General features: G+C 44.1%; 1 protein-coding gene across 1 annotated transcript; it reads right to left on the bottom strand.

Annotated features, from left to right (window-relative positions):
* Positions 1-21,792: 21,792 nt before the first annotated feature.
* Positions 21,793-63,951, bottom strand: GPR139 (G protein-coupled receptor 139). Its single transcript, XM_055408897.2, has 2 exons — positions 63,606-63,951; positions 21,793-22,727 (listed from the first exon to the last, which is right to left on the bottom strand). The coding sequence occupies exons 1-2, from the start codon at positions 63,727-63,729 to the stop codon at positions 21,793-21,795; spliced, it is 1,059 nt and encodes a 352-aa protein (XP_055264872.1). The 5' UTR covers positions 63,730-63,951.
* Between the last annotated feature and the right edge of the window lie 8,138 nt (positions 63,952-72,089).

The raw sequence follows: 72,089 nt of genomic DNA, 5'->3' as shown, positions 1-72,089 counted from the left end.
CATGAAGTGATGGGACCAGATGCCATGATCTTTGTTTTCTGAATGTTGAGCTTCAAGCCATCCTTTTCACTCTCCTCTTTCACTTTCATCAAGAGGCTTTTGAGTTCCTCTTCACTTTCTGCCATAAGGGTAGTGTCATCTGCATATCTGAGGTTATTGATATTTCTCCCGGCAATCTTGATTCCAGCTTGTGTTTCTTCCAGCCCAGCGTTCCTCATGATGTACTCTGCATATAAGTTAAATAAGCAAGGTGACAATATACAACCTTGACGTACACCTTTTCCTATTTGGAACCAGTCTGTTGTTCCATGTCCAGTTCTAACTGTTGCTTCCTGACCTGCATACAGGTTTCTCAAGAGGCAGGTCAGGTGGTCTGGTATTCCCATCTCTTTCAGAATGTTCCACAGTTTATTGTGATCGACACAGTCAAAGGCTTTGGCATAGTTAATAAAGCAGAAATAGATGTTTTTCTGAAACACTCTTGCTTTCTCCATGATCCAGCGGATGTTGGCAATTTGATCTCTGGTGCCTCTGCCTTTTCTAAAACCTGCTTGAACATCTGGGAGTTCACGGTTTATATACTGCTGAAGCCTGGCTTGGAGAATTTTGAGCATGACTTCACTAGCGTGTGAGATGAGTGCAATTGTGCAGTAGTTTGAGCATTCTTTGGCATTGCCTTTCTTTGGGATTGGAATGAAGACTGACCTCTTCCAGTCCTGTGGCCACTGCTGAGTTTTCCAAATCTGCTGGCATATTGAGTGCAGCACTTTCACAGCATCATCTTTCAAGACTTGAAATAGCTCAACTGTGCGACAGTTAACATCATTAATATCCACTGAGTATTTAGAGTAAGTTCTTAGTAAATGCTGTCTAACAGAGTGGTTTTGACTATTCCCACTTTTTAGTCGTAGCATTGTTATTTATGAATACTTCTTATTGCTCTTCCATTCATAAATTTCTTTAAAATATAGCCAAGGAGAGTCATCCCTGTGCCGTGTACTATCTTACCCATTGTGGAAATATTGGGGAAGATGTTAGAAACAGTCCCTGCCTGCGCAGAAATGACAGCCTCCACTTTCTCACTTCTTCTCCCCTTTGTGTTTCTTCCTCTCCTCTCTCCCTCCCCTTTTCCTTTCTTTCTTGCTCAAGGCTCACGTTCATTAGACATTTAGCAGATTTTCACTGAGTGTCTACTACCTGCTAAGACATAGGGATATAGTGGAGAACAAAACAAGAATCATTCATGCCCAACAGCACATCAGCGATTTTCATTTAAGATGTGGGCAGTGGGCTCTGTGCTTGAGTTCTGAGTGGGCCTGGCCCCTTGGTCTCCAGAAACCCCTACTACCTGGATCAAGTTTCACTGCCCTTTCCAGACCCTCAGCATTCCTTTCAAATGTCCCTTACATTTTCTCATCAGGACCAGTGGCTGTTGGAGCATCTTGATTCTTCCCAAGACTCTGGGATAAAGCAGCATGCAGCTCCCTGAGCTCCAGCCCCTGACTAGCTGCTTCCCCATGAGTATCAGGGTGCAGCTCCACTTTCCTGCATGAAAAGCCAGAGCTGATGGACAGGAATCCTTTGATCCACGTTGTTGACTGGTGACTGCATCCTAGCAAGGTGAACCTTTGAGAAGAAAGAGTGAAAGTATTGCAGATGGGGTTTCAGCTTTGGGCTGTACAATACAAGTAATGGAAGCTGTTCAGTGAGGCTGAGGCCTGGTTTACCAGAAAGACTAAGAAACTCGGCACAGAGAGGTCTGGTGTTTGATTCGAGCTCAGCCTCTAGCATGCTGTGTGATCTGGGGGAAATTCCTTTCCTTCTCTGGGGGGGCCCTATCTGTGATGTCTGATTCTTTCAACAACTTCATTGTTTTCCCCTATCTGTGCACTAACTCAAGATTTCGTTCTTTGATTTTTTTCTATTAAAAGGACTCACCATAAGTTTACTTTAAAAGGAAAAATTACATAATATTTATATCATGAATGAAAAGCCAATCAGTTGCTATAAGTAGAAGATAGCCATGAAAATAAATAGGAGGAAAACAAACCCACTATTAAATTCTGTTCAGGTGCTGTTACCCAGGGCAAGCTCTGAATCAGGTGGTTCAAATCATGATTTGTTAAACAGGAAAATCACACGTGTTAAGAGAGGCGTTATAGACATGCCAGTACAGATGGGGCCTTTTTATGTGAGGTGATTAGGAAAGCAGGAAAAGAAGAGAGAAAGAAAGTACTGCCCCACTATATGACTTGGTATTATTGTCATGGTTGGGCACCAGGGAAAACCAATCTCTACCCTCATCAGTGGGTAAAGTCATCGGGGAGGTTCTCCTTTCTAACTGAGCATTTATTTTCTCCTTTTCCTTAGGGTCCAAGAGGTGTCTCACCTGTGCTCTGGAATCCCCCCTTTTGGATTCTTATCAGTTACCCCCAGTCTTTCTAGTAGTTTCAACTTCTGTCCTGTATTGATTCCTTTCCACCAACATCTGTTGCTGCTGCTGCTGCTAAGTCACCTCAGTCGTGTCCGACTCTGTGCGACCCCAAAGATGGCAGCCTACCAGAGTATCTCAAAAGTTGCTTCCCATAAATGTACAATTTATTGGGCAATAAATAAGACTCCAAGGAAACACGATTACTTTGCAAAATATTTCCTTTGTTTTTAGAAATATTTAAAAAAACTTTTTATTTTGTTTTGGAGTATAGTCAATTAAAAATGTTGTGATAGTTTCAGGTGAACGACAAAGGGACTCAGCCATATATACACATATATCCATTCTCCCCCAAATTCCCCTCCCATCCAGGCTGCCACATAACACATAACACTGGACAGAGTTCCATATGCTGTAAAGTAGGTCCTTGTTGATTATCCACTTGAAATATGTGCTGTGCTGTGCTTAGACCTGTGTGACTCTTTATGATCCCATGGACTGTAGCCTGCCAGGCTCCTCTGTCCATTGGGATTCTCCAGGCAAGAATACTGGAGTGGGTTGCCATGCCCTCCTCCAGAGGATCTTCCCGACCCAGGGCTCGAACCAGGGTCTCCTGCATTGCAGGCATATTCTTTACCATCTGAGCCACCATATAGCAGTGTATAAATCTCCATCCCAAACTTCTTAATTTCCCTTCCCCTCATAACTATAAATTCATTCTCTTAAGTCTGTACATACATGTATGTTTTGTAAGTTCATTTGTATAATTTCTTTTTAGATCCCACATATCAAGGATGTCATATGGTATCCTTGCTTCTCTATCTGACTGACTTCATTCAGTATGACAGTCTCTAGGTCCATCCACATTGTTGCGTATTTATTTATTTATTTGGCTGAGCTGGGTCTTAGCTGTGGCACATGGGATCTTCAGTCTTTGTTGCAGCATGTGAGCTCTGTAGTTGCAGCATATGAACTTTTAATTGTGGCACACGGGATCTAGTTCCCTGACCAGGGATGGAACCCAGGCCCCCTGCACTATGCCCTCCTATGTTTTTTTCATCACTGATTACCTATCTTTTGACAAATAGTTCAATCTGCTGAGACAGGGCTTTGGTAAACTACAGCCCATGACCCAAGTATAGCTTCTGCCTGTAGTTTTGTAAATAAAGGTTTATTGGCACACAGCCATACTCATTGATTTATGTACTGTCTATGGCTGCTCTCATGCTACTATGGCAGAGCTGAGTAACTATGATGAAAGTGATGATGAAAATGTGATGAAAGTCAAAACTATCATCTGGCCCTTTACAGAATAAGCTTGTTGACTCTTATGCTAGAGAAGAACCAATATGTATTTCAAGCTGAATAACTGATATGAGCTGCATGATAACTGACATGATAACCTGTCATACTTGTTACATGTTTGCAACGATCACCTGTGTAGAAACGAGGCCACAGGCCAGAACAACCATAACTTGATGGCTCGAGGTCTGGATCGTGCCCTAGATGTGGAGTTTGGCCCATCCAATTCTTAGACTTTTGCTTGTGTTAGTGAGCTGGGGCAGTGTGCAGTTTTGAATGAGAAAAGCTGGGTGAGCTTGATGATATTTCATAACAGCCCACACCCACTAAGCACGATAATCACAGCACGGCCATCTGAATGATGTCCAAGCTAAAACCCAATGCCTTAACACCTTGAGCATGCCTTTCCCTTTAATGTAACACATCCTTTTACTTGTGCCTTTACCTGGAAGTAACATACACCCTCAAATCACAACTGGGTCATTACACATCCTGGTTGCTTCAGACAGCCCACAAAGATGAAATAATAGATGGTTCATGTGGTTCAGTCATCTCATCTCAGATTTTTGGATGAGTGCCCAAAGCTGAAATAAATGGGGGCCAAGGATCCTTATATTTAAAAGTGAGGTGCTAGACTCTTGAGAGGACCTTGGTAGGCCCCCAGATAGACTTTTCTAGCATTATCTCATCCCCAGCCTCCAGGCGAAGAGGCTAAAGTTTCATTCAGATGTTAGACAGTAGAGGGTAAAGAAACCAAAGAGTTAAGATGTTTTTGGAGAGAATTTTTAGACTGTTGATAAATTTATCCCTCCTCTTCCAGCCATGGGGCAGCAGGGGGTGATAGCAGAATTAAAGATACTTGCTTGGATAGGTTGAATTAAGTCCCCTGAAACTTGAGGAATAGAGTAACTCTTACCTGCTGCATTCTTAACAATCCAGAGCCAAGATGCTGGTTCAAAGCAGAGTATGAGATGAGATTTCCTTTGTATTCCCCCAGTCTCACAGCCAAGGTTGCCTCACCTTATTCATGGAAAAGAGCTGGCTGTGAGTCACCCTCAAAGGCATGTCACACATGAGGATCATCCAGAGAGAGGACGTTGCCCCAATAGAAGGATAGACTCCCAGGAGCCAGGACCTGGGGACAAATGAGGTGAAAAAGTTTCTTTAATGGAACAGTGGTGAGGAAAAAGAAGTTTACTATTGATATCCACTTCCACTTTCACTCAGGTAACCATTACTCTACTTTCTGTCTCTGTAAAATTGCCTTTTTGAGTATGACATTGTATATAAATAAGACCAAACAGTATGTGGTCTTTTGGGTCTGGTTTCCTTCATTTGACATGACGTTTGTGAGGTTCTTCCATGTTGAAGCACATATTCATATTTTATTATTAATAGTATTTTAAATGGCAACCCACTCCAGTATTCTTGCCTGGAGAATCCCAGGGACAGGGGAGCTGGTAGGCTGCCGTCTATGGGGTCGCACAGAGTCGGACACGACTGAAGCGACTTAGCAGCAGCAGAAGCAGTATTTTATAGCATTGATATAAACTAGATATGGGCAGATTTTGGAGACATTGTGGCTTTGGTTCCAGATCACTGTACTAAAGCCAATATCTCCATAAAATGAGTTACGTGAATCTTTTGTTTCATAGTGCAGATATAAGTTACGCTTATACTAAAGTGTGTAGCAGTAGCAGTTATGTCTAAAAATGTACATAGCTTGGATAAAAGTTACTTTATTGCTAAAAAAAATGCTAACCATCCTCTGAGCCTTCCATGAGTGGTAGTAGTAACATCAAAGATCACTGATCACAGGTCACCATAGCGAATATAGTAATGGAAAAGTCTGAAGTATTTTGAGAATTACCAAAATGTGACTCAGAGACACAAAGTGAGCAGATGCACAAAGAGGAAAATAGCATGGATGGACTTACTCAGCGCAGGGTTGCCACAAACCTTCAGTTTACAACAATGAAACTGCAGAGTGTAATAAGGCAAAGTGAAATAAAATGAGATATACCTGTATACACCATCTCATTATAAATTAGAAACTTTTCCTGGTCTATTAAAAAAAACAACTAAGCCCAGCAAACTTCCTTCAGCCTCACTCCTCCACGCAGCAAGAGGCTCCCTCCCTCTCAGCCTTCCTTCCTAACACACTTCTTAGTTAGCTGTCTCTAACTCCTCACCTCCGACTCACTTCTCAATCTACTGGCACTCAGCCTCGGACCCACCCACTACTTTAAAACTAAAGCCAAGGAAATACCTTGGTCATCCCCTACTTTAGCCTGACAGCATTTGTTTAGCTAATCACTTCCTTCTTGAGACCTGAAGGTTGTGATGTAACAGTTTTACGGTTTTCCTCTAAACTCCTTTCTGTTTCTTTTCATGAATATTTTATTTCTATTAGCTTTTTAGCACTGTGTAACAAGTTATTGCAAATCTAGTGGTTTAGTAATTAGGTGTAAAACAACCTAGCCTTATGGTCTCTGTTTCTGTGGGTCAGGAATTCAGGTACAGCTCTTCTGGGTCCTCTGCTCGGATCCCAGAATGCTGGAATCAAAAGACTGGCTGGGTGTGTTCTCATCTGGAGTGCTGACTGGGAAAAATTCAGACCTGTGGTCAGTCAATCCTCGTGACTGTTTCACTGAAGGTTCATGCTTCTTGCAGAGTGCCTCCGCAGGCAACTCTTAGGTCCTAGAGGGCCACTCACAGTTCCTTGTCGTGTGGCTTTCCCACAACAGGGCAGCTTATTTGTTAAAGCCAGCAAGAGTCTCTCACTCTCATCTTCTAAGGCAGAGTCTTATATAATGTGATGAAACCACAACAGTGACATCCTATCACCTTTGCCGTAAGACAGAAACCAATCGTGAGAATGACAATCCATCCTCTTTACTGTATTCTACTGGTTATAATTAAGTCACAGGTTCTGTTTGAACTCATAGGGAGGGTATCATATAAGGACTTGACTCACTGAAGTTTACTTCAGGATGTATCTGCCACCTTATTAAAAATATGAAAAATGCACAGAAAATCAAAGGAAGTAACAGAAAGGATACTCATCTATATAATATCTTGATAGTTTGCCTTGTTTGTTTCAGAGTTTTTTAAAGTAATAAAACAGAGTTTCAGCCCCTGGAAATGTTTGTCCCCTTCTTAATTTCTTTCTCTCATCCAAGTAGGACTCAGTCTCAGAAATTGGTAATTTCCCATCTCTGTTCATGATTTTTTTTTTTACCGTTTCTATAAAAGTATGTATGTATTCATAGAAAATTCATATACATGGAATCATATGGGTTATATGATTTCAACATTCCCTTTTGGAGGCCAATCCTTATTAACACATGTAGCCTTAGTATATCCATTTGCTTTGGGGTATAATATTCTATTTGTCTGTTCTCCTCTTCATGGGCATACAGATTGCTTCTAGTTTGTTGCTAATGCAGTAAGGGGAAATAAACATTGCTGTATCCATCTCTTTAAGCACATATGAGGTTTTTACCTTTTAGCAAACACATGGGAATAGAATCACTTGGTTGCAAGGTAATGTATCATTTATTTTTCTATATGTTGCCCAGTTTCTCTTCAAAGTGGCTGTATCCATTTTCACTCTCACCAGAAGCCCTTGTCTTTTTTCAGTTCAGTTCAGTTCAGTCGCTCAGTTGTGTCCAACTCTCTGCGACCCCATGAATCACAGCACTCCAGGCCTCCCTGTCCACCACCAACTCCTGGAGTTCACTCAAACTCATGTCCATCGAGTCGGTGATGCCATCCAGCCATCTCATTCTCTGTCATCCCCTTCTCCTCCCGCCCCCAACCTTTCCCAGCATCAGAGTCTTTTCCAGTGAGTCAACTCGTCGCATGAAGTGGCCAAAGTATTGCAGTTTCAGCTTTAGCATCAGTCCTTCCAATGAACACCCAGGATTGATCTTCTTTAGAATGGACTGGTTGAATCTCCTTGCAGTACAAGGGACTCTCAAGAGTCTTCTCCAGCACCACAGTTCAAAAGCATCAATTCTTCGGCGATCAGCTTTCTTCACAGTCCAACTCTCACATCCATACATGACCACTGGAAAAACCATAGCCTTGACTAGACGGACCTTGGTTGGCAAAGTAATGTCTCTGCTTTTAAATATACCATCTAGGTTGGTCATAACTTTCCTTCCAAGGAGTAAGCGTCTTTTAATTTCATGGCTGCAATCAGCATCTGCAATGATTTTGGAGCCCCAAAAAATAAAGTCTGACACTGTTTCCACTGTTTTTCCATCTATTTCCCATGAAGTGATGGGAACCAGATGCCATGATCTTTGTTTTCTGAATGTTGAGCTTCAAGCCAACCTTTTCACTCTCCTCTTTCACTTTCATCAAGAGGCTTTTGAGTTCCTCTTCACGTTCTGCCATAAGGGTGGTGTTATCTGCATATCTGAGGTTATTGATATTTCTCCCAGCAATCTTGATTCCAGCTTGTGCTTCTTCCAGCCCAGCGTTCCTCATGATGTACTCTGCATATAAGTTAAATAAGTAGGGTGACAATATACAACCTTGACGTACTCCTTTTCCTATTTGGAACCAGTCTGTTGTTCCATGTCCAGTTCTGACTGTTGCTTCCTAACCTGCATACAGGTTTCTCAAGAGGCAGGTCAGGTGGTCTGGTATTTCCATCTCTTTCAGAATTTTCCACAGTTTTTTGTGATCCACACAGTCAAAGGCTTTGGCATAGTCAATGAAGCAGAAATAGATGTCTTTTTTACATCCACCCAATACTTAAGGTTGTCTATTTCTTTTAATTGTTATCAGTCTGTTAGGTGTGAACATTGTTGATGTCTTAATATATAGTGAACTAGGGCTTGCTTTTATTATTAACCATCTGACTTTCTCTTTTATTAACTGTATTCATAGTCAGAACTTTCATGTATTTTTTTCCCCAAATGTGTTCCTATGTGACTTGACCAGGAAGAGGGACCGTTTCCCGCCTCTGCTCGGAAGGGGCGCTGCTCCAGCTCCTTGGTGGTCTTTTCATGTGGCTTCTGTCAGCAGTGGCAGCAATGAGGCCCCTGGAGTTCTTTATTATTTGGAGACATCAACAAGGAGGACCTGAGGCAAGAGAAGTGGAACGAGTGTGTCGGAGGCTGGGTGGCAGTGGGTTGAGAAGGGAGGAGGAGGTGAGGAGCTGGAGAGAATTAGCCAGGACCCCACAAAGACATGATGACTGACAGATTGAGAATATGCAAAGTGACTACAGAGACTCCCAGAATATTGAAGGAGGGACTGGTGTTAACACAGGCAAGATATATGCATTTTGGAACATTGTGATTCATGCAGCATCTCAGTGTAGTTCTTTGTGTGTGTGTAAGATGATGAAGCAGGAACATATTTGGATTATTAAATATGTTAGCCTTTTCTGGGCTGTGGATAATATGGCACCCGTTAAATCCTTTTGTACCCCTAAGAGGATATGTGTAAACCAAAGGGAGAAGTTAATCTCTCAAAGATACTGCTGCTTCCCCAGGCAGGGCATCTCTTATCATAAAGATCTGATCCTGCTCACTTTCTCTTTGGTGGGGGACGGGGGAATGGGGGAGGTCTATAGCTGTGCTGGCCTTGTTTGAGAGTATATTCTTGTTTGACATTTCAGTTCAACTGAGACAAGATGGAATATTTAAACAGGGCTTTGCTAAAATCCTGGGATTATAGCAGTAAACTAACCAAGAGAACTCAAGGAGCTGGTCAAGCTTTCAGTAGAGTTGCTGCTGCAAGTATACCTTTCTCATCAATGGGGCCTCAGGAAAAATGGCCCATCCAAGTCCTTTTCCTTCTGGCTTCACCCCTTATCTTTAACATCTCTGCCCCAGGAAAACGACTGCTGATATCTAAACTGTCCAAGTGAAGACAAAGAAAATCTGAGCCCTTTCTCCTACCTTCCCAGGCACATTTCCTTTCTCCCTGTGTGATGAATTGCTTCTTCCCCAGATGGCTGATGCTATGATGACCCTGTCCTTTCCCCTCATGGTTGTGGCCTTTCCCTTGCAGACCTCACTGGCAAAGCAATGTCAGAACACATCACCATGCCCCAGCAATCAGATACACTAAGAGGCACACATGTATGGCAGTAAGGAGTCATTTCCTTACAAATTCTTAGAAATCAGATATTTACAAGATTAATTTACAATAACAAGAAGCCCTTGTCTCCAGCTGAGGAATATTTGTATCCTCTCTCAGAGCCCTAGAGACGTACTTGACATAGTGGGGACATACAGGTCATCTGAACCAACCTCCACCCACCAAGAGGAAGGACTATTTCCATTTTTCTCATCATTAGAACCAAGTGATGACAATTCTAATAAGATGGGCAAGTGGCCTTTATGCAACTGCCATCAGATTGCCCCTAAAGGCTGAAGTTTTGCTCTAGAGATTGGCAGTGAATACAAAGTGTCTGAGAGAAGGAATTAAGGTAAAGCTAGAGGCCACGTTTCACTGAAAATTGGAATTGAGTATGGAGTGAGTATGGGCTTCCCTGATGGCTCAGTTGGTAAAGAATCCACCTGCGGTGCAGGAGAATGCCTGCATGGACCCGGGTTCAATCCCTGGTTTGGGAAGTTCCCCTGGAGAAGGAGATGGTAACCCACTCTAGTATTCTTGCCTGGAAAATCCCATGGACAGAGGAACTTGGCAGGCTAAAGTCCATAGGGTTGCAAAGAATTGGACATGACTAAGTGACTAAACCACCATGGAGTAACTGGGGGTTTCCCTGGTGGCTCAGTGGGAAAGAATCCACCTGCAATGCAGAAGACGCAGGAGACGCAGGTTCAATCGCTGAGTCAGGAAGATCCCCCGGAGGAGGGCATGGCAACCCACTCCAGTATTCTTACCTGGAGAATCCCATGGACAGAGGAGCCTGGCGGGCTACAGTCCAAAGAGTCGGATATGACTGAAGTGACTGAGGATGAGCAGGCATGGAGTGACTGATGGTTTGCCTCTAGTCTTCCGTATTTTTGATTATGTATCTTTTTCAGGGACTGTCACTGGATGACTGCAATGAATGATACGTTTTTTCTACATTGGAAAAGAGAGGGAGCTGGAAAATAATACAGCTAAACCCTTTTTACCTGGGAGACCTCATCATTGTGAAGATAACCAAATTTCCCAGAGAAGTCCTGGAATAAGCCATGTTCTTCTTGTCCTTATCAAAAGGAACTAAATAATAATGATAATAATACAGTTTATTAATAATACAAATATGTTCCAGACACATAAATATTTCAATAGTTTCCACTATTGTTATTTCATTTGACACACTATCCAACAGTAGCTCAGAGACTGGGAGTACTTGTCTGATGTCATTCATCTAGAAAGTAATGGAATCAAGATTTTAATCCAGATCTGCACAATCCATATCAGAAATCTGGGTGTTTGGGGGTTGCAACATTATGAAGATGTCTGGTATTGACACCATTTTTTTCACTCCTAAAAGTGCTATTTGGCATCCTCATTTTAATTAAAGTCAATTAAAATTATTTTTGATTTCAGAGCTTTCATGTACCAGTGTGCCAGCTCTGAAAGGTAGATATATCAGGGTCTGGAATCTCAGACCCCGAAAATGGAATCATGCCTTTGGAAGGACCCAGTAGCCCTAATTTGAAGGCAGTGAAGCCCTAGGTAGATCAGAAGAATCTTTTCTTGCCTTTTCTCAAAGTATTTTAACAGTACAGCACACCTGACTGTCTGTCTCCTTGAGGGTTGTGAAATTCCCTGAGTCACAATTGTAAAATTCCCTAGGTCATGAGCAAGTGAGTATAGGGGGAACTGTTTTTTCTAATAGTTCTATTTTAGCCCATAATTTAGGAATTCTTAATCCTACAGTCAGAAGTATTTGGAATATAACTTCTCTCAACCCTTCTCTTTCATTCCATCCTTGATGGGGAAGGAAAGCCTTGACTGACTTGTAGGACTGGAAGAAGGAACACAACATATGTGAGAAATCCCCCTTCCCTCTATTTCTCAGGCCTCTAGAAGGGAGAAATTCTTTCTGTGCCTCCATCTCCCATATTGGAACCCTAACTGCATTGTGATCCAAGCTTGGCTTCTAGAGGCGGGTGTGGATGTCCATCTCGAATTGTCCCCACTAGTAGGGTTCTACTTGGGGAACAGAAACTCTGCCTGCAATCATCTAGGTAACTGTCTTTTACACAGTTCCAGATTCCTTCAGGGATGTTTGAACCAAGATCTAAACTGGTTGGGTAGGAAATTCATTGACCCTGAATTCAACTGAGGTTTTCTAACCTACCCTTCCAGTAACAGAGCTGCTAATTGATCTTCACTAGTATATTTCTTGACGGAGAAGGCAATGGCACCCCACTCCAGTACTCTTGCCTGGGAAATCCCATGGACAGAGGAGCCCGGTAGGCTACAGTCCATGGGGTCGCTAAGAGTCAACACGACTGAGCAACTTCACTTTCACTTTTCACGTTCACACATTGGAGAAGGAAATGGCAACCCACTCCAGTGTTCTTGCCTGGAGAATCCCAGGGACAGAGGAGCCTGACGGGCTGTCGTCTATGGGGTCGCACAGAGTTGGACACGACTTATGCGACTTAGCAGCAGCAGCAGTATATTTCTTGAATCAATTTCTCAGTTGCTTCCACAATGAGAGTGAGGGGATTGATGGATATGACTTGTCAACTCCTCATTCGTCAATAGTGAGAAGTACAAATGCCTTGAAACCTCAACAAACTCCGGAGAGTTTGAATGAGGGAACTGGCCTGATGACAGATAATTTGGGAAAGCTATGTTGTAATTTCTCAGTTCTTATAGTTCTTCAAGTGTTACCAAGTAGACAAGCAGATTCTCAATTCTGGATGTCCATCAGAAGCACCTGGAAGTATTTTGGAACATTTTGATGCCTTGAGCCCATTCCCAGAGGTTCTGATTTAATGCATCTGGGGGTAGAGTCAGGACATAGGCATAAAAACTCTAGGGGAGTCGAAAGTGCACCTGATGTTGGGAATAACTAAAATAAAGAAACTGCTGCAGACTCCCATGTTTCTCAAAGTTTAGTGTTCATAACACAAGTGGTGTATGAGTGGACTGAGATGACCATTACACTGAAGCACACTGTGAAAAAAATTCTACCTTTCTATTTTGCTATTAATTCTTCTGCTTAGGTTAAAGAAAATTCTCAATATGGTGGTAGTAGGCCCTTAACATCTACCTTTTTTTTTTTTAAACAGAGAGTGGATATCAGTTTCTGATAATTATGTAAGGTAAGAATTACTGACAGTCTTTGATCTTTTTCTTTAATGGTGGCTATCAATTTATGGCAGGTGATGTCAGTTTTCATTTATGATAGTGACAAACTTTTCTTTGGGAAGAATCTTCCACTGAGAAAAGGAAACCCTCATACACTGTTGGTGGGAATGTAAATTTGTGCAGCACCTGTTGAAAATAGTATAGAGATTTCTCAAAAAAAACTTAAAATATAACTACCATATGATCCATCAATTCTACTCCTGGGGATATATCCAAAAAACTAATTAAAAAAGATACATGCACCTTAATTTTCATAGCAGCATTATTTACAGCTGCCAAGATATGGAAGTGTTCATGATGAATGGATAAAGAAGATGTGCCATATATGGATATGAACATACATACACATAGTGGAACATTCAGTTCAGTTCAGTCACTCAGTCGTGTCCGACTCTCTGCGACCCCATGAATCACAGCACGCCAGGCCTCTCTGTCCATCACCAACTTCCGGAGTTCACTCAAACTCATGTCCATCGAGTCAGTGATGCCATCCAGCCATCTCATTCTCTGTCATCCCCTTCTCCTCCTGCCCCCGATCCCTCCCAGCATCAGAGTCTTTTCCAGTGAGTCAACTCTTCTCATGAGGTGGCCAAAGTATTGGAGTTTCAGCTTTAGCATCAGTGGAACATTACTCAGTCTTAAAAAGAATGAAAACATGTTGTTTGCAACAAAATGGATGACCTTGGAGGATATTGTGCTAAGGGAAATATGTCAGACAGAGAAAGCTAAATAATTATGATATCACTCACATGAAAAATCTAAAATATAAAACAAACTAATAAATGTAACATAAATGCAATAGACTCACAGGTATAGAGAACGAACTAGTGGCTACCAGTGGAGAGAGGGAAGAGTGTAGGGGCAAGATAGGGGTAGGAGAATAAGAGGTATAAACTACTATGTACAAAATAAGCTGCAAGAATACAACACACTATGAGTACAACACAGGGAATATAGCCAATACTTTATAAGTGGAGTGTAAACTTAAAAAATTGTGAACCACTATATCGTATACCTGTAACTTATATAATAATTGTACATCAACTATACTTCAGCATAAAAAAAATCTCCTTCTTGGCTGAACACTAGAATTATCCAAAGAACTTTAAAAAATACCGCTGTCTGGATTTCATCTTGGGATTGGGATTTTCAAGAGCTTCTCAATGGTGTGAAACCCCTGTTTAAAAGTGCAACAGGGCAGTGCTCCCCAAACTTTAGTATGTGTATGAATCACCTGGAGATTGTATTGAAATTCAGATTCTGGTTCAGCAGGCCCACTGAGGTAGAAGAGCAAGACCATAGCGGATTTTGTTTCTGTAAGAAATCCGATTTAAAATTGCTTCATAAGGTAAATAATATTGTCCCAATACCCTTTTTTATGAAGGGGGACACAAAATCTGAATCTTCTTACATAAAATCTTCTTAACATACATTACCTTTAATGATTAAACCAAATTTGTGGTCCAATAGTGTCAGCACCTTGGACAGAAGCATTGGCTTTTTTTTTTTTTTGAAAGACCAGTACTTAAACTGGAGAAAGATTAAGAATTGAAATCTGCACACAAAACCACTTACAAAACAATGACATTGAAAATATTACTGAAGGTGGTGCAAGAAAGTTTAAAAAAGTGTATACTTAATGCCTTGCCTGATAGTAGAGCCTGTATCATTTCATCCATAATCTTGTTTGACTGATACTCTGTCAGATTTCATGAGACACATGATTTAGATCATGAAATAGAGCCATATGATAATATGACCTGGTGGTTTCTGAATCCTCATTACTGGAATTAGAGGATGACTTTAGCTGAAACAGCAACCTTGGATGGTGAAAAGGCTAATGGGAACAAACTGCTAATTCAGGAGAGTGTTGGGATGTCAAGAAAAATGTGTCACAGTGGCCTGATGAAGTGTTTCATGGAACCAGACAGGACTGGGCTTAAATAACAATTCATAAGTTACTCACTATGACCTTGTATTAAAACAAGCTTAATCTAATCCCCAGAGATTTAGCTTTCTCATCTGAAAAATGGAGGTAACAACATTTTCAGAGTTATGCTGATTAAATGAAATAAGATCGCATCAACTTCTTTATTAAGATTCTCCTTTATCTTCCCACAAATTCCTTACCAGGGCCCACAAAGCTCTATATGATTTTGCTTCTGCCCACCCCTCCTTGTCTTCTTGTTCAATACCATTCTCTACTGGATCACTATGCTTCAGCAATACTAGTCTTCTGTTTGTTCCTTGAGTACTCAAAGTTATTCCCATTTCAAGGACTCTGTCCTTTCCCCCTTAGCCTGGAATGCTCTTTATACAGCTATTTCCTTTTAATTTGGATTCCAATTCTGTTACCTTCTTGAAAAGACCTTCCCTGATTAACTTGTCTGCTGTTCTTTCTGTGTGACCTGAGTCACTTACTTTTATTTATTTCCTAGAATATATCACTATCTGAAATTATTTTATTGGCCTCTTTGTGTATTGTCTCCCCTAGTAGGGCAGGGACCCTATCTGTATTATTCACTGAATCTGTCTTGAATCACTATGCTTAGAATAGATCTTGGCACACAGTGTATTTCAATAAATATTAGTCAAATAAATCAATGACCATGGGAGTGCCTGGGACACATGGATATTGAATAAATGCCCACTCTCTAGATATTCTTCATTTGCATTCCTAGACATATTAAAGTTGACAGTCTAGTCATTGGAGATGCTGAAGATTAATGAAAGAAATTTCTGATGATGAAGTTTAGAAAGCAAGCTTGTAAAGGTCTATAACATATGTTTCTGGGAATGTGCTAGGAAATCATTGGATACTGGACCTGACAAACATCTAGGTCATGTAAGTTTGGACAAAGGGATCTCTTAGCTTTCTTTCTTTTTAATATTTGAGTGAAGTAATCTCTAAGATCTTGTCCAGCATCCAATGATAGTAAAATAAGAATTTAACCATTGCTGGTTATTCTGTAATTGTTTCCTGTCTCACTTCACCTTTGATTGTTCACTGCCTTGTGCCTTGGGATCAGGCCACTATGGACTATATCACCTGCACTTTTCCTGGCTGACTTCTCTTTGAGATCAGCCAGTGGAGTCATCTGTATGATATAAGTGGGAAGGAAGAAAGAGGTTGGGGTGTCACTTCCTTCCTCTCTGGCATTATATCTCTGGTAGCAGCATGGCACCTGCTTGCTGGAGGGCCCCTTCTACAAAGCACAGCCTACTTTGAGCTGCAGTAACAACTCTTTCCTCTCGTTACCCCATCAGGCCTAGGAAGGTAAGGCTTCCTATTATCTCTAGTTCCTGGGTTCCACAATAGCTCTTTTTAGTGTTCCCATGATCTTGCTCAGACCATTATTTAATAGTCTCTTTGTTAAAGTCTTCTTATTGAAATCATCTGAGTGAGATTTGCTTCTTTCCAAGACTCTAATTATTATACAATTCATTTGGAAATACATCCAGAGAAGCAGATTCTAAGAATCCCCATGGAAAACCATTTGTGGAGTTAATAGACATCACTGCAAAAATTTCTTCTTTGGTTTGATCTGGATCCCTTGTACTGCAGTTTAAGTCTCATTCCCTCTTGTTCTATCTCCAGTGGAGAAAAATATTATGTTTCTGCCATTCACTAGGTAACAAAGCCCCATAGACATGGTAACGCCTCATGCAGAGTTGGTCAGATGGCATCTTTCTTCCCTGTAGACTTGTGCTCTTTTTGAATCAGAGAAGTTTTCTTTCTCTTTTTCCGGCATGACAGTGACATATTCTCTCAATAAACCCAGGAAATTCACAGTGTCTATTTATCCCTTAGACATGAAACTATTATCCCCCTTGTTGTGTCTGGCAAGTACTCAGATTAATTGCACACCCTCACAGAGGCTGAGCCATCACATTTAGCCAAGTATACTACTAAAAGGATTATTATTTAGCAGTTCAAGCTCCTTCAACTCACGTTTATCCTGCCTCCCTGAGTTGGTGAACAAAATTGATGAGAATAATGTGGCCATGCCTACCAGCTTCTGTTTGCAACCTTCTTAGCAAAATATTCGCTTTTCTGTACTTCCCTCTCAACTTGTAAGTTACTTTCATTCTCCAAGTTGTTGCAAAGATAGGTTATGACAATAGTTTGTTGGTGGCTGTCAGAATTGATGGTGATATGTGTGGGAAATGCATAGCTAGTTTGAGAGCTGTGGTTAGGATTCCTGATAGAGTCAATGAAAAAAAAGTCCTACCTCACAGGGAAAGGTCAAATCAAGTAGTGTTTTAATTATGATGCTGTTATAATATATCTCATGCTTGGATGACCTGTATTTGAAGAGCTGGAACACTAGGCAATATACCCAACTCTAAAAAGGGCACAAAAATAATGTGAACTTTGGAAGGGATGAGTCAGAATCTTGCAGAGATGCAATGAGGTAGAGTGAAAAGGATGAAGTGTTGGGTGACTTGGGTTCTACTCTGGACAAATCATAAATGTCTTTGGGCCTAGCATCCTCACCTTTAAGAGAATGTACAATGGAGCCTTTTAAACTGTACTATTAATAATTACCACCCCATAAAGTGTGTACTAGAATTACTATTAGCCCTGTTTTATGGAGAGGAAACTGAGACTCCAAAAGATTGAAAACATTGCCCAAGGCTACACAGCTAGAAAGTGGTAGAGCCTGCAAAGTTATAGCCAACAATAACTCACTCCAAACCTTGGTTTCCTGACCTTGAGAGTGTCTGCTTACCTTGCAGTTACCTGGGAAAAGGTACCTTTTACATCACTTTATGCATGAGGACGATATTTCAGAGATCTTCAAGGACTTGTTCAAGGCAACCCAGCTAGTGCATGGAGAAACAAGGACTTGTACTTGTGACCATCTGACTTCAGAGCCTAAATTCTTAGCCATTATGCTAGATTTCCACTATGGTTACAAGCCCTTATTATCTCAAAGATGCCTAGAGGATGTAGTCAGAGAGAATTCAGATTTACTCCCAGTAAGATACCTAATTTAGGATTTTTAAAAAATGTTTATTTATTTATTTGGCTGCATCTGGGCTTCCTTGAGACTCGGGGAATCTTAGGTTGTGTCACACGCTGGGTCAGTAGTTGCAGCGCTCAGGTTCTGGAGAGTGCAGACTCAGTAGTAGCAGTTTGTGGGCTTAGTTGCTTCATGGCATGTGGAGTCTTAGTTCTCTGAACCTGTGTTCCCTGTATTACAAGGTGGATTCTCAACCACTGGACTGCCGGGGACATCCCTAGTTTAGGATTATAGAAATCAGAGTTCAATACTCTTCAATTCTGGAATAAACCTGGATAACCAGTGGCAGGTGGGACGCAGATTTCATTCTAGCACCAGCACAAAGTATAAGGAAGATACTTATTTAAAAATTTTAATTGGAGTTCTGCCATTTCTTGAGCATATATGCATATACGAAACCCCAATTGTGCACCATATTAGAATTTATTATAATACAAACAAGTCCAAACACAATATAATATCTAATTAAGAAAATATGAACATCTACTATTTTTTATGGTAACATTTTTCCCATTCTTTGAACTGGAATAACCAACATTAGAGTCTCTTATTCACTTCAGATAGGCCCCTCAGGTTGGACCAGTAGGCACCAACTGTGCAAAGTAACAGTTTCCACTTGCAGAGTGTTTGCAAAATGAAGCTTCATGCCTTCTCATGGTCTGTCTTTTACGGCGTCTCTGTTATCCTCCTTATTTCCTTCCCATTAGGCAGTTTAGTCCTTGAGTTGTTCAATAGAAAGACACAGTGTGTATGTGTGTAGCATCCCTGCACGTCCAACCAAGGACACAAGTCGTACAGGAGGAACATGAGTTATCAATCTTTGAAAGGGGCATCACCAAAACCTGGTATAAGGCAACTGCTTATGTGCCATCAACAGCAGCTGTTTATGGGACAGGCTTCAAAATTCAAAGCTATATTTCCAAAACTGGCCTGAAAGAAAAGGCTTAAAAGTTTGTTTTCTCTTTAAAAAGCTTTTAAATTTTGTCCACAATTATTACTATAAATAAGAATAAATTAAAAGTCCTTATATTATTTGAGATAAATTTTAGGAGATATGTATCAACCTAAGCCAACAGGCATTTGTATGCAGAAGACAACACCTCACGGACTGCCTTCAAATATCAGACCTCTTTTAAACATTATTGTATCAAAATATAAAATACAGTCAGAAGGACAAGAGATCAAATACTAATTGGTATAGCCTCTATTATTAAGAGAAGTAATAAACGAGTGTATGAGGAAAACATTTCAAATACACACTCAGCTTTTACTTTTTAAACATCAATAATTAATTTTTACACACACCTAAAAATGTGGAGCAGAGAGCACTGAGATCCACATACATATTTTTCATCTTGCATTCATTCTCGAAAAGGAATTGCTTAACCGTTATAGATATTGCACGGTGACTCATTCATGTATAGCTCAAAGTAGCATTTTTCAGACCTATTGTTTAAAAATAAATAATCAAATAAATATTTATATATATTAGGTGTAGGTAGCCTTTGGTTCATTCACAAAGGGGTGTGATGGAGTCATATCATACACACAGTTAATGAACAGGTACCCGACTACACATGCTTGGCAAAAAAGAAACAGAAATGCAGTTTAAGGGGAAATCTGCCCATCCTCCCACATGATGCACACTGCTCTGGGGAGAGTGTGACCTGGAAGATACGAATCTGCTCTTCCCTCATTCAAACTTCCATGAACATCTTTTAGTGGGAGCACCTTGCTGCACCAGTGTGATCCTAATGTTCTCGAATACAATGGAGTCACACAACACGGTCTCTAAATGTAAGTCAATTCTGTCTTGTCTTCAGTGGAAGAAACAGCAAACTGTTCCAATGCTGGGATAAAAACTTATCTGAGTTGGGAATTTTAAGGGATAGAATATGGTCTCCAACATGGATCCATCCTGAGAACTTTGCAGAGATAACTTTGGCTCTGCCAGATTTTTTCCATTTGCACTGACTTCAGAACTAATCTTTGGGTGAGACAAGACTCTTCTGCAATCATTTAAACAGAGTAGGAATTAGGATCTTGAGGGTGAATGTAACCTAAAGTTGTACTGATTTAATGCTGAGGGCATTGGCTTAAGTTTCGGGATTATGTGGCATTGGAAACTTTTCTACCCTGCTCATTTATTGCAAGTTCCCTTTAAAAGGGTAGATGTGTCTTCCAATGTAGGGACAAAAGTGCAGTAAAAATCCAGCCTGGGGAACCAAGTGTTTCAAGTGGACTCTCTGCTTTTTGTTGGGTCACCAAAAATATCATACAATTCCAAAATCGTGTTGGAATACTTTTTTCAGAACAGGGATAACTTCAAATACTGGGAATCTGGGAGAAGGTTAAAAACAAAACAAAACTGAGAAAAACTCCAGCATAGATTTTTCTTTCAAAACACATCATGGGGTACACAGGAGCCTAATGTATTCAAGTCTGTGTGTATTCATACATGAGTGGTAATTCCCAGGGAAACCTCCATTAATTATACCCTAGAACTGTTCTTGCCTGGTATAGGCAAGGGCAGAATAAATAAATTCATATTTTATTATTTTGCAAAGGATCTGGGTTAAATAGCATTATCGAAAACTGGCACCACCCTTTTGAGCCATGTGCATCAAAGGGCAGACATGCAGACAACATGGGCACCTTCCCATCACCATTTGCGGCTAAATGGCAATGCCAACTGGACTGCGGGGTGGAGCTGAGACTGCCTCCCTTCACACCTGGAGAGCTAAAATTAAATCCAGTTCAAAAGTCACTTCAAATAAAACAGTTTGGTGAGTGCTTCAGCAAGTAGGGTGGCAGGGTTGGCAACTCTACACATAAAGGCTTCTCCAGGAAGCTTGAGTGGCACGGCAACAAGAAGCTATTTCAGTAAAGAGATCATACACAGCTGACTCAAGGGTGGATTGAAACAATGGCAAGAGTGGGCTTATTTTTTGTTTTTCTGGGCTCAAGAATTCCTCCTATGCCCCTGCACATCAGGCAGGGTCTTTGTTTTGGAGGTGTTAGATAAAACCTATACATCATGGCAAATATAAAGACTGCATCTTAGACCCCTGAGGGTCTGAGGGTCATGGTTATGTTGGTTTGGAGCACTTTCACAGAAACTCTGGCCAGAGTTTGTGCAGGATTCAATCCTCCCCTGTCCCCTAAGTGTCATTCTACAGATAAGTATGTCAGGGCCACTTCAAGACCAAAACCCTCCCTAGGACAAAGGGAGCCTTGGAAAATTCCCAAATTGGTCTGCATTGTTAGCTGCTGGTAACAACACAGGGAAATGATGGATGACCTCAGTTCTTGGAAGAAGAGTGTGGGCTCAGCTATGTGCTACTGTGGCTTGATGTGTCACGTAAATGAGCAGTTCCCAGTGACTATGGATGATGCCAAGCCTAAGTCCATAGACTATTTCTCTCTGGTGTGTCCTTACAGGCCACAGGAGAATGACACAACCTCCAATGACATCTTCAAACTGGTAGAGACTTTTGCTGTCTACATGGCTTGGTGGAAACAAATGTATAAATGAAAACAAGATTCAAGCTTCTGTTGTTTTTCTCCTCCATCTTTTCTCATCTACCAGTCTGAAAGTTGCTCAGTCTGTGGAGACAGGAAATCAGGTTAGCACTCTTGAGGAGAGCTCTTCAGCCACAGGATGGGCCACATTCCCATCTGGAAATGGATTATGCAGAGGCACTAGGTGCCAAACCTATGGGGTCATGGGGATACTTTTATAGGTTTTCCATTTTTGTCATACTGGTACACCAGCATCTTGATACAGTGTGAGTTGGCCGGTGAGATCCAGGGGCTACTTGTTATGGAAAAGTTATGGTTGGTGTAGAACTGGACAGGTTGCTTCTGGCACTTAAAGAAGGCCTTGAGAGTAGCGGCTGCCATGGTGCGGAACCGCTTGCTGATGAAGCAATAGAGGAAGAAGTTGATGGCCGTGTTCAGAAGGGCCAGCATGTTGGCAACATCGGACATGATGTGCACCAGCCAGCGGTTCTGGATGGGCGCCCCGTAAAGGTGGTAGAGGATCATGATGATGCGTGGGGCCCAGAGGGTGGCAAAGATGGAGGTGATGGTAAACAAGATGGCAGTGGTTTTCCCCGTGGAGTAGCCACGGAGGCGAAAATTGCTCTTCCTCCTGAGCTTGTACACAATGATTGAGTTCAAGATGAAGAAGATGGAACAGGGTACCAAGTACACAGTGAAGCAGTGAATCCAGATAAGGACATGATGCATGGAGGTGCTGATGTAGTCTTCAGTCCAGAGGTTGGGCCACCAGTAGTAGGGGATACTGGTCAGGAAGCAGGTGACGTAAACACTTACGATGACTTTCCGGGTGCGGGCTGGGTAGGAGACCGTGTGGTACTTGAGCGGGTGGCATACTGCGATATACCGGTCAATAGTTAATGGAACAGTAATCCAAATGGAAGTGTGGATGGATGAGAATTCCAGCACTTCTATGATCTTGTCGGGTACCTGAGGCATCTGCATGTTCAAGATGAAATCTTCCAATAGGAAGTCCACGAACACAATGAAAAAGAGGACCAAGATGTCAGCAGCGGCAAGTGCCAAGAGATAGTTGTACGAAGACTTCTGTCTCCTAGCCACCAGCTGAGAGAGGATGATCACAGTTAGGATATTTGCTGTGGAGAGAAGAGAATCTGGTTTACATCTGAAGCAACATGACTTTATTGGTTACTAGGGGCCCCTTAGGAATAGTGTATTGGGCACACCCATGGAAATCAAAGGGACTGAACCCATGTTCTTGAGGGAAACTTCTGCGCTGCAGTTGCACCTCATACAAACATCTTGATACTATTTTGACAAAACTTCATGTTCACATTGTACTTTATCTGTCCTCACACAGTCACCACAGTGGTGCTGCTGCTGTCCTCACTTCAGAAATGAAACTGAGGCTCAGAGAACTTAAGGAACTTGCTTAGAGACTAGAGTTAGTAATTCATGGTGACAGGAACCAAACTCAGATCTCCTAATCCTTAATCCTGTGATCTTTCTCTTGTCGACTGCAAGGAGAATATGGGGCTGGAATGGTGTTTCCTGTGCTTAGGTAGGCGATTGGACTATATGACCTCTTAAGAATCTTTAGAACTTAGATTTTAAGACCTTTCCTTTGTAAATGGGTTTAGAATGGAGAAGATGATGACCTTTAGATTACTTTTTTAAATAAATTATATTTATTTTTAGAATAAGTAGTCTACACACATGGTACATAATTAAAGTTAATAGCAGAGAAAAGTAAAATTCCCTTCCACTCTTATTCTCCAGCCACCCAATTACCCCTCCCTCAGGACAATCATTGTTAAATAATTTGCACTTTACATGTCTGTGTAATACGTGTGTATACAGTTTTGCAAAAAGAATAGCAATACATGATTTTTCTGGGGATCAGAATTGTTTTGAAATGCATCCACATAATTTCTGATCAGTTTTAAGAAGCAAATGTCTCTCTGAATAAGATATATCTGGAAAGTCATTAAGGACTCATTCTAAAAGGATATCCCAATGGATAACATCTGAAAGTCATTCTACACTTTACTCTTATTGACTCACAACCAACTCTGAAATTTGAAAATTGTTAATCATAGTTTTCCAAACAAGGGTCTCAGAGAATTTATGTCCCTTGTTTGAAGTGCAGTGGCAGGGCTGGTATCCAGGGCTGTCTTTCTTGCATGCCTCTTTAAAATTATTTCACAATAGTTCACAAATGAAAATGTAGTATACACACCCTGGCGTATTTATTACTCAGATTAAACAAATGTTAACATCTTGCCACATATGCTTTAATATTTTTTAAAGAAGAAATGGTGCTATATTCGCAGTTGAAGTCTTCTTTGAAATTGTTCCAGCTCATCCTTTCCTTCTCCCATTCCCTCCCTAGAGGCAGCCACAGTACTGTTGTCTCTAGGGCCACATTTGCATAATCTTAACTTTCTTTCATGCAGAACCTGCCACTCTACATGCTGCTGTTTTTCACTCAACAAGATGCGTTTGAGATCTATTTTGACTGATAACCTGTAGATCTGTTTCACTCATCTTAATGACTATAGAGCAATTCCATTAATAAATTTGCCAGAATTTATTTATTCACTTAGACATAGACATATTTATGCATGTACAAACTTATGTCTATATATGTCTCTATGTATATATACACATATTACACAGACATATACATCTAGCTGTCTATAGTGTATATACATACTGACATATTATGTAGACACCTATGTGTGTATATATATACACATACACACATTTAAATTGGTTTCAGGATTTTGCTCTTACAATCTGCTATAGTTAATACCTTGATATGACTCTCCATGAGAAGTGGCTACCTGTGAGGGTTTCTCTCAGGTAGTATATACCTATTAGAAGTGTGTTTCCTATGTTCAGAGTATATGCACCTTCGCCTTTACAGATTTTGCTGAACTGCTCTGTAAAGTGATTTTACTAATCTGTACTCTCAGCAGTAGAGTATGAGAATTCCAGTTGCTCCATAACCTCTCTGTACTTGGCACTGTAAGGTTTTTGATTTGTTTGTTTAAGTCTGTGCTGTCCTTGCTCTTGTTCAAAGCACTTTGAAATAACATTTTGAAGTGGTGGAGAGTTACGGTACCAATTATATTAATTATCCAGTATTCAAACCCAGGATGAATACCCAAGCTCAAAACCACTTGATAATATCAATACTTCTAAATAGGGGTGGGAGTACCATGCAGGTATGTTACACCCTGTATAATAAAGAAAAATTATAAGTAAACTTTAAGTCAACACCTAAGAAAAGAGGTCCATTAAGGCAAAATTCTTTGTATTATTAATCCTGAAATTTCAAAAATTTACTTATTCAGCTTTGTCTGACTTTATGGCATATCAAGTTCCACTTTGTTTCCAGCCAGAGAAAAGTGATTCCTGTTCTCTAGGTTGCCTCTGACTTAGAAAAGTGCCATGATTTCTCAGAACCTCGTTTTTCCATTCATTAAATAATGCCTATACTCTCATGTCCCTGCTCTGCTCCCGACTTGGGGGACAGAATGAATAAATGCTGAGGTCTCCCCAGAAAAAAATGTCATACAGTCATCCTTTAGTATCCACAGGGTACTGGTTCCAGGACCCTCCTGTGATACCAAAATCTGCCAGTGCTCAAGTCCTGTGTATAAAATTGTGGAGTACAGATGGCTCTCCGACTCTCTGGGTTCCCATTCACAAATACAGAGGGCTGACTGTCTATACTCTGCACAGAGTGACTCTTCACCACCATCTCTTACTTCTTCATCGAAACCTATTTGCAGTGTGGTGCTAAAAATCCTCCATAACCAAACTCTTTAAAAATATTCAAGGTCCATCTAATTAGTGCTTTAAGCCAGGCAAGTCATCAACTCCAGATGAAACTGCCAGCTATTCATATTTGACATTTCCTTAAGTTCCTAGTAATTGCGTCTCTCGAGAAACTAACCATCAGCCATTGAGTTTCCCATTTCTTTCATGCAGGTAGATTTGCCCCCAAGGCAACATCAAGAACACTTAAGACATCCTTGGGATGAGAGAGATGTGTGAGCCACAGAGACCCAGGGGGGAATGGAACAGTGCCTGTGTATTGATTTTCTGAAAAAGAAATGAGAAGGTAGAATTTTCAACTCTTAAGGTTTGACATTTGCTATAATTCCTCACATTGAAAAATCCTTTCATTTCCACTGTGACAGTTTTTTCCCCAAAGAAAAGGAGTGGTGTTGACAGGGCCTGTGTGTATTTACAAAGGTTGAATAAGCGAAGGAACCCGAGTCATCACCGCCTGAAATTCCATTTCTTAGTTTTTTTCTCAAACTAACTGGCCCAAGAATCTGTTGTGCGGAAACCCAACCAAATCCCATCCAAGCAAGTCCCCATGAACTTCATGATCAAAATGTCAATGCTTCTAAAAAACAAATCCTTTCTGTCAATGTTGTTTTTGGACAGGTTTAAGCTCCTGGGTAATATAAAGCCCATGTTTTGTGATTGTAAAGCTTCTCGGTTATATTATCGGGGGAATTCATTTCCTATACTTTGCAGCTTACCGTACTGAAATTTGAGAGGATTTGGGGAACAGCTTAAAGAACAACACAGGTCTGGCTGTCAGACCCCACCACTGGACAGTTGACTGGAGCAGAGGGGAAGGGTCAAGGTCTTCCCGAGGTATTTTCTATGTCTATGAGGACTATGAGTCCCTTCAGATTCCTCAGGAGAGCCCTGACTGTGAGTTCTGAGTTTACATCTCTTAATTCTGTGACATGTCTCTTTTTTTTTTGGTCTTTGAAAATTATTTTTTTCAATTATAAAAGTAAAATATACTTGTAAAAATTAAACCTATCAGTGTATAATAATATTATTAGCTCACTTTTATTGAGCATTTATTTTAAGCATCTTACACACAATACTTCAATTTAATCTTTACAACCACTGTATGAGGTCATAACAGTTATCTGAAAGTTTTGAGGTTCAGAGAGGTTATAAGTAACTTGTTTGAGGTCACACAGAAAGTGAGTGGTGAGCCAGGACAGCCAGGCCTTTTGTCTCCTGCATTTGTACATTTAACTATTACATCAGACACTGGAAAGTGAAAGTCTGTCCAAATCCCATTTTCTAGAAATATTACAATATCTAATTGCTTAGAGGGCCTCAGTGAACCACTTCCTGGTGTTCATGCCTTTGTGTAGTCTCTTCCTTTTGAGCCGGAGTTGGTCCTGTGACTCACTTTTAACCGGTAGACTATTGTGGGAGTGACATTGCACAACCAGACTAAGTTTTTCAAAAGGAAACTTGCTTTGGGAAGCTCCATCTTGGAGTCCAGCTGTGAGAAGTCCATGTCACTTGCAGAGGCTGTGTGTAGGGACTCTGATTGAAAGCCCCAGGTGAGTTCATAGCTGACATCCAACATCAGATGTCACGTGAGTGAGCACTCTTGGATGTCCAGCTCAGTGGAAGCCCCGATAACTGCAGTCCCAGCTGCCCCTCTGCTGCAACTGCTAGGGACCCCGAGCGAGAGCCATCCAGCTGAGCCCAGTTAGCCTAAGAACTAGGACAAATAATCCTAAACTGTTGTGTTAAGGTTCTAAGTACTGGTTTACGATAGTTTACGATGCTGCAACCAGAACAGAGGTTAACCATTTGGTGTTTGTTTCTGCAGGATATTTATATGCCTATAATTATAAATATAATTAGTAATATGATCATCACCACAAAATGAGATCATACACTAACACTGTTGTGCAAGCTGGTTTTCTTTCTTAAATTAGAAATTAGAATTTTCCTATGTCAACAGTATTCATGAAATATTCAGCTATGGCTGGACATTACTTACTTTATTATTTTGGCCACTACAGAGCTTCATTAAACATCTTTGCATATTTCTGTAGAATAAGTTCTCCAAAGCAGAAATGCTGGCTTAAAGGATAACACACTTTTTCTTTTCCCCTCTCTCTCCTTCCCTCCCTTTCTCTCTTTTCCCTTTCTTTCTCCCTCCTTACCTCCCTGTTTGCCTCCTCTCTTCCTAAAGACAGCTAATAGAATTTGTAAGAAGGAAAGGAGCTCAAGTTGAAGCTACAAAAAGATTTAGGTTAGACATCAAAGAGCACTTTCTGACTGCAGTGGCAGTTATGTGAACTGGAGCAGGCCACTGATACCACAGCCGTTTGGTCCAGGCAGGTCTTCCAAAAAGAATAGAGAGTTGTGGATTTGGGCTGATTAAATTCCTGGGATTACCATCTACAAATCCTCTCTCTCTGCATCCTAAATCATGTTCTTGTGAATTTCCAAAAAGAGAACCATTCAACCCTTTCAGCCACCATTCCCTGTGACTTAAATGAATCCCCCGCTCCTTCAGATGCCCATGTTTTGCACTAGAAGAGGCATTCCTCATGTCCTACAGATACAGCAGGACCCCTGACATTGTGAGCAATTCTGGTGGTGTTATTTATGTGGCTGCTGGAAGGTACCTCAAGGACAGATTTTTAGGAAAAGCAATTTCCAAGTCCCGCAAGCTAGAAATCAGCAGTGTCCTTGTTTAGATCAGCTGTGGGGGCTGAATTGTGTGATGGGACATTGCCTCTTTTGGGCTGTCACTTTCCTTACTGCTACCTTTTCACTTGCAGATCTTGGAGTGGAGAAAGGGGAAACAAAATGATGCTAGCTCTGGAATCCTGAACCAGGCTGCTGCTACTGCCCTGGTTCCCTGTGGTGGGGAGGGCACCAGCTTGCTGCACCTAGAGGGGCCAGAAGTAGGAGGCATTGTTTCCATCGCAGCTGCCACACCCATGATGCAGAGCACCAGGCGTGTGGTGGTGGGTGATGGGGCCCAGAGCTACATAGCTGATGGCTTCCCCAAGGAGTACAGCTCTGCAGTGTTTGATGATTATAGTGCCCTGAGTGCATGATGGGCCCAAACCTGTGGGATGCAGGGCCGGGAGGAGTACGACCCTCTTGCACACTCTCCCACCCCTAGGCCAATGTCTTTGTCATCTGTGCCTCCATTGCAGAGAATGTGTGGCATCAGTGGCATCCAGAAGTGTGTTACCACTACCCGGAGGTGCCCAGCCTCCTGGTGGACATCAGGGAAGACCCGAGAACCCAGCCTGATACCTGTGGCTCCTCAAGGAGCAGAGCAGACCCATGCTGTGAGCTATGAGGAGGGCTCAACTTGGTGACAGGACAGCACTCAGCTTGGGACACCCCCTGCCTCTGACTAGTTGTGCCTAGAGTGCTCCAGCTGACCTAAAGGACAATTCTGAAACCCCTGGGGGTTTTCCTGAATGCCTTTAAAAGAGGCCCACAGGAAAGGGGCTTTGGGCTCTGCTCCTCTCTGCTTGGGAACACCAGGTATTCTTGAGAGTTCAAGGTTGTACCCCTCCCCAAGAAGCAGCCCAGTGCCCCTCCCTGTTTTCCCACACAGACATTGCTGCCTAGATGCTGTGTCCTCTCAGGTTAAGAGCTCTTAGCTGTCCTGTCCTTAACTGCTCTCTCACTGCTCTTCATACTGTTCCTGCTCAAGATGCTCTCTCCTTTCCCCAAAGAAGGAGCCACAAAACCCAAGGAAAACAAATGCACCCTAACCTACCCCTGCGTGCCCAGGCTGCTTCTGCATCTGCTGACTCCGCCCCCACCCCCTCTGGACCTTTCCCACCCCATCAGCATCAAGAAAATCTCTGGTCTCCAGTGGGGGTGGGATGGTGGGGAAGATGATGCTGACAACACTTGGTATTCAGTTTTTTTGACCTCTGTGGATGGTGTCAGGAGGTCTTCAGGAGGTTGTGCCCTCCTGAGGGCTCCTAGGAGAGGAGCAGGGAAGGGTTTCCAACCCCAGGCACTGCCTGCTGGCCAGTGGCCATCCTTGTTTCCTGTTGTTTCACTTGCTTCAGGGCAAAAGCCAGGGAATGTGGAATGTCCTTCCTGAAGTTGGTTGTTAGAGGCATGAAACTGACTGTGGCTGGTGGAGTGGAGATCAGGCGGTGGGGCCCCACCTCATAGGAAGGTAATCCCTGAGAGATGCTTTCAAGGTTCCTACAAGTTTCCTTCAAGGCCCTTCAAGGAAGGGACTTTTGTTCCTTTTGCTCTTGGCAGGCTAAAAGTTGCAAATCATAGTTGAGGAAGTTATGAAGTAGTGTGACTAATCTCCCTGAGCCCCATTCCCTACATCTGTGAATTTGGCGTCAATATAAATGGTACCATCATAGACTGATAGAAAGATAGAGGAAATAAAGTGTGTAAAATGCTCCCAGAACATGGTGAGCACTCTGTAAATGTTAATTGTTACTTTTCACACCTGGCCTGAATACACAGTTCAGTTCAGCAGACAATATTGAGTTAGAGGCCAAACCCGTGCTGGAAGTAGAGCTGAATAGGAGAGAGTCTGAGCTCTCAACAAATCCATAGAAGAGTCCCATCTACCTCAATGGATCATTCCAGGCATTACAATCCTGTCACCTTATCTGGAAATTCTTCATTCCCCATCCTTCTAGCTGTGTCTGTATTTCACCTCCAGCCTCCTCTTTGTTTTTCTGTTTGGTGGAGAAAAAACATTGTGCTTTACTACTTGATGATTCAGTTGTCTCTTGCATTCTCTGAAACAGCCTTTTTCTTTTTAAATTCTAGTTCTTATTTTGATAGCCCTTTAATTTTCTTTGTAGCTTTACTCTCCTGCCCTTCACTGTTATACTACTTGTCGCCACATTATCATTTGAATGTATTCTTTTCAAAGTAGGATCAGTGTTTCCCGCTTTCTTTGAATCGCTCTAGGATCTCATGCCTAGAGTGAGAGCACAGCTTGAGGCAGGGAAAACAAAAATATTAAATCGTCGATTGATTGGTAGGGGCTGATGGGCACCATATTGAAACTTTCCCCAAAACTACACCTGTGTTTGGTAGTGCTGTGATGGATTGGTGATGTCTACCATCATGGAGGGGTGCGGGGGACAAAAACGCTGTGGGGATTTGCCGTGAGGAAGTCTTAGGACCTGGATCCATGGTGCAGCTTTCCTTTCCCTCAGAACTTAAGGAAGAAGTCGTTTCCGGTGTTGACCAGGACTAGTTGAGATTTAGCAAGACAACCCACGCCAATATTCTTGCCTGGAGAATCTCATGGACAGAGGAGCCTGGCGGGCTACAGTCCATGGGGTCACAAGAGTCGGACAGGACTTAGCGATTAAACCACCACCAACCAAGCCTGCCTCTGCAGTTGGCTAGTCAGCAAGAGCTAAGATGGCTGCCACCCCAGGCCAGTCTGACTCAGGGCAATGGGGAGAAGGGAGTCAGCATCTAGGCCAAGGGCCAATCAGTTGGCCTTCTCTTGACAGTAGAATTGATTCTGGCTTTTTGGCCAGGGGCAGCTTCTTTAGGTAACCACGACAACTATTAGATTCTCAACTGGGAAACCACATTCAAATTGGCCAAGGACTCAGATGTTTTCAAACCACAATTCTCAGTGCCAAGCTTCATTTTCTTATGACTGCCATATATTGAGCATCAACTGTGTGCTGGGTGGCTTTATATAGATGAGATGATTTTATGAGACTTGCTGATGAATATTTTTACTTTCAAAGTTATGCATTTAATTTAAATGGCATTAGAGGAATGTTATTTTTCCATTTAGGGCAGTGATAAAAGCCTTTGTATAAAATAACTTTATTTAAAAAGTGAGTTGATTTAAAGAAGTATATAAAATGGCAGTGCAAGCATTCTCTGATCTCCATTTTACAAATGAGAAGAAACTAATATAAAGAAAGGGTGAGCTACCTGCCCAAGATGGCACAGCTGGGAAGTCTAAGAAGCATTTTGCGAGCACTTGATGGTGCCATTCTGGGTCAAGTTTTGTACCAAGTGAGGGATGCAGCTGTGTTTTCTCAGCTCTGGGGCTTTTGTCACAGAGACAGATGTGGGCAGGGCTTGAGGCCAGAAAACAGAGCAGAAGAGTTCTCAGAAGGATGAGCTTGGGTTAAAGTTAGAGGCATGAATTTTGGAGTCTGGAGGAGCTGGGTTAGCGCTCCAGATCCTCACATTTCTCACTGGCACTCTTGAGCAAGTAAATGCAGGGGGAAATTGATAAATGAGGGTAACAGTGGTGTCTGGTTCAGAGGGCTATTTTGAGGATTGGAGGGAATCACACACAGATAAAGCTCTTGGCATGGTGCCTGGTACAGGGAGAGTGTGTGCTAAGTGGTCTCAGTTAGTGTCTTTGAATGTGATGACCAGTCCTGTGAAGGCGACAAACTGAACCAGGCAAAAGCCTGATGCAGAGGCAATAGCACAAATCTAGGTGGGGGCTTTTCCCGGTGTAGTTCTTGAGGTTTGGAGAACTGGCTCTAGAAGAGACCTCTGACTTATTTTTCATACTCGGTCACTGAAAGTGTCCTTCAGGCTGCTGTGTGTTACATATGAAAGTTAAGAGAGTAAATCCTAAGAGTTCTCATCACAAGGAAAACTATTTTTGTTTCCTTTTCTACTTTCTCTTTTTCTTGTATTGCATCTGTATGAGATGACGGATGTCAACTAAACTTATTGGAGTAATCATTTCATAAAATACGTAAGTCAGTCATCATACTGTACACCTTACACTTATGCAGTGATGTATGCCAATGGTATCTTGATAAAACTGAAAAAAGAAAGCATCCTTAGCCTTTCCAATTTTGTTAGGAGACCCCTTGGGATTAGGCTGAGTTCTCACATAGACACTTGTGTGCTCCTGGACACGTTGCTTCCCTTCTCAGAGCCTCAATTTTCGGATCTGCAAATTTAGCCACTTAATAAAGCAATAATTTAAAAAAATAGTATCATAGCTCCCATTTGGTAAAGGTAGGCAGAGGTTTAACAGGTACACAGGAAAAGGAAGGGCTCCCAGAGAGTGTGACCCATATGTGCCAAGGCAAAGAGAAGGAAAAAGGAAGATCCCTCACCATCCTCTCAGGGCAGCTAATAGTTATTGAGTGTTTACTCAGTTCTTCATCTATGAAGAATACTTCATGTCTATAATATCAAACATTATCTAATATTAAATATCCAACAGGGTTTCCCTAGTGGCTCAGATATTAAAGAATCTGCCCACAGTGTAGGAAACCTGGGTTCAATTCCTGGGTCGGGAAGATCCCCAGGAGAACAGAATGGCAACCCACTCCAGTATTCTTGCCTGGAAAATTTTATGGACAGAGGATCCTGGCAGGCTACAGTCCGTGGGATTGCAAAGAGTCAGACATGACTGAGTGCCTAACAATTTCACTTTCAAATATCCAATATACAATATTTGGTAATAAAGTAGGTACTATTTTCATCCCTTTATTATAGATGAGAGAGACTGAGGCGCAGAAGGTGAAGGAGTTGACTGAAGTTGGAGGCAAAAGTGTCGAATGCCTCTTCTAGTTCTTCCACTCACACAGATCTACAATACAAGAGCTGAGCATATGCAGTAATAATTGGGACATTGATTAATAATGATTCCCTTTACTAGGCACTTGCTATTGTGGCTCACTTGTTAGAGGTTTTACTGGAATCAAATTTAATCCTCACACAACATTAGGAGATAGATACTATTTATTAATAGGCCCATTATAGAGTTGAGAACACTGAGGCTCAGTGGGTTAAGAGACTGGCCTGCTGCTGCTGCTAAGTCACTTCAGTCGTGTCCGACTCTGTGCGACCCCACAGACGGCAGCCCACCAGGCTCCCCCGTCCCTGGGATTCTCCAGGCAAGAACACTGGAGTGGGTTGCCATTTCCTTCTCCAATGTGTGAAAGTGAAAGTGAAGTTGCTCAGTCATGTCCGACCCTTAGCGACCCCATGGACTGCAGCCCACCAGGCTCCTCCGTCCATGGGGTTTTCCAGGCAAGAGTACTGGAGTGGGGTGCCATTGCTTGGCCTACTAGATATCAAATGTATGCTGGACCTAGGATTCAAAAACAATTTATTAGACTATTTAGAGTCCATTTGATGGACCTGCTCATCCAGTTTCTTCCATCATTAGCTCGAGGGAACTGACCATTAAGTAGAAATGGGTCAATTCTTTCTCCGTTTCTTTTTTTTTTTTTAACAGTGGGTATCAGCTGGCATGTATATGGCATGAGGTAGATGAGGGAAAAATTCCCTACAGAGGATTTGTAAGTCCTTCAAGAATACTCACCAATTGGTATAGCCACTATGGAGAATGGTATGGAGGTTCCTTAAAAAACTAAAAGTAGAGCAGTGCCACTTCTGGGCATATATCCAGAAAAAAACATGATCCAAAAGGGTGCATGCACCCCAATGTTCATTGCAGCACTGTTTACAGTAGCCAAGACATGGAAGCAACCTAAATGTCCATCGACAGAGGGATGGATAAAGAAGATGCAGTACATATATACAATGAACTATTACTCTGCCATTAAAAGGAATGAAACAGAGCCAACGTGGATGGACCTAGTGATTAGAGACTGTCATACTAAGTTCTAAGTCGCTTCAGTCATGTCTGACTCTTTGTGACCCCATGGACTGTAGCCCACGAGGCTCCTCTGCCCATGGGATTTTTCAGGCAACAGTACTGGAGTGAGTTGCCATTTCCTCCTCCAGAGGATCTTCCCAACCCAGAGATCAAACCTGGGTCTCATATCTCCTGCATTGGCAGATGGGTTCTTTACCTCTAGTGCAACCTGGGAAGCCCTGAGATTGTCATACTGAGTGAAGTAAATCAGACAGAGAAGGCAAAATATCCTATGACATCTCTTATATGTGGAATCTAAAAATAAATGATACAAATGAACTTATAAAATAGAAAAGGACTCATAGACGTAGGGATCAAACATGGTTGCCAGGGGAAAGATGGGGAGGGAGGGATAGGGAGTAGGGAGTTTGGGATGGCCATGTACACACTGCTGTATTTAAAATGGATAACCAACAAGGACCTACTACATAGCACATGGAGTTCTGCTCAGTGATACGTAGCAGCCTGGACGGGAAGGGAGTTTGGGGGAGAACGGAAACAGGTATACGTATGGCTGAACCCTTTCACTGTTCACTGAAACCATCACAACATTGTTAACTGGCTATACCCCAGTACAAAGTAAGAAGATTTTTTAGAAAAGAACACCTGCCACTCCCAGCCCCTGGGAATAAGCAAGGATAAAGAGACAGGGAGTCCATCTCTGCCTCTGAGGGTCTACTTTCTTCCTTCAAGTACAAGGCTTATGACTGGGGTCCCCTCCATGGCTCCTCCGGATATGGAATGGTGCTCGCACCGGCTCATCCTCCCTGGGATTCACCCTAGGTGCTTGCCACTGGTGGCTGCCGTGTGCACAGGATGCTCATTTGCTTGACAGTTTTGTGGACCCAGAGTGATGGTCACAGGGTGTCAGGGGACCAACAGGAAATCAGAGGCTTCTGGGCTCTTCATCTGGAGTTCACTTGGGTGTCAGAGGCTAATTGTGGCTCTGCTCAGGTTGTCACTGTTTGATTAAACAACTTGCGTTAAGCACCATCTGTCTCCCAGTGGCTGCTGGGGGTAGGTATTTGCAGCTATGGGCAAATTTCTTATCAATCATGCATATAAAACACAGCTAGTATGAAAGCTTCATTCCTGTTGCCTGTCTTCTTCCACGCAGTCAAGGACAATGGGACAATTAAAGGAGGCTGGCACTCATTTACACATTTCACAAACATTTACTGAGCAACTCACCCTGCACCAGGCACTGGGCCACGCACTGCAGATGCAGTGCTGTGCAAAAACATATGTGGAACAAGTCCACAAGGGGCTTACGATCTATTTTAACGAAGTAGAGGTCTGTTCTGCTACCTACTAGCTCTGAGGCCTTGGGTGAATCACACGTTTCCCTGGACCTTTTCTCAGTCAAAAAGCATGTGCTGGGCGGGTGCTATGTGGCATTCACAGCACTGAGACTGCTGGAGCGAGGAGGCATCTCTCTCCACTGGCAAGGGAGGCAGAAGGGGAAAGAGGGTGCATGACTGAGAAGCGAGTGTGACCCGGGGGGTCCAGGCGTTTTCGTGGGCCCACAGGGAGAAAGTGGGAATGAATTCTGACTTTGGGGCCTGGGAAAGCTGCATGAAAATGTGAAGAGGAGCTGGGATCCAGGACCTGCATGAGCAAAGGAAATGGGGCCACAGGTGACACAGTCAAGAACGAGGAACATAATAGATAAATTAAACAAATAATTCTTCAGCTAATAACCCAAGCTGTCTGTCTAGCCTGAAGGCTCTCTTCCCAGGAGCCATTTCCTAGGGACAGCTGATTGCCCTGCAGCTAAAGCCAGGTATAACCTGCAGCAATCAGCTGTCGACTTCACACCTCCAACTGCTTTCTAGTATAAGGTCTGCATCAAATGTCTCCAAGTTAAAAGAAGGAAAATAACCTTCAGCAATCAGCTGTCGACTTCACCCCTCCAACTGCTTTCTAGTATAAGGTCTGCATCAAATGTCTCCAAGTTAAAAGAAGGAAAAACAATACCATGTGATGCCAAGAAACAAATCCCACTCACTAGGCTATCAAAAGTCCCAGGACTTGTTGTAAAGATTAATCTACTTACCCAGGGTTCCATTGCTATAGGCACCATCAACACTGAACACAACTCTCACGACCACTTCTTTGACGATTTGGGAGGCACTTCAGGGATTCCCAGTGTCATCCCAGAATGAAAAGAGGCAAAGAGTAAAGATTCTGGAGACTTGCTGCTAGGGTGCAAACCTGCTTCTGCCACTTACTAGCTGTGTGAACTTGGACAATTTACTTAACCTGTCTGTGCTTCAGCTGGCACATCTATGTAAAAGATAATGATACAGTACAGGCTTTTGTGAGCCTTAAATGAATTAATACATGGAAAGTGCCCAGTGCATGGTACCATATAGGCCATATAATTTTAACACCATAACTATTAGGCTAGACGTCCAGAAGGGCAGGAAGTGTATTTGCTTATTACTATTAACATATTGCCAACCTCTTACACAGTCCCAGGCATATGGCTGTTGTTGTTTAGTCACTAAGTTGTGTCTGACTCTTTTGTAACCCCCATGTACTATAACTTGGGCTTCCCAGGTGGCTCAGTGGGTAAAGAACCCATCTGCCAATGCAGGAGACATAAGAGACACGGGTTCAATCCCTCGATAGGGAAGATCCCCTAGAGGAGGGCCTGGCAACCCACTCCAGTATTCTTGCCTGGAGAATCCCCATGGACAGAGGAGCCTGGTGGGCTACAGGCCATTGGGTCACAAAGAGTTGGACACAACTGCAGCGACTTAGCAAGCATGTACTCTAGGCTCCTCTGTCGATGGGATTTCCCAGGCAAGAATACACAATTGGGTTGCCATTTCCTTTTCCAGGGGATCTTCCCAACCTGGGGGGTCCAAGCTGCATATCCTGCATTGGCAGGTGGATTCTTTACCACTGAGCCATGAAAGAAGCCCTAGGCATATGGTAGGTACTCTAAATTTATTGAATGAATGATTATGAATATAGATTAATGTGGCATTGTAGACATGCAGAAAAGGGCTTTGTCATAGTTTTGAATAAACTGGAAGATTGCTAAGTGTTTACTGTGGAAAATAAGTCAGGTGATGTGATCAAGGGTAATTGGAAATTAATTTAGTGTTCAGTGGGAGAGAGATCTTTTAAAGACTATCAGCTTCTCCACGTTTTGTGCCAGAATCTTCCATGTGAATCCAATTTCAGTTCTGTATAAATTTAGTGATGCCTAACTATTAGCCTGGAGAAGGCAATGGCAACCGACTCTAGTACTCTTGCCTGGAAAATCCCATGGGTGGAGGAGCCTGGTAGGCTGCAGTCCATGGGGTTGCTAAGAGTCGGACAGGACTGACCGACTTCACTTTCACTTTTCACTTTCACACATTGGAGAAGGAAATGGCAGCCCACTCCAGTGTTCTTGCCTGGAGAATCCCAGGGACGGGGGAGCCTGGTGGGCTGCCATCTATGGGGTCGCAGAGTCGGACATGATTGAAGCGACTTAGCAGCAGTAGCAGCAGCAAGTATGTGCCAAGCCTGGATCAGTCTCTCAAGGAGAACAAGACCCTGGGCTCAGGGTGCTGCGATCTTACTGAATAAGTCATCCCAAGGCAGCATGAGGAATCATTCAAACTCCTTGCTCCCTTCAATGACTATGCCATGACTTATGAACTCAGATGGCACAAGATACCAGGCAGGTGACATCAATGAGCCTGCAGGGGCCTTTAGTCGACTCCCTAGTTTATATCCCCTTTCAAGAGAGGAGCCACTGTTCAGTTTCACCTAGTAGTTTCCCTGATGCTGGGAAAGATTGCAGGCAGGAGAGTGGGGAGACAGAAGAGATGGTTGGATGGCATCGTTGACTTAATGGACATTAGTTTGAATAAACTCCGGGGGATAGTAAAGGACAGGGAAGCCTGGCATGCTGCAGTCCATGGGTTGCAAAGAGTCAGACATGACTGAGAAACTGAACAACAACAAGTGGTTTCCCAGAAGGGAATGACAACCAGCTGTGTCCGTGCTCAGTTGTTCAGTTGTGTCCGACTCTTTGCAACCCCGTGGACTGCAGCACGCCAGGCTCCTCTGTCCGTGGGATTTTCCAGATAAGCATACTGGAGTGGGCTGCCATTTCTGTTTCCAGGGGATCCTTCTGACCCAGGGACCAAACTGCAGGTGGATTCTTTACCATTGAGCCACCAGGGAAGCCAACTATGGCTTGGTCACCCGATATTTCAAGAGAGAATTGCAAGCAACACACACATACACAAATGCACAGAGTGACCCGTGGGTCTCAGATTTGAGACCTCTGCTCTATAGCAGAATCCCGTGTCTTTGCACAAACAACCAGATACCTTCCGTACCATTAGCTCCCTCTGTATCCTATGCAAATGTTCTTCACTTTATGAGCTTTTGCCCCATTGTGCAGTGCTCTTTCCTAGCTTTGTAGCACACTATGGGCTATTTCTTCTGCCTGGAATCCTTTCCCTGCCTATACCACTTTGCCTGGCAGACTCTTTATTTTTAAAACCTTTCCTGTTCTCAATGCACTGAGGTAAGCACCTTATTGGATAGAGTATTTAGAACATTTTTATAATGATCTCCTTCAAATCTTTGTCATCCATTAACTGGGAGTCCCTGGGAGGCAGAGACTGTATTTCTTTTCTGTGAACCTTGGGGGCCTATCACAGGGCAGACAAAGAGTATGCACTCTGTCAATGTTAGAGAAATAAAAGAGTGACAGATGGATGGATGGATGGGTGGATGAATGGATTCCCCAAGGCACTCTCTGTGGAGCATTTATCTGCTGGCTGTCACTTCTGAGGTGCTCCATTCTGTCCATGATGACATGATCTTATCCCATCCCTCTGTCTTCTCTCTAACCCAGTCTCTCTAGGTAGCCTCTTGGGAAAATTTTCCTGTTTCCTCCTAATATGGTTGATAGATCTGGGTTCAGATTACCCATTTACTTGTCCAGGCATGATCTTAACTCAGTTTCCTCATCCGTGCAATGGGCACAATACTATTTCCCAAAGGACTTCTTAAAAAGACTGAGTAGGACTTCCCTGGTAGTCCAGTGGATAGGAATCTGGCTGCCAATGCATGCAACCTGGGTTCACTTCCTGATTCAGGAAGAGTTCACATGCCATGGGGCAACTGAGCCCCTGTGCCACAATTACTAAGCCTAGAGCCTGTGCTCCCTAACAAGAGAAGCTACCGCAATGAGAAGCCTATGCACCACAACTCGAGAGTAGTCACCACTGGCTGCAACTAAAGAATAGCCCATGTTCAGCAATGAAGGCAAAAGCGCAAAGCCCAGTGCAGCCAAAAATAAATAAATAAAAATTTAAAAAAGAAGACTGATCTATACATCTATGTCTCTTTCGCTGTCTCGTATACAGAGTTAAGGTTACCATCTTTCTAAATTCCATGTATATGCGTTAGTATACTGTATTGATGTTTTTCTTTCTGACTTACTTCACTCTGTATAATAGGCTCCAATTTCATTCACCTCATTAGAACTGATTCAAATGCATTCTTTTTGATGGCTGAAAAATACTCCATTGTGTATATGTACCAAAGCTTTCTTATCTGCAGATGGACATCTAGGTTGCTAGTCTTTGGGACTTTGTGGGAGAGGGTGAAGGTGGGATGATTTGGGAGAATGGCATTGTAGCATGTATATTATCATATGTGAAATGAATCACCAGTCCAGGTTTGACGCATGATACAGGATACTTGGGGCTGGTGCACGGGGATGACCTGGAGGGAGGATATGGGGAAGAGGGAGGTGGGAGGGGGGTTCAAGAAGGGGAACACATGTACACCCGGGGTGGATTCGTGTCAATGTATGGCAAAACCAACCAATATATTAATGTAAAGTAATTTGCCTCCAATAAAAAAAAAAAGAAAAAAGAAAAGACTGAATAACTTCATACAGCAGAGCATTAATACTATGCCTAGCATTTAGTAGGTGCTCAAAAGTATTATTCATCCCCGGTGGCTCAGTGGTAAAGAATCTGCCTGTCAAGGCAGGAGATGCAAGAGACATAGGTTCAATCCCTGGGTAGGAAATGTACCTGGGATGAGGAAATGGCAACCCACTGCAGTATTCTTGCCTAGAAAATTCTGTGGACAGTGGAGTCTGGTAGGATATAGTCCATGGGTTGCAAAGAGTTGACACGACTGAGCATGCACACACATTTGTGTATTGGATGTGATAACTTCTTTCTTAGAGCATCAACTCTTTCCCTTGTCAGAAAGTGGGGAGCACCAATTTGGAAACCAGACTTTGTGGACTTAAATCCCAAGTTTGTCAATTCCTAGCTTTGTGGTCTTGGCTAAGTTACTTAAATACTCCTTGCCTTAAAGTTCCTCATTTGTAAAGTGGGGATAATAATTCCTGTCTCCTAGGGTTCTTGTGGGAATTAAATCAAGGGCTGAGAAGCGTGTTTGGCACATAGTGAGTGCTCAGTAAGTGGTCATTTTGTTGCTTGCCAGCTCAACCCAAGAGACTCAGGGGTGAAGAGGACTTCGTGTGTTCACCAGGACTCCTTACTCAGTCCAACTTCTGCCCCTTCCTACCTCTGGGTTGGCCAAAAAGTTCCTTTAGTTTTTTAAGTAAAAATAAAAGACACATTTTCCATTTTCACCAAGAGCTTTACTGAACAATATATTTACCATTTTGTTCCACTACCTTCTGCCATTTTTCAGGCAACTTCATAATTCCATCTTCCCAATACTTTTATTTTTTTGAGCAAAGAACTGTTCTAAATGCCTTTTACAGTCTTCTAGGGAATTGAAATTTTTTCCATTAAGAGAATTTTGTAAAGGCCAAAATAAATGAAAAGCTGAAGATGTAATGTCTGGTGAACACAGCAGTTGAATCAGAACTTCCCAGCCAAGCTGTAACAGTTTTTGCCTGGTCATCAAAGAAACACATGGTCTTGTGTTATCCTGATGGAAGATTATGTATTTTCTGTTGACTAATTCTGAATGGTTTTCATCAAGTGCTGCCTACAGTTGGTCTAGTTGGGAGCAGTACTGTTGGAAGTAATTATTCGGTTTCGAGAAGGAGCTCATAATAGAGGACTCACTTCCAATCCAACCATATACACAACATCACCTTCTTTGAATAAAGACCTGTCTTTGGTATGGTTGGTGGTGGTTCTTTTCGCTTGCCCTGTGTTCCATTCCACACTATTGTACAGTATCCACTTTTCATTGCCCATTACAATTTGTTTTAAAAATAGAACATTTTGTTTAAGTAAAGAATTACATGTGGAAATACAGTCAAGGAGGTTTTTTTAATTTTCATTTAACTTATGTGGAACCCAAACATCAAAGTGATTAATATAACCAAATTGGTGCAAATGGTTTTCAACACTTGAATTGCATATTTTGAGTACATTAGCTATCTCCTGTGTAGTATAATGTTAATTGTTCTCAATTAATATCTCAATTTGATCACTATCAACTTCAACTGTTCTATCAAGGTCTTCAGCAAGAAAATTCATAAACCATTTTTGACACGTTCAATCAGTCATAACCTCTTCTCCATACACTGCATTTTTTTTTTTATTTTGGTTGTGTTTTTACCTTTCTTGAAATAATAAAGCATAATATGCCAAAAATGTTGCTTTTTTGCCTTCCATCTTCAGTATTAAAATGGTTACACAAAAATTCACCAATTTTGATACTTTTTAAAAAAATGTATGCGATATGACAGCCGTCACAATACTACCTAAGAAAATTGTTTTGAATGAAGTTAAAGACAACTAAGTTCTATTACAGCCATCAGAGGAAAGTGGGTTTCCCTGGTGGCTCAGTGGAAAGAATCCATCTGCAATGCAGGAGCCACAGGAGATATGGGTTGGATCCCTAGGTGAGGAAGATCCCCTGGAGAAGGAAACGGCAACCCACTCCAGTATTCTTGCCTGGAGAATCCCATGAACAGAGGAGCCTGGTGGGCTACAGTCCATAGGGTTGCAAAGAGTCAGACAGAACTGAAGTGACTTTGCATGCATGCAGACATGGAAAAAAACCGAATGAACCTTTTGGCCAACCCTTAGAGATATTGACTTCCTGCTGGATTCAGGCACCTTGCTACAGCCATGGACGTCCTAGTAAATCAGAGGAAATGGTTTCTTCCTTCCTGGAGCTCCAAGCCTGGCAGAAGCCAGATCAATCCCCAGAGACAAGCTCCACAACAGTGGGAGGAAGCATGCTTTGGCTGTGCTTAGGAAGGGGTGATGAGTCTGACCTAGATAATCATAGACTGGGGGCCCGAGTGGCCAATTTCAGGCTGCAGGTATGTCTCTGAGGTTTATAAATTAGTTGCCAAGTTTATGACTTGGAGTATTTCATGTCCAATCTAAGATTTGAGTTCTTTTTGAAAACTGAAAGGGGAGGCCTCACTGGGCCCACATTTCCGTTTGGGGCTATCCTCCAGCTCAGCAAGTCCCCATGGGCCTCACTCATGTCTGCCATCTGCCTGCCCCAACCCAGAGCTGGAGTGGGAGCTGGAGGGAACCCTAGTGGGAGAAGAGGTAGAGAAGTAATAGCACTTGATTCTAATGATTTAAAAAGGATTTGAGTTGAATTTGTCCTGAGGCAATGGAGATTCACTGAAGGGCTTTAAGCACTAAAGGGTTTTTTTACTAAGGAAGATGCCTGTTATTTCTGTACCTAACCACAGACATCCCTGAAGGTAGATGGGGAGGTGGGTGGAGAACAGAGTTTCCTTTACATACTTCGTTGAAACTTTCAAACATGGGTTGGCACTGTAGCTTCCTCCTATTTACAAGTATTTTTTTCTTCCCATGTCCCCCTCCCTCCTGAACCTCCCTCCCATCTCCCTCCCCACCCCACCCCTCTAGACTGTCACAGAGCCCCCGTTTGAGTTCCCTGAGCCATATAGCAAATTTCCACTGGCTATCTATTTTACATATGGTATTGTAAGTTTCCATGTTACTCTTCATATATGCAATAACTCTCCTCCTAGACACAATTTGACAGCAGCAGCAGAAATGTTTAGAGGTACCATCTTCCTGCATAATGGTTCCCCTTCTCCTCTTAGGCTGGCAGGGGAAACTTCCACAGGATCTGGATGTTCAAGAACATCGGAAACTCTCTGATGCACACCCCCCACGCTGCACGCTCTTCAAGGCCTCCATCCTGGTGGATGTTCTGTTCCACGATGGGACCTGCATTCCCCCCGGCAGATGCGGGGTTGAAGTGGCAGCACCTGTGCCAGGGGACGTGGACGGATAGAGAACAGGCCATGCCCGGGAGACAATGTCTAATTACCCGGGGGCCTCAGGAAGCAATTTTCTCTGCTTGGAGAAATTGGTTTTTGTGCCTCCAGCCCATGCACACAGCTGAATGACATGTAGGTCAAGGAGCTATAATTATATGGAAATGGATTTATGTTTGGGAACTTCTAAAGACCCACCTCTGCACGCTGGGAGGTGGCAGAGAGAGAGATTAGCTACCATTCTGCCCAAGCTGGGTTCAGCAGGTAAAGGACAGTTTGCTTCTTTGTGATTTTTGGGGGGCCCGTATCTTTTATGGTTTGGGGACACCTGCCTGAACATCCCAGAAGAAAAGAAACCAGTAGTGCGCTTACTAGTGCTGTGATGATGAGCATGGGCACGGGATCCAGATCTGACTCCTACTTGCTGTGTGACCCTGGGCAAGTTACTTAACTTCTCTGTGCCTCCATGTGTGCGTCTTGAAATGGAGACAACTGTGAGGACTAAATAAGTTAATGCATCGAAAGTGCTTAGAAAAGTTACGATTGCATCATAGACATCACTGGAATTATGACCTCAGCTCCCTTGTCCATCCCATTTCACTCATCATTCCTTCCTTCCCTGTTTCCCAGTTTAGAGGAACCGTGGCACCTGCAGCACCCCAAACAAGCCCATTGTCTCCAGCTTTGAGCCTTTGCCTATGGAGTTCTCCCTTCCTGTAATAATCCTCATCCATTTCATTAGGATGACCCTTGTCCTTGACCCTTAAGGAGCCAGCTGGTCTAGTCCACCCCTCCCCCCATTGATGCCCCTATGGTCTCCCTGTGACGAAATAATCTGCCTCTGCCTCTCTTTCTTAGCAGAAATACCATTTCCAAGAGAGGATAGGGAAAATGTCAGTAAAAAAAGCAAGTGTTTTTTTTTCCTGTTTAGAAATAAAAGAAAATGTAAGTAAGAATAACAGTAGTAGTAGTAATAGTGATGATGATGATGACAATGAATGATTCTACACATTTTTCTGTTATGAAGGAAGTGGTCTTTAAAAAAATAATATTACTATATTTCTCCAGCTTTCCACACTGTTCCCATTTTATTTTCTTTTTTGGTTGGCCACATCACATGGCTTGTGCGATCTTAGTTCTCCATCAGAGATTGAACCCAGGTCTTTGGCAGTGAAAGTGCAGAGTCTTAACCACTGGATTGCCAGAGAATGCCTGGAAGTGGTCTTAATAATAAAAAGGATAACTTCTACTTAGCAACCTTATGATAAGTGTTCTACACTCAATTTTCATTGCTGGTTCCCTCACTTTATAGGTGGGTGTTATCAGATCCATCCTATAGAGGAGCGTATTTGGACTGTATTTAGAGACTTGCCCAAGTTTACACAGTTAGCAAGTCACAAAGCCAGGATTTGAACTCAGGTCTGTCCAACTGCAAAGTGTTAACTGCTACACTCTTTAAGAAGTCAGAGGGCCTAGGGACCATTGCTTCTACTGACACCAAATTAGCTGCAGGACAGACTCTGTGTTCACTAGTCTGCTGGTCTGCCACTGACATGGACACCATCCTGGGATATTCCCAACTCCAAAGTACTGGACCTTCCTTGCTGCCCCAGGGCAAAAGGTCTTTCCCTACCTGCCCAGGGTTTCCCAGAATGTATAGGGCCCTCCTTGGTTGGACAGAGAAGGGATGGGCTTCTTTCTTGGCAGAGGGAACCACAAGTACAAAATCAAGCAAGTGTGAAACCATGCTGTGTTTGCAGAACTGTAAAATGACAGGCTTGGCTAGCATATGGACCATGGGGAAATGAGGTTTGAGAATTCAAGACTGCAGAGTGATAACCTCAGTGAAATTGCTTTGCAAACTCCCAAGGTTGTTGTGGGGATTGAAGGAGACAATGCATGGGAAGCGGTTTTGCAAACTGGAAAAGCGTTAGGCAAATGTTAATTATCACGAGATATTTCAGAGGAGCCTCATTGGTATCAGGAATGAGATAGCAGAAAATTAAAATGCCTGTTAATTTCTCTTGAATCCACATTTTCAAAAGCATTCATAAATGAAAAATTCCGTTTCCTTGTTCTCATCTTTTTTTCTTTTTTTCAGGTGAGTAGATTGTAATAGATTTTGGAAGTTAGTAAAAATATCAGTTGATTTCCTAGTGATTATCAATTACACTACCAGGTTTTGAGACTTGAAATAATTTTTGTTGCTCACCTGTAAGACCACATCCAGCTAATTCTTTATCGAAATACTTCCTAGATGCACCCTGTGTTTTCTCTTTCCTCAGGCAGCCTGATAGTGGGAGCACTGGGGTCGGGGACACGTGTGTGTGTGCCTTGTTTTGTGTCTCTAGCACAGTTTCTGAGTAGACACTTGACAAATATTTGTTGAGTGCAGCATCCACGTCTAGATGGCATCATATTATACCTGAGTTACTGCAGGACTGCTCAGCTCCACCCTGGCTCCTGCCCCTCTGTTCCTGAAGCCATTTGTCTACATTTGCTCAAAACCTCAATCCATTTTCCTCAGTCTAAATGAAACTGGTAAAACTAACTTAACTAATATTACGTACTAATACTACTACTAATAGAATCCAAATCTACAATTTAAACAAAATGCTAAGGTAGGAAACTAAGCAAAGAGGTGAAACTATTCAAGAAGGCATAACTGTTATTATTCTTATTTGCAGATGATACAGCAGTAGGCTTAGAGAACTCAAGAAAGTAGTCAAAACATTATTGGAATCAGCAGCTGAGACCTCAAGAGAACCAAAGTCAAATGTAATAACAATAGTTGATTAGAAAATGGAACAGGAAGAAGATTCTATCCACAGAATTCTAAGCTTCCAATGGTGGGGAGAATGGTCTCCTTTCCAACTGTGGTTTGCACTTTGTCTCCTGGGTCCCCAAGCAGCCCTACTTGTGCCTGAAATCTCCCTAAATATCCCACAAAACTGATGGAAAGTACCATGGAAATCTCCATCTCTTGCTGCAGCTGACAGATGGGCACACAGGCTCTGGCTCCCGGTGTCGGGGTCAGAGGTCTGTCTTTGCAGTAGCTACTGCGTGACCTCGAGCCACTTAATCACTTACCTTGTGCCTCAGTTTCCTTATCTGTAAAATGAGGGCCTACAGCACCTACTTGATTAGGATTAAATTAGTTAATTCATGGAAAGTGCTTGAAACTGTGTCCAACAGGGAGCAGGCACTCAAAGTTCATTATGATTCTACCATCAAGGTTTCAGAGGTCCTGCTTTCCAAGCTGCAGCTGTGGATACTGCCACAGGGGGATGGTGGAGGAAGAAGTGATCTGAGGATTTGGGACTTTCACGTCATCCTGAGTTTTTCTTTAGTACAGCAGGTTATTACATTATTGGGTAATCGATTGAACCATACAGAATGGACTTTTTAAAAGTAAGAAGTGGCCAAATATTGACAATTTCACATGATGCAACCTAATCATTTTCAATTTACTTGTTTTGTGTACTGGACAGTGTAGTGCATGTCTTGAAAGCATGGGAAAAGTTCATTCTCCTTTCTTCTCCCTGGACCTCGGCAGTGGTTCTGATGCTGAAGGAGACGCTCAGTGTGTGCATGATGAAGAAACAGACTTGTGATCGGAACACACGCAGCATGTCAGATCCCAGAGGGGAAGAGGGGATTTCCCAGGAAGTGGCAGATATCTGCCCTGACAGCCCCACCCCATCTCCAGCTGCCATCCCCCATCCCGGGACTGTGGTTGATACCTTCCTCTGTGTCCCATGGTAGACCACATCCCAGTCTTCACACAGATGGACCTGCTTTTTCATCTCTTTAACTAGACCATGCTCTCCCCAAGGACAGGAACCCAGATCTATTTGTGGCACCAGTAGGGAGCACTCTGTTTTCAAACGAATGAATACCAGACAGTCCTAGCACGATCCAGAGGGGTGGCTCCATTTTGGATAGGAGTCATTCCTGTCTTTCATAGCTTTGTGCGTTTAGTGGAACACGGAGTCCTGGGTTTGAGGTCCAAGGATGTGACTTTATTTTTTCAAGCCTGCTTATTGGGTGTAACTTGGGAAAGCTGTTTGACTCTTCCTAACTTCAGTTTCATAATGGATGAGCAAGCCTTCTGTAAATTTTAATTCACTTTGTATATTGGCCAACACTATACTAACATTAATGGCTATTACTGATGACTTTTTTCAAAGATTAGGAACAGAGCCTGGCACATAATAGGTGGTCAATAAACAGTCACCACATGAACTGGGTTTGGAATTCTGAGCACTTGACTGAAGTGAGTTTGCTTCTGGCTGATAAAGGACACCTTGGAAGTCTCTGGAAGATGGCAGAGTTTTTCAGGGAGTCATTTCATCACAATATGCTACTTAAAAAAAAAGCAACTCAATTTCCATTTTGTAGGTTAGGTGTGGGGTGGAGAGGGAATTCACCTTCCCGTCCTTGCTTAAAAATAATTTCAAGTAATTAAAGCATCTGCTTGGGGAAAGGGCAATAGGGACACCAGGAAGTGTTCTCAATCAGAAAGGAAGACTTAGTCCCTCAAAATGCCTGCAAAGACCAGGCTGGGAGGGTGAACCAAGGCAGAGGTCTGTAGACACAGCATTTGTCCTCTCTTATACTCTGAATACCAATGTCGACGGCAGGCCCAGTGACAGCTCAGGCACAAGCCGGGGTGCACAGGATTGTCACAACTCAGATCTGCTGCTCAGTGGCTGAATTCTCTTGGGTGGCTCACTGTATTTCTCAGCGCCTCAGTTTCCCCACCTGCCACAAGAAGTTCCAACCTCATAGCCATTGCTGTGAGGATTAAATGAGGCATTGTGGGGCAAAGTGTTTGATCTGGTGTTTGTCTCAGAGTGAGGGCTCTGTAATGGTAGTGGTGGTGATGACGATGTTATGGTCAAGATGTATTTTCAGTCTCTTCCAGATTATTAAGGAAGATACACTTACGGAATTGAGAAGGCAGTCGTCTGTTTATTCATCCATCCATCCATCCACCCACCCAGTACTTACCAAACCCACTGGCATGTGCCAAAACCAGAGGGCACTGAAATCAAAGAGAGGACTCAGACTCTGTGCCTACTGTCAAGGGCACATAGCCCAACTCAGTATCTTTCTGCTGCTTCCAGGCAGAGGTAAGTTTGGGTTCCTACATGAATTACAATGCCTCACCCTCACTTCTGTTAAAGAATGTGTCACACTGTATTATGATTATTGATTTGCTTTTTTACCTAACTAGAAGGCAATGGCAAGCCACTCCAATACTCTTGCCTAGAAAATCCCATGGACGGAGGAGCCTGGTGGGCTGCAGTCAATGGGGTCGCTACGAGTCTCACATGACTGAGCGACTTCACTTTCACCTTTCACTTTCACACATTGGAGAAGGAAATGGCAACCCACTCCAGTGTTCTTGCCTGGAGAATCCCAGAGACGGGGGAGCCTGGTGGGCTGCCGTCTATGGGGTCACACAGAGTCGGACACGACTGAAGTGACTTAGCAGCAGCAGCAGCAGCAGAGTGTGAGTACTTTAAGGGACGATTTCACTGTATCTTTTTCTTTCCCTCCATTGTTATCCCCTATAACCTTTGGCACAAATTAGGGCCCCATGAAATGGAGCCTGCTACTTCATGCAGCCTAAGCGCCAAGTGGGGATCAGATAGGAAATCCCTGTCAGCCTTATTTATTAAGCATCTGCTAGTTTGAGTGAACTCCGGGAGTTGGTGATGGACAGGGAGGCCTGGCGTGCTGTGATTCATGGGGTCACAAAGAGTCGGACACAACTGAGCGACTGAACTGAACTGAACACCCTTGATATACATGATCTCATATCTTCTCAGCAAGGTGGGTACTCTTAGCCTTCTGTAATAGATCTGGAAACAGAGGCTCAGAGAAGTTAACTACATACACCGAGAAATTCCAGTGGGTCTCAAATCCAGATCTTAGCAACTTTTTTTGCAATAAAGCATTTAGAATGGTTGGAAAGTGGCTATGAGGTCAAAAGTGTGAGGGCGTAAATGGACATGGGGTGTGTGTGTAGTATACATAGTTACATTTGAGGAAAGCATTAACACAGAAAATTCAAAATCCTAGAGGGGCCAGACAGAGGACCTAAGTGAGAGACGCAGGCCAGGTAGAAGAACAAAATCTTTGTCTTGGGCGTGAGTAAGGAGAGGTGGGCTGAGGTGAACTGCACAGCACCAGCTCACTGCAAAGGTGGCCACGGCTTCCTGGTTCTGGCCGCTTGACGACAGTCAGGGAGAGCTCGGTTTGGCCAGACTTTAACATTTGTCAAGAGTCATGAGAAATGAGAATTGTTATGAGCTTCTCTCTGAAAGTTAATAGGGAAGGTGCTGTTTTTTAAGAAAACCTTGAATAGGCTTCTCTCACATTCTGAAAGGTCTGTTTCCAGTTGGCTGCCGGAAGCTGTGACCCCCGGTCTAGGCCTCTTCCGGAAGTGAAACGAGGGCGTTGAGGAGGGTGTTAACCAGCAAGCTTCTGACCAGCGTTTAGTGCTGGCAGTGTTTAAGAAAAAAAGTCATCTCATTTCTCAGACTCTGCCTTTGCTGGCCAGAAGGTCTCCTCTGAGAAGACCCAAGAGCCCTTTCTTCTGTCTTCCACACGCCTCTCCGTCCGTGGTCAAGATGTCTTCAGCGTCTCCACCACAGTCCTGGGGACGTTACTCCCTTCCTCCTACTGGATCCTGGTCCTCAGAGCTGAGTGCAGCCACGATGACGACGTCCTGCTGCCACGCCGGCCACAACTCGCTGCTGTCCCTTCGTCAAGTGACAGAGCTGAAGGTGACTTACTGTTCTCGCCCAGGCACTCGCCTCCTCTCTGATCAGAACTCTGCAACTGACAGCTGGGTTCATCAGCGGGACTTGCTGTGGGGGGCGGAGGGCACGACCCTGATCAGGGATCTTCCAGCACAGGGTCCCACACCGGCCTGGAGCAGGTACATGTCTGAAGACAACTTCAGTTGGCTCACTTCTCTTGGCTGCCTGTTTTAGTTGGAGATGGAGGAGATGGAGGATGGGGCAGGAGTGGGATGTGGGGTGGGCTGTACACGTGACCTTTGACCCACACTAACACCAGGTGCCCTGCCCTGTGCCAGCTCCCAGAGGCCCTTCACACCCCTTTCCATGGCAGCCACCTCCTCAGCCTCTCCCCTCCCACCACCTTCCCTCGATTCTTCTCACAGAAGCCAGACAGTTCTTTGAAAAGCTCAAATTAGGTCATGTCACCTGCTTAATGTGTCTTGCAACACTTAGAGTAAAATTCAAGCTCCTCATTGGCCCCAAAGGCCCACACCATCCTGGTCCCCCCTTCTCGGTGTCACATCCCAGCCCTGCCTTCCAGCTTGAGCAGCACACCCCCTCCCCTGCTTTCACACTCTGCCCGCCCCTTCCTTCCCCGCTGCCATGCCCCTCCTTCTTGTCATTCCATCCTCTGCTCATAGTTCTCTGGAGAACCCTGTCCTGCACCCCTCCCTCTACCACGGTCTTCTTCCCCTCTCAGACTGTATCAGCATCTAACGTGACTTGTGGATGCACTGTTTTCTCGCTCACTGCTGTCTGCCTCCTGGAGGGCCTGCTGCCTCCCTCAGTGCCCACAGGGGTGCCTGGCACCTGACAGTGTCTCCACAGACACATGCTAAGTGGGAGACTGAGGCTTGAAGATGGGGAAAGACCTCACAACTGGCAAGATGGCACTCAATTCCTAAATCAGTGTTACTTCCATGATCCTTCCGGCCATGAGCTGTGGAGTTGGAAGGATCCTGGGTGTAGAGGGCAGACATGTGTGGGAGCTATGCTCTGTGAAGGTCAAGAGCTCGTGGGGCCTGTGATTCCTTTAAGGCACATCCATCCCCTCCTTGGAGACGACAATGGCAACCCACTCCAGTACTCTGCCTGGAAAATCCCATGGACGGAGGAGCCATGGACTGTAAGCTACAGTCCATGGGGTTGCAAAGAGTCGGACACGACTGAGCGATTTCACTTTCACTTTCATGCATTGGAGAAGGAAATGGCAACCCACTCTATTGTTCTTGCCTGGAGAATCCCAGGGACAGAGGAGCCTGGTTGGCTGCCATCTATGGGGTTGCACAGAGTCGGACACGACTGAAGCGACTTAGCAGCAGCAATAGCACCCCCTCCTCACAGCACTGGCACCTGTAATCACCGCTGTGTTCTACCACCTTCCAGGGATGCTGCTGCTTTTTTTCAAGAGGCAGATGATGGCCCTTGTCAGCAGGTTCTGTGGAGCTGAACCGTAGGGTGAGGTCAGGAATGCTAAAAGCAAGGGTTGCAGCCAGAAGTGAATCACGGGCCATTCTCTTCCTTTGACTATGGAATATCTATCTGGGTGTGTGTGTGTGGGGGGTGTATGTATGCATGTCTGTATGTGTGTGTCTATGTGTCTGTGTGTGTGTGTGTGTAGAGGCCTTCAGTTGAAGGGTTATGGCTGATAGCTTGCTTTGCACTTAGCTGAAAATGATAAGAAATGTCTGAGGCAGAAAAGCAACTCCCTGAGCAAGAGCAAGAGCTCTTGCAAGAGCAAACGATGGGGAAGGATAGAAGTTGCTGGTGGACACATCAGTCCTCACACCGCAGAGGGTGTTGTCCCAGCTCAGGATCGGTGTGCATGGTTTTAGTGAAGCGCTGGCTTTCTGTCCCCTTCTGCTTGCCTCTCACACCGTGCTCTTGCCCTGCCTCAGCCACCTTACTCCCAGACTTGGGTGCCTTTTCTGTTCAGCTGTGCGGGCACCAGGTCCCCTCCTGAAGGGTGGCTTCACAGCCCGCTCCCGTTGCCCTCATCCTTCCATCCTTTCTTCCCTCAGCCTCAGGTTTCCTCTGTTCCCCTTGAGGCTCCCTATATGTGCAGGTCCCCATGTGCCCTTCTCTGCTTCATGATCTTTTCACAGGTGACTGTTGACATTTATTAGGGTTTCTGATCATGCTGGTTTTCCCCATCTCTGTGTGTGTGTGTGTGTGTGTGTGTGGTTGTGTGCAGATGCACACAAAGGCAAGGCGGGGAGCTCTTTTGGTTTACTGCAAGCCAGTACAGTGCCTGGCACTTGGCACTGCCAGTTACATGGACAGGTGGATGGATGGAGGGATGGGTGGATTAGTGAATCAATGAGTGCAGATGCTTTCTGAATGGAACTGTGCTCTCTGGCTTCTCATCTCATCCTCCTTTGTCATGGGGCAAAATGAATACATATCTTTGGGATACAAGCCTACTTTCCCCTAAATGTAGTTCAGCTGGTCATGCCTTTCCTCATGAGACGTCCCAATCATTCTGCTTTCACTTGGTAGGAAGGCCAAGCTCCTAAGTCATCCATACAGAGAGGTTCCTTCCCTTTGACTTCCACTGGGACTCAGGGTAGCCACCTCCTCCCCACATGGTGATCCTACTTTCCTTACGTTTCCTTTGGTGGAGGTGGAGATGGCAGGGTTATTCCTCTTGCTGTGGCCAAAGCTTAATTTGGAATCTGGAAGGTTTGGGGTCAAGGTCATCCCTAATTAGCTATGAAACTTTGGGGGAACTTGCCCTCTCTGGGTCTCAGTTTCTTCATCAAGAGCATTTTATTAGATCAGTGTTCCCCAGATTTTAGTAACTGACCCATTAATGTTGTGACTTTTGCCATATTCTGTGTCCTGTGTACTATTATTTTTTTGACATCTTGTTTTAAAGTGATATGCTTTTTCTTGAACTTATACTTTATACAATACTATTCTCCAATATAAATGTAATGTGAACCACATATACACTCTCATTGTTTCTAGAAGCCACATTAGAGAAAAATAAGAAGAAACAGGTGACATTAATTTTAATAATATATTTTATTTAACCTTGTTCATCCAAAATGTAATCAATGGAAATTATCCAGATATTTAACTCTTTTTTCACACTAAATGTCCAAAGTCTGCTGTATTTTTTTATACTTCCTGCACATCTCTCTATGGATGCTAAATTTTCACTGAAAATCCTTGATCTCTTAAGAGGTCACAAAATGTACAGTTGAAAGAATAGACTCACATACTCACGTTGTTCCAAACAAAGTTATTTTCTAATAACTGAGTCAAGTATCAGATTTTAATTGTAAATTAACTGAAATGAAATGAAATAAGAAACTCAGTTCTGCAAGTTGTACTAGTTAAATGTCAAGTGCTCAATAGCCACATGTGGCTGGCGGTGACTATGCTGGACAGCATGGACATGTGACAATCGTACATGTCACAAACAAACCCACCTCCCTGTTGTAAACAGAAGGTAGCCTTAAAAATAAATACAATGACAATACAAGAGTGACATTAAATTCTCACTAGATACTGCTTCCTGCCGAGGTGCTGAGCTCTAGGTCTGCTCTGTGCCTGCTGGAAAGGGAGATTTTTAGCGCATGTGAAAAGGTGTTAAAGACACACTGGCACCTAGCTGAGATTCTCTCTTTGATGGAATTAGAAGGATTAAGAAAACTGAAAAGGGATTTTGATGCTGCGGCCTTGTACCACCTAAAATAATCCTACATAAAACAACAACAGGACCTGCGCCCCCACCCCCCACCACACACACACTGCATCTAGATGATCACTCTTAGCTCTAAAGGGAGCCTTTTGCTCCTTTGCTCTCACCACTTTGTTTCCTCTTCAGAGACCACTAGCATGTGACCTTGTAAAAAGTGAACTAAGAAAGACTTGGAAAAACTAAGTTCTGGTTCAGACTCGGCCATTTCCAGCTCTGTGATTTTGGGTGAGGTCTCAGTTTCCTCATTTTGGGAAATGGGAGTGTTTAGATTCACCAAAACCCAGCAACTATTGGGTGGCAGGCTCTGGGCCCTGGCTAGTCTCGAATTATCTCATTTTGTCCATACCATCAACCCTGTGAGAAAGGAACTGTTCCCCTCTCTCCGCAGAGAGGAATGTGGCGGCTCAGAGAGCTTTGAGCAACCTGCTAGAGCCCCATCAATAGAAGCCACGAATTTAGAACCTGAATCCATGTCTGGGACCACTGAGCAATCATTGTCAGATTCTCAGGGCAATTCCCTTCCCCCTAATTAGTAGACTTTCAAGACACTGTCAGCATAAAGTTTGTGGATTTCTTGGAACTTTTCCTTCCAGTTTATGCCAAGTCCCTAGTTTTCTGAGTTGGTATGCTTTTCTGATTTACCCACACTTTCTTTTGGTCTCCATCTCTATTATTTCTTGCTCCTCCCTTCAGCTTGTTTTTATTCTCGATTCACTGTGACCTGCTTGATGTTTCTTGGTCCTTCTTGAAGTTCTGCCCACTTTGGAGTCTGTGAATTGGCAGCCTGTGGGCTACATCAACCCTGCAGACATGTTTGATTTGGCTCTGGTGGTGCTGGCTCATATAGTGATTTAAAAATTTTTGCATTTCAGTGCCAACATTGAAACACTGGGCATTTCATATAAATATCTGGATTTCTAGAATTTTTAGAACAATTTACAACACTGGACAATTGGCTAACTCCCCCAGGTCCTCCTCCTCCTTATTGTCTATCACCTCCACCTCTCAGTCCAGCCTGAGTGTCAATTGTCAGTTGTCATTGCACACGTGGTGCCATTTTCTTATAATAAAGCTGGACAGCAGTACCAAATACTGCTCTTTCATTTTCTACTTGTGTGACCTTGGATAAGTGTCTCAATGTTCTCATCTGAAAATGGGCATAATAATTGTCCATTCCTCAAAGGGTCGTCATGAGAATTAAATAAGCTAGACTGGTTCCAAATCAGGAAAGGAGTACATCAAGGCTGTATATTGTCACCCTGCTTATTTAACTTATATGCAGAGTACATCACGAGAAATGCTGGACTGGATGAAGCACAGGCTAGAATCAAGATTGCTGGGAGAAATATCAATAACCTCAGATATGCAGATGACACCACCCTTATGGCAGAAAGCGAAGAAGGACTAAAGAGCCTCTTGATGAAAGTGAAAGAGGAGAGCGAAAAAGTTGGCTTAAATCTCAACATTCAGAAAACTAAGATCATGGCATCTGGTCCCATCACTTCATGGCAAATAGATGGGGAAACAATGGAAACAGTGACAGAATTTATTTTTTGGGCTCCAAAATCACTGCAGATGGTGACTGCAGCCATGAAATTAAAAGACCCTTGCTCCTTGGAATAAAAGTTATGACCAACCTAGACTGCTTATTGAAAAGCAGAGACATTACTTTGCCAACAAAGGTCCGTCTAGTCAAAGCCTTGGTTTTTCCAGTAGTCATGTATGGATTTGAGAGTTGGACTATAAAGAATTGATGCTTTTGAAGTGTGGTGTTGGAAAAGACTCTTGAGAGTGCCTTGGACAGCAAGGAGATCCAACCAGTCCATCCTAAAGGAAATCAGTCCTGAGTGTACATTGGAAGGACTGATGCTGAAGCTGAAGCTCCAATACTTTGGCCACTTGATACGAAGAACTGAGTCATTTGAAAAGACCCTGATGCTGGGAAAGATTGAAGGTGGGAGGAGAAGGGGACAACAGAGGATGAGATGGTTGGATGGCATCACTGACTCAGTGGGCATGAGTTTGAGTCAGCTCTGGGAGCTGGTGATAAACAGGGAAGCCATGGGGTCGCAAAGAGTGAGTGACTGAACTGAACTGAATGTATGTAAAGTGCTTTGAAGAATCTCCAGCACAAAGTAAGTGCTACATAAGCGTTAGCAATCATTAAGAGGAAAGGGCAGTGTTTTTGGTACATATGTCTCTATCATTGAGAAAAAAGGAAATAGACTGAAAGAGTCACATGTTTTCAGCAAAACAGCAGGGAAGCACAATTCTTTGGATAAGCAAAACAGTTCTTAAAACTGGCTCATTTTGCTTATTTACACTGTTGGGCTGCCCCATGCAGGTATCTGAATTCAAGACACCTGCATGCCCCACCCTGGCCCTGCAGAGCTGCATCTCCTATAAACATCATCCACATATTTCAGATCCACATAGAGGCTGCGTGGCAGGATCTGTGTTCCCCTCTCTTCCCTGTTCACCATCCTAGCTGCAGCACGTAGTGTGAACTTGCTGGTGGTGCTTGTCATTCTCTTCACTAATTTTCACTGAAGACCATTTCATGACCTGGACTGATATTATTTCTGGAGGCTTCACTGAGCCACAGGCAACTCTCTTCGGGGTACAGATTCCCTAGGCTTATGATGGCACTGATTGCTTAATCCATTGGGTCATTCTCTCCTAGTTTGCCAGCACATGGAGCTTCATGTCTGGTGGGTACATGTGGAGTGGAATTGTGCATTTATGGAAAAGTCCTATGTACAAAGCAGTCTGTGGCTTAGGGGATTTACAATGCTTGAACACACTGACATGTTAGGCAATAAAAACAACGTGAGCTATTATTTATTGAGCTTCTACAATGTGTGAGGGACCATGCGAAGCCTTTGCATGTTTTACTTCAAACTGCCACAAAACAATGCAGGGAATAGAAGGTTAATAACATTTATTGAACTCTTAGTCAGAAGCAAGGATTACAAAGCTACTGTTCTGGACTCCAGCCCAAGGCCAGCCCAGACAGTCTCTGGCATAGCTACCTCATTGGTCTGTGCTTAAATCCCATCAATGGTTCATATCTCCAACTGAGGAACACAAGCAGAGTTCAGCTCTCCTGGGCCTTTAACAAACTCATTAAGAATGACTTGTCAGAGATCACACAGTGGGTTATTACCACAACCAAGCCTGGAATTCAGGACTCCTCATGCAATGCTCTTTCTCCCACTGTTATAACAAGGATCCTAAGGCCAAATGAGAATCAAGAGGGGCCAGACAGGTTACAGAGAATTAGGTGCGCCACATAGGGACTGTCTCGAACTGGGGTGCATGTGTTCTTTGAAGGGGTAACCATTAAATAGATTATACAAATTACAATGGAATCCTACATTGCTTCATTAAAGAAGGAGAAAGCATTATATATACTGTTTTGGGTTACTGATATATGGAGTGAGAAAACAGCAAGATATAGGATGGTGTGTATTATGTGCTCAAGAGAATAAAATAAAAAAGGAGACTTGAAGTCCTCTATTCATATTTGCTTGTATAGATACACTAAAAAACCCTGAAATAAATTGGAAACTAGACACTTTTTTAAAATTAAAAAAGCTGACACATCACTTTGCTGACAAAGGTCCGTATAGTCAAAGCGATGGTTTTTCCAGCAGTCAGGTACAGATGTAAGAGTTGGACCATAAAGTAGGCTGAGCACTGCAGGATTGATGCTTTTGAATCATGGTGCTGGAGAAGACTCTTGAGAGTTCTTTGGACAGCAAGATCACACCAGTCACTCCTAATGGAAATCAATCCTGAATATTCATTGGAAGGACTGAGGCTGAAGCTGAAGCTCCAATACTTTGGCTACCTGATGTGAAGAGCCGACTCACTGAAAAAGACCCTGAGGCTGGAAAAGGTGGAGGGTGAGAGGAAAAGGGAGTGACAGAGGAGGAGATGGTTGGATGGCGTCATAGACTCAGTGGATATGAGTTTGAGCAAGCTCCGGGAGATAGTAAAACACAGGGAGGCCTGGTGTGCTGCAGTTCACGGCGTCACGAAGAGTCAGGGCTTTTACTGAAAAACAACAACAAAGACACTAATACAGTGACTACTTATGTGTGGCAGTGATGATGGGATGGTTCTCGGTACTGATGAGCAGGGGACAGGAAACGGGAGGGAGACTTTGCAATGTGTGCCTTTTCTATACTGTTAGGTTTTCAAGTACTATACCTGTTAATGTGCGTACACACACATACACATAGTTGCATAGGAAAGGCAAAGCAGCCTATTGCTCAGCTCTAGCTGACTGCTACTTTTTGGGAACAAGAGTATAATGTTTTTGGTTCTGTTTTTTTAAGGAAACCTGGAACTATATTTTTTTAATAACCCCCCCCTTTTTTTTTTTTACAATAGAGAGTTGAAATTAAGTGGGTTTTTTTTTTTTCAGTTTTATTTGTTTATTTATTTTTGGCTGTACTAGGTCGTCATTGCTGTGAGAGAGTTTTCCCCAGTTGCGGTGAGCTGCGGCTATTCTCTAGTTGCGGTGCTCAGGCTTCTTGTTGTGGTGGCTTCTCTGGTTGCAGAGCACAGGCTCCAGGCGTGTGGGCTCCAGTGGTTGCAGCATGGGCTCAGTAGCTGTGGCTCTTGCTTTCTAGAGCACAGGCTCAATAGTTGTGCACAGGCTTAGTTGTTCTGTGGGATGTGGGATTTTCCTGGACCAGGGATTGACCTCATGTCTCCTGCATTGTTCTGTGGATTCTTTACTACTGAGCCACCAGGGAAGCCCCTAATTCCACTTTTTAATTTCAGATTGTCCATTGCCAATATGTAGAAATACAATATGGGTTTTTCATATTAAGTGTGCAAACATGTTAACTCATTAATTTTGTCCTTAGGAGCTTCTATTGCGGAGTCTTTGTAATTTTCTATGAAGGCAATTATATCATCTGTGAATAGAAACAATTTAATTTCTTCCTCCATGTACACCTTTTTTCTCCCTTTTTCTTGCCTTATTGCACTGGCTAAAACATCCAGTATTATGCTGAATAGGAGTGATGAGAACATCCTTGCCTTGTTCTAGATCTTAGGAGGAAAGCATTTCATCTTTCATCATTAAATGTGATGTTAGCTGTAGGTGATAAATACTCTTTATCAGATTAAAGAAGTTCCCTCTCTGTTCCTAGTTCAGTAAGTTTTTTATCAAATGGATGGATACTGAATTTTGTCAAATATTTCCTGCAACTATTAAAATGATAATACAGAATTTATTTTTTAGTTTGTCGTATGGTGAATCACATTGTTAATATGGTGAATGATTTTCAAATATTGAACTATTTTATAACTATATATATTGTATTCCTGGGATTAATCCAATTTGGTCTTGTGTAGTATGTTGGCTCACATATTCATTTGGGTTGTCCATAAAGTGTTATGGAAAAACCTGAACAAACTTTTTGGCTAACTCAATATTATCCTTCTCATATATTACTGGATTAGAGTGGCTAATATTTTGTTAAGGATTTTTATGTCTATGTTCATGAAGACTATTGGTTGCTAGTTTTCCTATAATGTCTTTGTCTTATTTTGATATTAGGGTAAAGTTGATGTTATAAAACAAGTCAGGAATTTTCCCTTGATTTCCCTAATTTTTAAATGATGAAAAAATGACTTATAGAGTGCTTGCTGTGTGCCAGGCATTGTGTTAAGTGCCTAACTTATTTAATCCTTATAGGAACCCTATGACTCCATTATTGTCATCATCCTCACGTTACAAATGGGGAAACTGAGGCACAGAGGAGTTAAAGTCACTTGCCTAAAGTCACACAGCTTCTAAGTACCAAATCCAACACTCAAACTCCAGAAGTCCAGCTTCAGACTGGGTAATCTGTTTACTACACTTTCTCCAAAGATGTTTACAGGCAAAAGAGAACACATCTGGAGGGCTCAGACCAGTTTAGCAGCCACTATTCTTCCACCTATGCTTAACGACAACAGTAACTAGCACGTGTCAAAGCACTTACTACCTGATAGGCTACAGCCTCATCATCCTGCACCAACCCCCAGAGGCAGTCAGGCAACTGAGCTCTCCTCTGCTGTGTGGCATGTGGGTTCAGGCTTCATCGCCCTCACTTTGTCTCCCTTAACATTCACTGTGCCTTTTAGAAGGAAAAGTTTTAAAAATGTCTCTTTCAAATCTCAGTATAATTTTGCATTCCTCCTTATCAGGCAGGCTCACGGGTCCTCTCTCCTGCTCTCTTTCCTCAAGCATTCAGGCTCATCTTTTCCTCCTGCACTGCCTTCTGCTTTGCACTGTCTTGTCCCAGCTGGCCCAATCAGGGTCCCCAACTTGATTTTGTTGGCTTATTGTATGTGTTTTGAAGAGTTGGAAACATCTTGCTTATTTTAAAAGGAGGAGGAAAGAGATGGAGTTTTAGGAACAGCTGGGACACCAATTTTCTCCACTGAGCACACAGCAAGAAGGACCGAAGTTAGTTAAATAACTTCTCAACAGTAATGAAGGTACTGGATGCAATGGAAAGGACAGGTGTTTGCATGCTGGTTGGACCGCTCAACTATAGACCAGATGCTCCACTTCTCAGAATCTTAGTTTTCTCCTCCATAAAATGTGTTCAGGATATGTACACATCATGGGGGGATTCAATGCAACTATATAAGCATTTAATACAGGAAACAGATCCAGTGTGGAGAAGGCATTGAGTGACAGTGCTTTCCACAGTCTGGGCACTGTGGTAAGCCATTTTAACATAGGTTATCTTACTTAACATCAATTGCCTGTGTGCTCCACCCATTTTACGGATGGGGAAAACTGTGGTGCAGAGTAAGAATTCTCAAGTGGCAGAGCTTTACCTGTATTCCACATTAGAAACCCCTGTATTCCCCACCAGACCAGTAAATTAGACTGTCTGGGGGCAATTCCTAGAGGCAGGGGATTGGACCATATGGCCTTTCCCAAGCTCTTCCTCTCAATCTAGAGGCTGAAGGGGCTAAGAAACAGCCTTGCTCTCCCCTAGTTACTGGCTCCCCTGTTGCCAACACTCAGCCACTCCCTAACCCTCTACCACCACAGTGAGAATTTGAAATTGGGGTGAGTCCACTGCCAGGAAAAGTGATTCAATTAAAATCTCAGTTTTCAACAATATTACCAAGCTCTTCGGTCTGTTACTTCACACCCAGCATAGCTGAGCCTCGGAGGCAGGGTAGTGAGGGTTTGGGGGCAGGGCGGGGAATACTGAAGTGAGCTCTGAAGCCGGCACTGAGCCCAGTGCTCTTCTCAGCATGCCTCCAAGTCCTTCCTCTGGCTCAGGCAGGGCTAAGCAGCCCCCGTCCTTCCTACAACTGAATCAGCTTCATGATAACCGCAACTGCAGCAGCACACACAGCAGCAATCAATGTGTGGTGTGTTGGGCTCTGAGTTGAGCGCTTGACTTGCACCCTCATCTCCATCAACATCTTTACTTCTCACCACAATTTCAAGGGTAGCTACTCTCATAATGCCCATTTCACAGAGGAGGAAACTGAGGCACGGAGACATTAAAAAGCTCATAGATTAACAGCCAACTCTGCTTCATTCTACAGTCTGCACTCTTAGTCACTAGGATGTATTTTTTTGTCCTTACGGTTTTAAGAGAATGACTTAAGGATGTCAACTACCTTGCAAGCCATTAACCAAGCTGTTACCAGCCCATAATCTTCCCGCCAGCCTGGCCTCTCCAGTGGTCCCTCTGTGTCCATCTCTGAGCTCCCTGATCTCGGAGACTGTGTCTTAGGGGTCTCTGAGTCACCTCTTCATACCACCTCAGCTCTTGGTACAACAGTAGGTGGTCATAACTCTGAATGTATGAACACATCAATGTCCTTCAAGTTCTAATCAAAATTCCTCACTCTTAAATCTCCAAGCCTTGGGCTCAGCCTTGAAGAGTCTGTGCCTGGCATAAGACAGGTGCCATTGCTAGGGCCAGGAAGGTCCTAGCAGGCATGGGAGTTAATCTGTAAATGTGTGCAGTACCTTGACTCCCACCCTGAGGGGTTTGAAGACATGAGCTTTCCCTCATTCTCCCCATCCTCATTTCCCTGCTCTGGACCCTTAGGGCCTTTCCTTGTCTCTATGGTTCTGTGCCTCAAGGGGTTTTCAGAAGAAAAGCCTGAGAGAGTGGTAACTTCAGTCTGAAGAGGAGATGGACGGAAGACCAGTGGGAGTCAGATATACTCTGGTATGAGGGCTAGAAGGAAAGGGGCTCTTATTTTTGTGGTTCATCAAATAAGCAACCTTCTCAAAAACACTCCCCAAAGGAGAGTTCTGGAGAGGTTCAGGAGGGCCGGGGGTGGGGGCGGGGAGGTGGGGGCTGGGCCTAAATCGATCTCAGCTTGGGGTAATTACAGGACACGTGCTGCCACCCCAGCAGGGCAAATCAGGCTAGCTCTCTGCCAGGGCAGCCAGAGCAATTAGTTAGTAATAAAAGCTTCATCACTCATTAGCAGAGAGGCTCAGTCTTAGCAAACTTAGGTTTTCTCCTACCTGCCAAATTTGGGAGAGGGTGGATTTATTTAAATATGGCAGAGGCCGTGGCTACCAAGTTGAATGTTTTGGAAAGGAAATCTTCAGAAATCCAGCTCCCAAGTCCCCAGGATCCTGAAGGCAGCAGGGTAGATGACACCATGATTCTAGGCTTTAGGTAGGACTGGATTTTTTTTTTCCCCCTATTTCTTTCTGTCCCTCTCTCCCATCTGCCCGCAAGTGATCTTCAGGAGTATTTCTGCCACAGAGATTCAGGGACTGTCGCAGGGACTATCTGGAAGAAATGTCCATCTCCAGCTGGAGCCCCCCAAACCCTTCCTTGCCTCAGGCGCCCTGGCAAGCACCAACTCCCCACTTCCCCGCGTCGGCAACAGCCCCTGCCGCCCCCCCACCCCCACCCCAAGCTCTCTTCAGGAATTCAGTACAAGTCTCAGCTACACTTCGGACAGCAGGCTAAGATGTGGAACCAAACAGACATCTGCAGCAGCCGTGAGCTGCCCGGGGTCGGTGGACGGGGAGGCAAAGCCAAGGGGTGAGGCGGGTCCTCAAGGAGACTGTGACCCCCTGCGGTGGCGGCCTCGGTAGCCCGCAGGTCCCTCCGCACCCTTGTCCTGTCCAGGGCATGGTCCTGGAGCTACCCTGACTCTTCCTAGCCGGCCTCGCCTTCCTCAGGGTGGCAGCGGGGGGCTCATCCCTTGCTCCATCCCAGCATCCCCGCCCCCCCGGAACAAGAGAGTGCCCAGGTTCAGGGTTTCCAGCGTCCTCTGGGGTCAGGCGGCGCGGGGCAGAGGTGCCCCTAGTCTGGGTGGGCGTGGGGGGCGACGGGAGAGAGGAGCCCCCCGTGACACCATCTGTCCGGACTTGCAGTCCAGTCACACACACACACACACACACAGCCCTCCCTGGAGTCCCTCACGGACGCCTGACCGAGCCCCGCAGTCGCGCACACAAATACACACCTAGGAGCTCAAACCCCACACACATCCTGGCCCATCGCCCGCCGCGCACACTCCTGAGACGCACACACACACACACACACACACACGCACCGTCCCCGCCAGGCCACCGCAACTTCCTCTCACCCCCCAGAGTCTGGAAATGTCCGCAGTTGCCCAGAAAGGCGTAAACTTTTTGCAGAGGGGGCGCCGGGGATGTCACCGAGAAGGTGGCCAGGCCCGGGGGCCCCGGGCAGGCTTCGCCCCGCACTCTCTGGGCTCCCGGCTCCCCTCCCTCTCCCCCACGCCCCTCACCTGGTAAACCGAGGCACAGCAAGAGGCTGTAGTAGACCACGGGCACGAAGCCCAAGCCGCAGGCCGAGCCGGGGGACCAGGGCTGCGAGCTGTTGGCTACGAGGTGGGCGTGCGTGTGCTCCATGAGCGCGCCCCTCGCTCCCCGCGGCCCGGCGCCCGGCCTGCCAGCCCCGCTCCGGACGCCGGCTCGGTGGCGGCGACCGCCTAGGCAGCCGCCGGAGCAGCAGCGCCTCTCTCCCCGCGGGACTTGCTTCTACCCTTGGCCGCGGTCCCCTCCGCACCTGCCCGCCTGGAAGCCCGGCTCAGCCCTCCCGCAGGGCGCTGGGCGCTGGGACTCGGGAGGGGCTCCCGGAGCCCATTTGTGCGCCTCCCACCTCGGGCTCGCGCGGCTCCCGCCTCGGAGCCGGGGGGCTGGGACGCCGGTCCCCGCAGCCAATCAGCAACCGCCGGGACCCGCGGGCAGGAAGGGGTGGCGGGGTGGGCTGAGATGCTCTGGAGGATGGGGGGTCCCAGCTGCCCCTCTCTGCTCCAGATTCTGGAGGAGACATGAACCAGACCCGAGAGCCCCAAAGGAAGACTGGGTGGAAACAGGCTACCTTCATCTCCAACCCTCCGTCCCCCGCTCTGAGTGGGAGGGGCGTGGTGTGGGTGGGACCTGCTTCTCCAGCATAGGTTCTGTACTGAGGCGGCGTGTCCTCAGTTTGCCTTTCTCGACCTTCCCCTCATCCAGCTCTCTTCTCCCTCTTTACCTCCCCCTCCTCCTCCTCCCTCCCGCCAGTGCTTCAAGTCCATCTCTTACGAAGACTCTGCACTCAGGGCAGGGGGTGAGAAGAGGAGGCTGGAGGAGCAAGGATGCTCTCAGTTTAGTCGCTCAATTGTGTCCGACTCTTTGAGACCTCATGGACTGCAGCACGCTAGGCTTCCCTGTCCATCACCAACTCCTGGAGTTTGCTCAAACTCATGTCCATTGACTCGGTGATGCCATCCAACCATCTCATCCTCTGTCATCCACTTCTCCTGCCTTCAATCTTTCCCAGCATCGGGTCTTTTCCAATGAGTAAGTTCTTCCCATCAGGTGGCCAAAGTATTGGAGCTTCAGCTCCAGCATCAGTCCTTCCAATGAATATTCAGGACTGATTTCTCTTAGGATGGACTGGTTTGATCTCCTTGCAGTCCAAGGGATTCTCAAGAGTCTTCGCCAACACCACAGTTTAAAAGCATCAATTGTTTGGTGCTCAACTTTATAGTCCAACTCTCACATCCATACATGAGGATGCTCTAGGGTTCTCTGTTTTCCTGGTCCAGAGGGCCCGAGTTTAAAAGGAAGAGTGTGTGCAGCTGAGTGTGTGTGCTAACTCTGGGGGAGGCTGGAGGTGGGCTCTACCTGAGCTGAGTGCCTTTGAATGGGATGCGGGCAGGGTAGCAGAAGCCCTCCAGACAGGAGCCCTCCTGCCAGTGATAGGATGGCAGCCACACAGGCAGACTCATCTACACTCACAAACGTAGTACTCCTTCATGGGGCGCACTCATACACTCAGGCCAGCACGTGGAAGCCCTTTCATCCCACATCTAGACACGTGAAAACGGAGGGGCACCCTCAACATGCACAGTGACCACACTCATGGGGCACACAGACAGATGCACGTAGGAACTATCTGTGGGGTGGACTAATGTTTGAAGGTTGAGTGAAGGATAAAAGAAATGAAGCTGGTGGGGATATCAACAGTCTTGGAGAGTGGGGGTGAACAGGCACTCTCATCTCACAGTAGGCAGAGGGAGAGTTCTCCATGAGGCTCTTCTGTGGGCCACAACAGAGTTGGTAAAGAAGATATGCCTGTCCCGGGCTCAAGACAGTGTGTGTGAGAGAGTTAGAGATTCTGTAGAAATCCCAAGGTTATGGGAAGAGAGGTGGGAGGGGGGTTTCAGGGTGGGGAACACATGTACACCCATGGCTGATTCATGTCAATGTATGGAAAAACCATTACAATATTGTAATTAGCCTCCAATTAAAAAAGAAAAAAAAACGTGGGGATGAGCAGCTGCCATGGCAGGAGCATATGATGAGCTGAGAGAAGACTAAGTCTCCCCTCTGTGTCCCACCCTCTTTCAACATTTATTGCAAGGGGGAAAGGAATTGGGTGGACTCCAGGTTGCCCGAGATAGAGAGGCCCCTGGCCCCTCTATCTTGCCCCTCCCCTGCCCAACAAGGGGACCTGTGTCCAGTTCCCATCATTAGAATTGTTAGATCATTACATGTCATTGCTAGGTTATTACAGAGTCACGTGGGCCCGGTAAGGCCAGGTCTGATAACTCAAGCCAAGTTGGATATTGAAATTTTTCTGTGAACTCTCCCATTTAAATGTGGTTACCTCAAATAAAAACAAAATAGAACAAAAAAACCTCCCAGGTCGTTAATAAATAAAGCATGCCATCATAGAGGTTTGGCAAATAATTGTTTAAGAACCTATAGATTAGACTTGTCTGCAGGTGACCAGACTGAGATGAGAAACTGGGGTTGGCTTCCAGGCTATTTAGAGATTTCCTTACCTTGTGACCCGTGGATAATGCCTCAGGGCTTTTGCACTGGCTCTTTCCTCAGCTTGTAGTTCTCTTTCTCCAGAAAACTGCATTAACCTGCTTCTTCACCTTCTTCAGGTCTTTGCTTATATGTGTCCTTCTCACCGAAGCCTTCCCTCACATTCCTATTTAAAATTGAGACCTTCACCCAACTCCTGGCCAAAATGCTTACTTCCTCTGGCCCTCCCCTGCTTGAATGTCTCTATAAGCTTGGCACCATGGACATACTATAGACAATTTGTGTTTTAGCTTGTGTCTTATCTGTGCTTCTACACAGTGCTTGCGTTTTGCAGGTTCTCAACACACACTGAAAGAATGGAGGGCCCTGGCAGCACTGACCTGGGGCATGCAGGGTATAGGGAAATGGGTTTGTCTTTGTGGAAGAGAGGGTCAGAAAATTGGGTCCCGGTAGGGCTGGGGGCGGAGAAGGCAATGACAACCCACTCCAGTACTCTTGCCTGAAGAATCCCATGGACAGAGGAGCCTGGCAGGCTGCAGTCTATGGGGTCGTGAAGAATCGGACACGACTGAGCGACTTCACTTTCATATTTCATTTTCACGCATTGGAGAAGGAAATGGCAACCCACTCCAGTGAGTGTTCTTGCCTGGAGAATCCCAGGGACGGGGGAGCCTGGTGGGCTGCTGTCTATGGGGTTGCACAGAGTTGGACACAACTGAAGTGACTTAGCAGCAGCAGCAGCAGCAGGGTTGGGGGAGGGCACAAGCTCAGGTTTAGCTTGTAATTATCATATATGACTGTTACTTAAAAAAAATAATTCATGTGGTTTGATTCTGGGACTCCAGTCCAGTTCAGTCGCTCAGTCGTGTCTGACTCTTTGCGACCCCATGAATCACAGCACGCCAGGCCTCCCTGTCCATCACCAACTGCCGGAGTCCACCCAAACTCATGTCCATTGAGTCGGTGATGCCATCCAACCATCTCATCCTCTGTCGTCCCCTTCTCCTCCTGCCCTCAATCTTTCCCAGCATCAGGGTCTTTTCAAATGAGTCAGCTCTTCGCATCAGGTGGCCAAAGTATTGGAGTTTCAGCTTCAACATCAGTCCTTCCAATGAACACCCAGGACTGATCTCCTTTAGGATGGACTGGTTGGATCTCCTTGCAGTCCGAGGGACTCTCAAGAGTCTTCTCCAATACCACAGTTCAAAAGCATCTGTTCTTGGGCACTCAGCTTTCTTTATAGTCCAACTCTCACATCCATATATGACTATTGGAAAAACCGTAGCCTTGACTAGAAGGACTAGTACTCTAGTTAGAGACTCTTTATAAAACCAGAACCTTGATTGGGCAGAGGAACTGGGCTACATGGGGAACTTTAATGGGTCTTGTTTCTGAGCCTGCATGTCTCCATCTATAAAATGGGGATGAAGGAAACCAGGTATGCCTCATTCTAAGGATGCTGAGGAGGGAGAGAGGGTGTGGAGCAGCAGAGACAATACAGACTACAATTTTGGAGAACAGAAAATTAGACTGGGGTCTCTGCAGCTCTGTCAAGGGCCTTGGCAGCTTGCCAAGGTCCAAGTTTCCTGGGAAGTGTGTGGGTTGGATGAGAAACCCTTTCAGTCCGAGGTCAGGCCTTGGGTATTCTTGGTTCTGGGAGAGGGATGTGATGAGCCAACAACAAAGTGTGACCCACTTTGTTCAAGTGCTGACCCACTTGACTGGTTCTCTAAGACAATGGTGTATGTGAGCTGACAACTGTGGTTGGTGAAAATCATATACTTATTCATTTTTCAACAGACTTTTGCTGGACATTTGATGTATGTCAACCAGGACCGGCCACATAATTGCACAGCCTGATGCAAAAATGAATATGTAGGGCCCTTGTTCAAAAATTAAGAATTTTAGGGTTATTAAAATTCTTTAATTTTAATTAAAAACAGCAGAGCGTTAAACCAAATAAGGAGCTCTTCTAAGCAAGGGACCTATGTGACAGCATGTCTGTGAAGCTGGTACTGGTTAGGATACAGAGGCGAGTAATGATAATTGACATTGATTGGGGGTTTATGAAACAGCTATGTCTAAACTCATTTTATCCTCATGATAACACTGGAAGGAAGATACAATTATTGGCCCCATTTCACAGGTGAGAAAACCAAGGCACAGAGAAGTTTAGTAATTTGCCAAGGCCACCTGGCTGGGATTAAGTTGAACGTAGTCTGGCTTCAGAGCCTGTGCTATAACCACTGGGAGGAGTTTAGTTTGGTGGAAGGGCCAGTATCCAACAGAAAACTGTCACACAATGTAATGTGGGCTCCACGTGACACCAGGGCAGTGATTTCATCTGTCTTGTCCTCTGCTGTATTGCAGTATACAGTGCCAGGGAGGTGTCCAGGAACAAATCTTAAATAATATAATAGAAATACATGGAGAATGTTAGGGGAGAGAGTTGCAAACTCAGATGCTTATAAGCCTGGGCAGGTAATAAGCATGAGTGGGGCAGAACTATGGTTTATTCTTCACTTCCATAAGAAAATGTGCTATTTCCCATTTTCCTGGTGATACCTGGCCCTCTTGGTCTAGCTTTCATTCCTCCTCCCTTTTATAGGGACAGGAGTATGAAGTAATGATACTTTACTCTGAGGAAAACAGTTGCAAAAATAGAATACAAATTGTAGCTAACACTTTTTCAGTGTTGGGAAAGCAATAGGAAGAGGTGGGCACTGTAAAAACCTAAAGGTATGGGCCAGCCACTGTACTGAGTTCAGGGTATACAGTTTTAAAAAGTTGGTCTCTGTTTCCTGGATCTTAAGTGCAAAAGATAGGCATGAATTAATCTATCTGGTACCATAAAGAAACAGACACATGCACACTCACACATATAATAATAAACTTGGATAAATGCCTTAAAGAAAAAGTCAGAGAATGAGAGAACATAAAACAGTGATATCTGATGTTGCTTGGCAATCAGGGAAGGCTTCTCTGAGGAAGTGATATTTGGACCTGAAAGAAGATGTGAAGGGTGAATAATGGTTAATTAGGAAAGAGACGGTGGGTTGGGAGTGAGGAGAGCATTTCAAGGGAGAAAGAAGAACAAGAGCAAAGGTCCTGGGGTGGGAGTGAGACAGACCCTCTGAGAAGAGGTAGGAGACTGGGGTGCAGTGAGCCACGGTGCACGGACCTGGCTGTGCTTGGAGAGTGGAACGGGCCTTGGAGCCTGTGCTGAGAAGTTTGGTCTTTATCCCTGGTTATAAGCAGGGGAGTGCCAGAGTTAGATTTGTATTTTAAAACATTTGCTTTGTCAGGAGGTGGAGGATTGATGGAAGGGAAGCAAGAATGAGGGCGGGAAGACAAGTTATGAAGCTGTTGAGTTGGACGCATGAGAAACGATGCTCCGTTGAACTCCAGTGGTGTTGGTGATGGAGCCGACTGCCTCCCGGAAGTTAGGAGAGAGTGTGTGAAGGAGAGGGAGGGGGAGGAGGAGGAGGAGGAAGAGAGGGAGAGGGAGGGAGAGGCTGAGAGGAAAAAGAGCCAGTGAGGGAGAGACAAAGATGCGGACAGTGGAGAGGCGAGGGATGGACGTACGGACAGACAGACTGATGCAGAGCCCCACAGTGTTATGACTGAGATTGTTCTGGCTGGGAGGGTTGGTGAAAGAGGGCTTGGGGCGCCGGAGGCCCCACCTGCTCTCCCCCATCTCCCCTAAGAGTGTAACTTGTCTGCTGGTCCCTCCTCACTTTTCCAGATGAGACTCTTCATCCCCAAAGCCTTTCCTGCCCAGCACGCCCCCTGCAGCACCCACCATGCTGTGCTGCCACTCAGGTATTTCTGGACTTGGATTACCTCATGGGCAGGGTTAGTTTTCTTCCTCACAGAGGAAAAGGAAGGAAGTCTTAATCTTTCATGAAGACCTCACTGCAGGGTGTGTAGTGGCTCCTTGAACCCAGACCTGGATGCATATCGCAGATCAACTCACTACTATGTATTCATCAGAAATCTTTTTATTGAAATCAATATTAAAAAGCTCAAACTAGCTTAATTTTTAAAATTTTATTTATTTTTAATTGAATGATAATTGCTTTACAGTATTACGTTGGTTTCGGCCATATGTCAACATGATAGGTACACATATGTCCCCTCACTCTTGAGCCTCCCTCCCATCTTCCACCCCTTCCTACCCCTCTACGTTGTTACAGAGCCCTGTCAATTAAGCCCAGCTTAATTTTTTTAAAAGGAAGATATTGAGTCATAACTGGAAAGTATGGAAGTTTACTGAGCTTTTCCTGGCTGGATCCAGGAGCAAAAAGTACCCATCCCTTTCCGCTAATGGACTCTGCTTTGCTTTGGATTAGCTGCATTCTCTCACAGGCTCTTACAGCATCATAAAAAGATGGACATCCTTAGATGTATCCTAACAGTTTAGTAACTTGAACTAAAAGAGAAATTTGACTCTTGTTGGACCAGCCCTTCTTGTGTACCCGTGTCAACCAAACTCACCAGTTTGCACTGGATTTCTGAAGTCAGCCAAAAATGTACCCATTGGTCATCTGGGGCTCATGGGTCCAGCGATGGCACCAAGAGAAGGAGTCAATTCCTCCCTAACCACTTGGACTGTGAAATAAGGTAGACCATTTATCCAAAGGAAAGTTGAGATTCTGTAGCAGTAGGAATGGGAATAGAAGCTGGGCAGGTAAAGCCAGCACATCTGGAAGCTGAATTCAGCCCATGGGATGCCAGTCTGTTAGTCCTGTCTTAGAGCTAAGTCATATGTTTTGTTTTATTTTAAAATTATTTATGTAATTTAAAAACCAGACCTAATTTTTTTTAGAGCAGTTTTTGGTTTACAGCAAGATTGTGCATAAAGTAGGGAGATTTCCCATATCTCTTCTGCCCTTACACGAGTGGATCCTCCCCCATTCCTCACCAGAGTGGTACATTTGTTACAGCTGATGAACAGGCGCACATATTATTTTACACTAGCCTTCACTCTTGCTGGTGCAGATTCTATGGGTTTATACAAATATTTAAGGACATTATCCATCATTATAGCATCATAAAGGGTATTTTCCTTGCCCTAAAAATTCTCTGTGCTTCACCTGTTCATCCTTTCCTTTTCTTAGCCCCCCTTTTATAAAATTTTATTTATTTTAAATTGGAGGATAATTGCTTTACAATATTTTGTTGGTTTCTGCCATATAACAACATGAATCAGCCATAGGTACATGCATGTCCCCTCCATCTTGAACCTCCCTCCCACCTGCCACCCTGTCCCACCCCTTTAGTTCATCACAGAGCACTGGATTTGAGGTCCCTGTGTCATACAGAAAATTTCCTCCAGCTATCAAATTTTAATTATGGTTGTGTATATGTTTTAATGCGACTCTCTCAATTCATCCCTCCTGTCCTTCCCCTTATGCCCACAAGTCTATTTCCTACATCTGTATCTCCATTACTGCTCTGTAGACAGCTTTGTCAGTATTCTCTTTCTAGAGTCCATGTATGTAAATGTGTTAATACAAAATATTTGTCATTCTCTTTCTAACTTACCTCACTCTGTAGACTAGGCTCTAGGCTCATCCGCCTCATTAGACCTGAGTAAAATGAGTTCCTTTTTATGGCTGAGTAATATTCCTTTGTATTATAGTGTACCACAGCTTCTTTATCCATTCATCTGTCAATGGACATCTAGGTTGCTTCCATGTCCCAGTTATTGTAAATAGTGATGCAATGAACACGGGGCTATATGTGTCTTTTTCAATTTTGCTTAACCCTCCTTTTTAATGTCAAAAGTATCTTGTGTATGAACCATAAACAAACACTGATCTCTAGTTAGTGACATGCCTGCTGAAGTTCTGGAGTGAGAGATACTCAGTGTGTCACTGTAACATGCATCAAAAGTTGAAATGCATTGATGCCTAGAGAGAAGGATGGATATATATGTGTTTAAG

The sequence above is a fragment of the Moschus berezovskii genome, chromosome 27, assembly GCF_049115385.1.
Source record: "Moschus berezovskii isolate FMDL1 chromosome 27, NW_MosBer_1.0, whole genome shotgun sequence".
NCBI lineage: Eukaryota > Metazoa > Chordata > Mammalia > Artiodactyla > Moschidae > Moschus > Moschus berezovskii.
The sequence above is the reverse complement of the archived record's forward strand: the minus strand, read 5'-3'. Positions and strand labels throughout refer to the sequence as shown.

Coding starts and splice junctions, on each gene's coding strand:
- GPR139 (XM_055408897.2), bottom strand. CDS start 63,729: ATGGAGCACACGCACGCCCACCTCGTAGCCAACAGCTCGCAGCCCTGG. Junction 22,728..63,605: donor GCTGTGCCTCGGTTTACCAG/GTGAGGGGCGTG, acceptor TTCTCTCCACAG/CAAATATCCTAACTGTGATC.